General features: G+C 38.6%; 2 protein-coding genes across 2 annotated transcripts in view; one reads left to right on the top strand and one right to left on the bottom strand.

Moving 5' to 3' along the window:
• Positions 1-17,175, bottom strand: part of TMEM182 (transmembrane protein 182) — an 81,747-nt gene extending 64,572 nt beyond the window's left edge. The window contains exons 1-3 of the mRNA XM_020987897.2: positions 16,790-17,175; positions 16,428-16,527; positions 13,074-13,172 (exon numbers count right to left, since the gene is read on the bottom strand). Of these exons, the coding sequence (XP_020843556.1) occupies positions 13,074-13,172; positions 16,428-16,527; positions 16,790-16,921 (331 nt within the window). The 5' untranslated portion in view covers positions 16,922-17,175. The remainder of the gene's footprint in view (positions 1-13,073; positions 13,173-16,427; positions 16,528-16,789) is intronic.
• A 20,098-nt stretch (positions 17,176-37,273) lies between these two features.
• On the top strand, positions 37,274-60,550 carry SLC67A2 (solute carrier family 67 member 2). The gene is made up of 6 exons (XM_020987896.2): positions 37,274-37,501; positions 41,516-41,603; positions 43,891-43,934; positions 49,579-49,708; positions 54,732-54,941; positions 56,909-60,550. The coding sequence occupies exons 1-6, from the start codon at positions 37,376-37,378 to the stop codon at positions 57,703-57,705; spliced, it is 1,395 nt and encodes a 464-aa protein (XP_020843555.1). The 5' UTR covers positions 37,274-37,375; the 3' UTR covers positions 57,706-60,550.
• Positions 60,551-60,948: the final 398 nt, after the last annotated feature.

Here is a 60,948-nt window from a genome sequence, read left to right on the forward strand (position 1 = left end):
AAGTCAATTAACCTTTTTTCAATTAACCCCAATTATCTCATCTTTAAAGTAAAGGAGGGGGTGGATTAAACAGCTTCTGAGGTCCCTTCCAGTTCTAGATCTATAGAATTATATTTTATAGATGTTAAAATTAAAGCAGAGATCAAGTGACTTGCTCAGGGTCATATAGACAGTTAGCACTGATCCAGGCTTCAAACTAAAATCACAGAATCAGAAATCTAAAGCTGGAAAGAACTCATGGACAATTTAACCTGAATACTTCATTTTAGAAATGAGGAATTTTTGGTCAAGGAGATGAAGTGACTTGCTCAAGGTCACACCAGTTGTCTTATGACTCTAAGATTGTGCCCTTTCTTTGAGCCCACATAACTTTCGAAACTCTTACTCTAAGACTTCACATTCCTTATGAAGTAATTCAATCAATAAATAAATATTTATTAACTGTATGCTATGAGTCAGGCAATGTGCTAAGTGCTACAGATACAAAAAGAGGCAAAAGACAATCCCTGACCTCAAGAAGCTTACAATCTGTCAAGGGAGACAACATACAAACAAATATACACAAAGCAAGTTATATAAAGGATAGAGAGGACATGATTACACAGGGAAGGCACAAAGGTTGGGGAAGTCTTCCCATAAAAGGTGAAATTTTAGTTGGGACTCAAAGGAATCAAGGGAGGTCAGTGGTCAAAGTAGAGAAAGGCATGGGGACAGCCAGAAAAAATGCCCAGAATTGAGAGATGAAGTGTCTTGTTTGTAGAACAGCCAAGAGTCCAGTGTCATTGGACCAAAAAATATGTAGCAGGAACATTTTTAGGACATTTTATTCCAAAGTGATATAATAAACAAATAGCAGCATGTCTACAGATGGTGTAACATAGGGTAAATAATGCAGTTCAAATGCAGTTCAAAAATAGGGGAAGGGGATGAATACCGGAGAATACAGGATGCCCATTTCTGCATGGGGAGGTATACATTTCCAGGTTTTACAGTCACTGGTAGGTTTCTATCACCCATACTTTCATTTTCCATTGGCTGTGATGCTGATCCTTGGTACCAAGGGTCTTCCCTTTCTCTTTCATAGTTCTTGTTTATTATTCAGTCCTTTCAGTCATGTCTGACTCTTCCTGACCCCATCTAGGGTTTTCTTGGCAAAGATATTAGATGTGTTTGTCATTTCCTTCTCCAGTTCATTTTATAGATGAGAAACTGAGGCAAACAGGGTTAAGTGACTTGCCCAGGGTCACACAGCTAGTAAGCATCTGAGGCCAAATTTTAACTCAGGAAGATGAGTCTTCCTGACTTCAGGTCCAACACTCTATCCACTACGCCACCTAGCTATCCTCATACTTCTTAGAGAACTTCTTGTGAAACCAGTAAGAAGAGTCACACACAACTCTGTTTCACAAGAAGCATTTGCCTACCATTAGCAGGCACTGTTATTGTAAACTGCCAATCAATCCTTAGAGGCACATGGTGCTTTCAAGAATGAACGTGCAGAGAACATAAAATAACAGCAACTGTAAAAAGGATTTTATAAAATTACAGTTTTGAAGCTGCAACCTATAACTGTAAAAAGTTGATCACGCCAGCATGAGTGATGATGTGAGAAAACTTAGAATGCCACTCTGTGAGTGACACACAAAATTGAACACTGAAATTAAGCCCAGGCTAGAAACACACATAACAAGCCAGTGAACAACCAGGAACTGATACTGCCGTTGTATGAGCTTGCAAGTATGACAACATCTATATAATACCAAACATCTGGATAAACAGCAAATATTTCAATCATCCAGATGTTTCTAACCGCCTAGTTATTTGATGTTCTATAAACAAAACATCTGGATGACTGACTGAATTTTTCACTTACTATCTGAGCATCTCAGTGTTGTGTATACACAATTTGTTTCTACAGTCAACGCACAACAAAAGGTTGCTGAAACGTCTTGTGAATTTAAGGAATGTGCACACTGAATTCGGTACACATCCACATATGATCTCCATAAATAAAAACCAGCTTTTCTCAAAGTTATCTGATTTGCCCAGGAAGACAATTCCGGGTCCATCAAGCCTCTGATGCAACCCTGTGCAAGTCTCTGATGTGTCACTTTCTATTTGAATTGGATCTGTGATTTAATTGGTAGAGTGAGTTCCCTTTGTGAATGCAGCTCAATAACTTTTTTTTCAGTAACTTTTAAAGGTTTCTAAAGCATTGAAAAATCAAATAACTCGCCCAGTCACACAAGTATGCATCATTGTTGAGACTTGAAACCAGGTCTTCCAGATTCACAGGGTAGGTCAAGTTTCCATCCACTAATAATCCATAGATACCTCTGTTACTCAGCCTGAATAACTTAAAATACATCATATTTGGAATAAAATTTTAACTGCTTTTCGGGTTGCTTAAAATTGTCATATCCATTGATGCTTCTCCCCACACATAACATTTTGCTTGAGTTTCGTTAATTGGTAGAGAAAAATAACTTGTTTCTTGAATAACTGTTTTTCTTATTGAACACAGACTCATTGGATTAGAAGAGACCACAGGGTCCACTCAGTCTGATTTGCACCTAAAACATAAATCTTTCCTACAACATCCCTGAGCAGAGATCAGACAGTCAGTACTTAAATGCTGAAGAAATCATGATGTCTAAAAGTAACCCATTCAACTTTAGGATATTTGTGATTGTCAGGAAGCCACTCCTCATATATTAAGTGATGCTTCTCTGTAATTTCTATCTATTAGCCCAATTGTTAATGATAACTAACAACAATAATAACATAGTCAGCATTTATATAGCACCTAGTAGATGCCAGGTACTTTGCCAGGCTCTTTACAAATATCTCTTTTAATGCTTACAACAATCCCGTGAAACTGAGGAAAATAGAAGTTAAATGATTTGTCCAAAACATTTATACCTCAGAACTCAGCAATTTCTACAAATCAGGGCTTGCTTAATTGTTTTGTCAAATCTCTAGACTGAAGAAAGAGTTAATCATGCAGATTAAAAATTAAGAGTGTATCTGGGGAAAAAAATTATTTGTCCAAGCTATTAAATGTCTGAGGCTGAATTTCAACTCAAGTCTTCCTGACTCCAGGCCCAGCACTCCATCTACTTTGCCAACTAACTGAAAAGCTGTTAAATAACTTACCTATAGTAGAGAGCAGAACTATGTACTAAAACCATGTCTTCTGGCATGAAATCTAATACTCTTTCCCTAATACCATGTGGAGTCATGTCATTTCCATCTTGTATTTACAATCAGTGAACAAGCATTTATTAAATGCTTACTAAATGCCAGGCACTAGGGATGAGAAGAAAGGTAAAAATAGTCCCTGCCCTCAAGAAGCTTATATTCTAATATAACGACATATAAATATCATTAGGTATAGATGAGTAGAGAAAGACAGACAGACAAAGATGAGGGAGGAAGGAAGACAGACAGGGAAAGAAAGAGAGAGAGAAACTGAGAGAGAGAGAGAGAGAGAGAGAGTGAGAGAGGGAAGGAGGGAGAGAGGGAGAGAAAATTTGATACAGAAAAAAAAAAAGAAAAAAGGACCTGGTTTCTAGAAGCTTTCCCACTAATTAGCTGTTACAGTGGATGTAGTACTTAACTTTTCTGTGCCTCAGTCTCCTCCTCTGTAAAATGAGGAAATTGGACCAGATACCTTCCAACTCTAAAATGCTATGATTCATTCCAAAATAATTGTTTCAGAATAGAGTAGGATACTGTTATTTTTAGCCTGTTTCAATACTAGCAAACTGAAGCATATTATTTGCACAGACTAGGGAGGACACAGTGGCATTCTGCAAATAATTTGCCATGCTTATGTACTCCCATTTTTGCAAATAATCCCTTTTGCTTTGCCAATAATAAGTCAGCCCATACAGAATGTTCTCCAAAGAGAACATAAAACTCACAAAGTGACTGTGTAGTTAAGTAATACAGTGCAAGATTATTCACATTGTGACATTCTTTAAGAGTAACAAGAGTCACTGAACAATATTTAATTCCAATTAGACAGGACAGTTTTAGAATGGCATGTATATGTTCTTCATAGATAAAGTGAAAAACAAATCACACATGACCAAAACATAAGGTCAGGTGTCTGGGTGCACAGTGGCAAAAAGAATAAAGTCAGCCTATGCAATTATTTCTCAGGTAGAGTTCTGTTGTCACAACAAAATATTCTTCACCCTTCCCAGCATTCCTGAGAGTTTTGAATATGGATTTGATGAAGTTGCTGTAAGCGATGAAGGAGTTACTTACGTGTGTGCCAGAGATGGGTCTGATTATAAAAAATGTGGATTATAGTTTTGTCATTAGATCCAAAAAATGACATAGTAATTATACGTGGAGCTACATAATAATTCTAAGTATAATTGCAGTGCAATTTCTTCTGACATGTATTTACTATCCATCTACACTATAATTATTATGCATGGATTATGTTACCTTGTTTTTCATGCTCTCCACTATTCCTTTTAGGTAAAGACTTTTTTTCCCCCAATACTGAGACTTTCTATTCTAACTGTAAACTCTACACAATACCTCTCCTGTACATGGACCTCAACAAATTATTAATTATAATATTAACAATCATAATAAAAATAATAATAGCATGCATAGCCAACTCTCTGGGAGTGCAACCCTTCATTATTTTAGAGTTTGCTTATAAAAGGAAGACTGGCAAGCGAATGGTGTCTTTTTTTTTAATAATAGGAAAGCATTTGTCCTATTCTTCCCCATTCTTCCTCTCATTAGTGAGAGAGTTCACACCATACCCACGTTCATGGAAGTAGGCTCTAATTAGTGTATGTAAGGAAATTTCATGTGCTATCACAAAAGGTTGGGAATCATCCTCTATATATCTGAAGGGCATGTATATATAGCTTATGTATACCAAGGCCTCAGTGACGGGAAAAGAAAAAAAAAACAGAATTCTGTTACGAGGCAGATAAACAGAGCTCCCAAACTTATATATTACCTTCTTCCTCATTTTAGTCTGTTCCTATTTTTCTCCTTTTAGTCTGTTCCTATGATTTACTCAGGCAGTCAGGTGGCACAGTGGATAAAGTGCAAAGCCTGGACTCAGGAAGACCTAAGGTCAAATCCAGCCTCAGACACTTACTGTGTGATCCTGGGAAAGTCACTTAATCCTGTTTGTCTCACTTTCCTCATGTATAAAATGAGCAGGAGAAGGACATGGCAAACCATTCTGATATCTTTACTAAGAAAACCCCAAATGGAGTCATGAAGAGTGAGAAACGACTGAAAAATTCAACAAAAAGATCAAACTAAACAAAAAAAGAACATGAAAATAATTCTCCAATCTAGAGTCGTAGCTTCCTTTTAAATTTCAGGTTTTCAGATTAAGTATCTTTGGTTAGAAGGAAAATAGGACTAGGAAGCTTCTGCAGCACTGGCTCACTCCTAGTATTTCCTATCCAGTGTGTAATGGGATCAACAACTTGAATACCTAAACTAGAGAAGACAGGAAAGAATTAGACTTGATGAGAGGAAGCTAAGGGTTAGTTGAGTGGGGATAAAATTGTTGATGAGCCATTTCAGTCATGTCTAACTCTTTGTAAACCCATTTGGGGTTTTCTTGGCACAGATACTGGAGTGGTTTGCTATTTTCTCCTCTAGATCATTTTACAGTTGAGGAAACTGAGGCACACAGGGTTAAGTAACTTGCCCAGGGTCACACAGCTAATAAGTGGCGGAAGCCGTATTTGAACTCAGGTTCTTCTGACTCCACAGCTGGCACTCTATCCACCGCATTGCCTAGCTGAATTGTCTCTCTCCCTCCACCTCACCTAGAGTTAAACAGCTAACTCTGCTTCTGGAGGTAGATGGTGGAGTAAAAAGGTAGTCACTCTCACCCTTCCTTATCAACCTCTGAAGACCTAGAAAATATCACCCCAGAAAAAGCCCTGGAACAGCTGAACCAGAAGAAAGACGGAGAGCAGCAGTGCAGTAGCCCAGGTAACTTGAGGGATTAACTGGAAAAGCCCCTATTACCCTGGGGGAAGGGGAGCAGTACAGAACGGGAGGCGCCCACCAAGCCAACCAAAAACCATGCTTTAGCACACCAGGAGGAGATCCTGGTGCCTCTGCATTCTACAGCAAACAGGTCTCCCAGTCCTCAGCAAAAATAAGGGAAGCAGCACTACAAAGGGCCCCAGGTGGGTAAGCACCCTGCAGCATTCACCTGAAAGGAGCTGAAGAAAGCAACCTAGAGTCTTCCTAAAGTCCCAGCCTTGCTGATTGCAGCCCAACACCAGGTATGCTGTCAGAACCCTACAGCTTCCAACTGCCAACCAGGAGGAGATCCGGAAGCCTGGGTGGTAGATCAGGCAAACACCAAAACCCGGACCTCCAAGTGCCGCAGTGAGGGCAGGGGAACTGGTGGAAACCAGCTCAGAAAACCACCAGGGGCCTTGGCACTTGAGTCTCCCAGTGCATTAGCAGAAACAAGGGAGGCAGCACTGCAAGGGCCCCCAGGCAGATAAACACCCTGCAGCACCCATCTAAAAGGAGCTGAAGAAAGCTAAAGGAAAGGAAAAGTAGGTAGCTTAGAATTGCCTGAAAGTTCCAGCCTTGCTGATTCCAGCCCAATACCAGGTAAGCTGCCAGAACCCTATAGCCTCCAACTGCTAACATAAGAGGCCCCAGCACACAAAGCCAGTGACCAAGACCTAGGCTCCCAACACAAGAAGCTTGGGTTAGTGCCCTCTGCTTCACAGCAGGAAAGCTCAATCTCTTTAAAGGCCAGGGAATAAAAAAACACCAGGAGTAAAAAGAAACATACCATAGACTCATATTATGAGAAGAGTGAAGATCAAGACAGAAATTCTGAAGAGGACAACATTGTCAACAAACCCACATCTGCAACATCAAAAGGGAATATGAACTGGTCTGACGCCCAAAAAGCCTTCTTGCAAGAGCTCAAGAAGGATTTTAAAAGTCAAATGACAGAGGTAGATGAGTCCTTAAAAAATACAATTGGCCAACTGGAAAAAAAGTGCACTGAAGAAAACAAGTCCCTAAAAAACACAATTGGCAAACTGGAAAAAAGGTACATTGAAGAAAACAAATCCCTTAAAAACATAATTGGCCAGTTGGATAAGGAAGTACAAAAACTAACAAAAGAAAACAATCTGTTAAAAACCAGTATTGCACAAATGGAAACTAATGACTTTATGAGAGAGCAAGAATCAGTCAAACAGAAACAAAAAAATGAAAAATTAGATGAAAACATAAAATACCTCATGGGTAAAACAACTGACCTGGAAAATCGATCCAGGAGAGACAATTTAAAAATTACTGGACTACCTGAAAATCATGATGATAAAAAGAGCCTGGACAGTATCTTTCAGGAAATCATAAAGGAAAACTGCCCTGACGTCCTAGAACCAGAAGGTAAAATAACCATAGAAAGAACTGGACCACTCACCGCCTGAAAGAGATCCCAAATTGAAAAAGCCAAGGAATATAATGGCAAAAATTCCAAAAAAAAACCAAACAGCTAACTCTTCCTTTAATTTAACCCCTTGTATTTTCTAGCAAAGCTAAACCACATTCAACTTAGAGAAAAATTCTTCAGTAGTCAAATTGTTTGAGAGTAGAGAAAGTAAAAGAAAAGATTTTGTAACAAGAATGTACTCTTTTATTTTTTTGTCAAAATATACTGAGATAAGGAGAGAACCAGCTATAGCTATTGGGATTCCAAAATAAAATTGTATTTCCTTGTATTCTCTATAACTCTGAATAATTTAAGGTGATTATCTTGGTAATCCAGTTTCCTGAACTAATATCAGTCTTGTTTTCCAATCATTTACCTAGAGAGTTACCACCACCTTCACCATTCTGACTCATAGTTGGCTAGTAGATCCTCTCTGGACTTGCGGACTAGCCCCACTCCTGGATATATATAAGTAGTAGATGCCATCGCTGCACACAGGAGACACTCAACAAATGCTGAGTGATTAAGCAAGTTCTTTGGCTAGTACATATTCCCTGCTTTTCACTTTGCCATAGAAGCCTCCCCAGAAAATGCAACAAAGACATATAAGGTAAGAATGGGGCAGGGCAGGGACTAGGGTTGATTGATAGGCTACAGTTACAGGAAGAGGAACATGAATAATTTAGAGCCAGAAATCCTGGAGAGTGGGCATGGAAACTGGGCTGTCATAAATGAGCTGGGCTATAGAAAGAGAGAAATTCGAGTTTTCTGAGTTCAAGCTAGGGGCTGGAGTTAGAGCTAAAGACTTATGAGAATAGGATATGGTTAGGTCAGGAAAAGCATAATTCAGCACTCTTGGCTTTCAAACCAAACAGTCTGAAAATTATAAGGATAGGGGTCAGAATGGTGAGGGTCTGCTAAATTATGTTAATATGGGTGATATAAAAATCTACTTGAGAGTGAAAATTTCCTAATCAACATGGAGAAGAGCTAATAAAGTAGGGGGACACTGTTAGATGGTATAAGAAGCACTAAAAACTAAATAAATGGTTGAAGAAGGAAAAGGAAGGAAAGGAAGGAAGGAAGGAAGGAAAGGAAGGAAGGAAGGAAGGAAGGAAAAGGAAGGAAGGAAAGAAAGGAAAGGAAAAAAGGAAAAAAGGAAAAAAAAAGAAAGAAAGAAAGAAAGAAAGAAAGAAAGAAAGAAAGAAAAAGAAAGAAAAAAAAAAAAAAAAAAAAAAAAAAAGAAAGAAAGAAAGAGAAAGAAAGAAAGAAAGAAAGAAAGAAAGAAAGAAAGAAAGAAAGAAAGAAAGAAAGAAAGAGAAAAAAAGAAAGAGAAAAAGAAAGAAAGAAAAGAGAAGAAGAAAAGAAAGAAAGAAAGAAAGAAAAGAAAGAAAGAAAGAAAAAAAAAAGAAAGAGAAAGAAAGAAAGAGAAAGAAAGAAAGAAAGAAAGAAAGAAAGAAAGAAAAAAAGAAAGAAAGAAAAAGAAAGAGAAGAAAGAAAGAAAGAAGAGAAGAAGAAGAAAAAAGAAGAGGAAGGAAGGAAGGAGGGAGAGGGAGAGAGGAGGGAAGAGAGGAGGGAGGGAGGGAGGGAAGGAGAGGAGGAAAAAGAGAAAGAAAGAAAGAAAGAAAGAAAGAAAGAAAGAGAAAGAAGAAAAAGAAAAGAAAGAAAGAAAGAAAGAAAGAAAGAAAGAAAGAAAGAAAGAAAGAAAGAAAGAAAGAAAGAAAGAAAGAAAGAAAAAAAAAAGAGAAACTGCTTGAATGTAGGAGTCAGCAATTATGTGACATTTAGCAAATCATTTAACTTATGTGAGCCACAGTATCCTCAACTGTGAAACAAGATCTCCTGACAATCTCACAAGGACTGCTGTGGCGACTGAATGAGATCATGTATATGAAACCACAAATTGGTAAGGAGCTATAAGACACCTTTATGATGCTGTTGTTGTTCAGTTGTGTTCAGTTGTGTCCAACTCTTCATGACCCCATTTGGGGTTTTCTTGGCAGAGATACTAGAGTGGTTTGCCATTTCCCTCTCCAGCTCGTTTTACAAATGAGGGAACCGAGGCAAATGGGGTTAAGTGACTTGCCCAAGGTCACCCAGGTAGTAAGTATCTGAAGCCAGATTTGAACTCAGGAAGAGATGTCCTGACTTCAGGCCCAGTTCTCTACCCACTGTACTAGCTGCCTTATCATGGAGTAGGACAGTTTATAAAAGCTGGTAGTTGTGTGACTTTGGGTAAGTTATTCTGAAGCATAGAAACGTTTTCAGTAGCCTTTTGTGGCTTTTTGTAGGGGCAAGAGAAAGTTAGCATGATCCAGGAGAAAGTATACCAGATTTGGAGTCAGAGGGCCTGGGTTCAAATCTTGCCTCCAAAACTTTTTTTTTTAAACTTGTATTATTTCTACTTTCACAACATTTCTCATGCTTCCCCTTTTCTCTACACACATAGGTACTGCTCTCATTCAGGATCTGGCCACCTCTAGCCTAAACTATTACATAAATCCTAATTGATCTCCCTTCTTCAACTCTCTTCCCCATTCCAATTTATCCTCTATTCAGCATACAGCAGCAGCACCCCTACCCTCCTCATTCAATAACCTCCAGTAGCTCCCTATTACCTTCAGGATCAAATTTTTTTTAAAAAGTTCTGTTTGGCATTTAAAACTCTTCATAACCTGGTCCCTTTCAACCTTTACATTCTTTTTTTCTACTTTACTCCCCACCACAAACTCTTACAATTCAACTACACAAACCTATTTGTCGTTCTTCACGCTCTCCATCTCCTCTCTCTCTGCCTTTGCACTGTCAGGTCCTCATGCCTAGCATGCTCTCTCTCCTCACTTTCATCTCTTAGCTTCCCTGGCTTCCTTCAAATTTCATTAAATTTGATGAACTTCTGCAAGAGACTTTTCTCTCTTAATTCTAGTGAGTTTCTCTCTGATAATACCTTCAATCTACTACATGTATATAAATATATACATATATATGTTTGTATGTTGTATGTATCTAGTTATTTAGTTATTTTTTTCTCTTCTGCATTATAACATGAACTACTTTAGGGCAGGGACTATCGCCTTTCTTTTTATTCACAGAACTTAGCACAGTGCCTATCACAGAGTAAACACCTGATGAATGACTGCTGACTGATCATATGGCCTGAGGCATAAGTCACTTAAGCTCTGTGCCTCAGTTTCCTCGAGTGTAAAATGAGGGATCTGGACTAGATGACCTCATGGTCCCTTCCATCTCTAAGTCCATTGCCTTGTGCTCCCAGGCCTCCACTCTACCATCACCTAATTTATAAATAGATATACTATTCAGCCAGGAAGTGAAATGCATAGGGTGCCAGGCCTGGAGGCAGAAGACTCATCTTGTGAACTCAAATCTGGCCTCAGACACTTACTAGCTGCATGACCCTGGGCAAGTTACTTAATCCTCAGTTTTCTCATCTGTAAAATGAGTTGGAAAAGGGAATGGCTGACCACTCCAGTACCTTCACCCCAAATGGGGTTCCAACAAAGAACTGGAAATGACTAAACAAATACTATTCCGGCAATCACAGATCAGGACAGAGATGCCTCTTTGTCTGAGGATAAAAATGATAATACTGAAAGGAGAAAAAGGAAATATGAGAGTCCAAACTTAAAAAAAAAATGTCCCCAAGTTTCCATGACAGGGTACTTGCCAGCTCCGTGAATCCCTACTTTACTATCCTGTTCCCTGGATACAACCCTGTTTTTCTCCCTGAACTAGACTGAAAGCATGAGTTGACTGGGACTGCAAATTCTTATGAAGGAACCTTGTAAGATGTGCCACATACTGTAGTCCTGAAGCTACTTTCTGGTGGTATATTAGATGCTCTGGGGTATGCAACTCTTTGAGACCATGGAAAGTATCAGTTTTATACTGAGACAAGAAGAGGCATCTGTACAATTATCTTTGTACTAAGCCTAGTGTGGCATGGCAAGTAAATGGGACTTTAATAAATCCTTCCACATTGACTTAGACAATGTGACTTCTTAATGTAGTGGCCTTGGAGTGGGGTACCTTCTAAGCGTCATATTTTCTGTTTAGGCCCCTACACAATTACCCAAGTGATTCAGGCTCCAAAACTTGCTTCTATGAGTAATTATTGATACTTTGGCCTATCCAGACATTAATTTATGCCAAGAGTAGATAGCTTGTTATTTTTCAGAACTTTGTGTGCAGTGTTTGAAGCAAGCATGAGGAAAAAACAGAGAACTGACATTAAGTATTGTATTTATGCTACCATTAAATGAAGTACTGCGTCCTTTGAAAGAAAAGTGATATCATAGTGTGGAGACAAAACCGATTTACATACAAATGAATAAATGGATGGCTAATATAAACATCTGTCAAGTCTATTCAGTATAAAAATGAATTAGGCATTAAAATTTCGAAAATAAAAATACTGTGGCCTTCACTGATGACATTGGTGAATTCTGGCTCCTACCCTTGGTCAGGCTGACCAGCCTTGATTTATGCATTGGTTGAATCAGCCTGACAGTATAAGAGACCTAGGAAGTTTCTATACTTTCTCTGAAACTTACCCAATGAGATTATGTAGCCACAAAGGAAGCTACATAAGTATATCTTCTAGATAATTATTGTGAGAATCAACTAGGATAAGTTATGCTGCTTGCCCCAATCTTTTAGAGATAAGACAGAAAAAACATCATTTTATGAGTAGCCAAATAAGCAGTTGTAAAATAAATTCAAAAAACTGACATTTTTATTAAAGGAGCCATCTTAATTTGGAGATGAGTTTTAGGGTATTCTTAATAATTTATTTATTTTTTAAGAGAAGCCATTTTTCCTATTGTCAAAACATTTTAAGAGAATTGTGATAAGACAAAATAGCAAAAGAATACTATTAGATTTCAAGCTGGAGGAGTGATCAGAGATCATCTAGTCTAACCTTCCCATTTTACAGATGAGGAAACTGAGGTTCATCAAGGTACAGTATTTTGTCCAAGGTGACTCAGGTAGTAAGCTGAAGAATTAGGATCTGAGACAAGGTCTTCTGACTCCATATCCTGAAATTCTCCCACAGCAGTTACTAGAAGACCCAAGAATCTGTTCAATATCATTCCCTAGGCATATCTCTAAGTTTGTGGTCTATCTCACAGGTCTTTTGAAAATCCAAATGTAACACGCTAAATGATTCACCTTTATCCATATTAACCTCAAAGAACTCTCTTAAGGGGTAGTTAATGGCACAGCAGATAGAGTGCAGGGTCTTGAATTAGGAAAATTCTTCTTCCAGAGTTCAAATCTGGCCTTAGACCCTTATTAACTGTGTGACCCTAAACAAGTCACTTAACTCTGTTTGCCTCAGTTTCCTCTTTTGTAGAATGAGCTGGGGGAAAAAATGGCAAACCACTCTAGTATCTCAGCCAAGAAAGCTCCAAATGGGGTCACAAAGAGTCAGACAGGACTGAAAAAAGACTGAGCACAAAATGCCTAACTTCAGCTTATTAAATGATTTTTTTTTAAATGAACCACAATCTCTTTGATCCAACATTAGTACTGGTAATTATTCTTTAAATTGAGCATTCCAAGAAAGTGAAGCACTTACTGACTGCAGAGTCATAGGAGGTCGAATTGTGCTCATCTCTCAGGAAGGGATATGGGGAGAGGTAAGCATGTGTACAGTTCTTAGATGGTGATTGATTTGCTAGAAATGAATCAAAATTAAGAAAAATCTTTATTATTAAGAAGATGAGATGCTCTTGTTTACAATAAAGAGTGGCTTTGAGGGGACATAAGTTGTGACTACACAAAGTAAAGTAGAGAATTAAAGCAATTATCCAGGAAATCCTAGATACACACACACACACACACACACACACACACACACGAGCTATTATTATTTGGAGAGGGCGGGAAAAGAAAAATGTTTCATCTAGATTTCATTATTGCTTGCTCAACATTATCTGCTCCTATAAGACATCTTAAATTCAATATATCCAAAACTGAATCTTTTCCCTCAAATCCTCACTTTTTTTTTGCTTTGTTTTTTTGAGGGGAAGCAACTGGATTAAATGGGTTAAGTGGTAAGGGTTAAGTGACTTGCCTGAGTCACACAGCTAGTAAGCATCCGAGGCCGAATTTGAACTCAGGTCCTCCTAACTCCAGGGCCAGTGTTCCATCCACTGAGCCACCTACCTGCCCCCCCCCACTTCTTTCTAACTTTTCTATTACCATCAAGGGCACTACCATCCTAGTTAACCAGAGTGACAACCTAGGTTTCATCCTCAACTCTTCACTCAACATCTCCAGCACCACCCCAAGACCAGTAAGTTGTCAGGGCTTGTCGATTTCATCTTCATAACTTTCTCCTATACTTATCTCTTCTGACACTGCCATCACCCTGGAGCTGGCCCTCACCACTTCATGCCTGCACTATTATAACATCTTGCTGATTGGTTTCCCTGCTTCAAGTCTCTCTCCACCCCAATCTATCCTCCACTAAGCTGTTAAACTGATTTTATAAAATGCAGGTCTGAGCAGGTCACTTCATCCCTCCTCCTCATTCAATAAATTGCAGTTTATTGAAGGTAAACTCATGGAATCAAGAATTCTCCCTCTTACTTCCAGGACCAAATGTAAAATCCCTCTGTTTGGTTTTCAAAGCCCTTCATAACCTGGCCCTTTCCTTGCTTTCATTCTACTCCCTTCCAGTGACACTGGCTTACTTGCTGTTCCTTTCATACAACACTCCATCTTCTGACTCTGAGAATTTGTCCTGTCAGTCATAACTAGAATGAAGTCCCTCCTTATCTCAACTTCTCTGGCTTGCATACAGTCTCAACTAAAATCTCATCTTCTTTAAGAAACCTTTCCAATCTTCTTTAATCTTATACTTTCTCTCTGAGATGACCGCCAATTTATCCTGTATATATCTTGTTTGTAAATAGCTGTTTGCGTGGTTTTTTTTTCCCCTTCTTTCTTCATATTCTCTGAGCTTAGCACAGAGTCTGGCACATATCAGGCATGCTAAATGAATTACTATTTCAACAAATGCTAAATCAATTACAATTTCAATCAGCTAAGGAACTGTTCCACTGAACATAGTCTTCAAAATGGACATATCTTTTTATTACCATCAACACTAGAATAAAACCTTGACTATCCAGATGTCAGCTAACCAGAACCTGCCCTTTACATGCCTTTTTTTGATCTCCATTTATAGAGAAAAGATAATGTTGAAAAGAAAATTAGCTCCCATTTACTGTTTATTATTTGTTTGCTTAGAGAGACAATTCACAAAGAAGTTATGATCTGACAACCTAGATATTTCATTTTAAATTCCCTCTAAAAATTCATTTCTAAAAATACAGAAGAATGACACCAACATTCATTACTGAGGGAAATGCTATTGTCTATATGTCATTCCCCATATTATTGATATAAAATATAATTTGATTTTTGTCTCTAAGTACAAGACAGCATAGCTCTCCCTAAATTCTACTCAACTTTCTCAAAGGTCTTTTGAAAATCCAAATGTAACACGCTAAATGATTCACCTTTATCCATATTACCCTCAAAGAACTCTCTTAAGGGGTAGTTAATGGCACAGCAGATAGAGCGCAGGATCTTGAATCAGGAAAATTCTTCTTCCAGAGTTCAAATCTGGCCTTAGATCCTTATTAACTGTGTGACCCTAAACAAGTCACTTAACTCTGTTTGCCTCAGTTTCCTCTTTTGTAGAATGAGCTGGGGAAAAAAATGGCAAACCACTCTAGTATCTCAGCCAAGAAAGTTCCAAATGGGGTCACGAAGAGTCAGACAGGACTGAAAAAAGACTGAGCACAAAACTCTCTTAAAAACAACTTTATTCTGGGACAGCTATGTGGCGCAATGGGTAGAGAGCACCGGCCCTGGATTCAAGAGGATCTGAGTTCAAATCTGGCCTCAGACACATAACACTTATTAGCTGTGTGACCGTGGGCAAGTCACTTAACCCCATTGCCTAGCCAAAAATAAATAAATAAATCAACTTTATTCTTATGGAAACCATCCCAATAAATTAGGTTGCTAAAGTGTTCAGTGATTCTACCCTTAATTATAGATTCCACGATTTTGCCTGGTATAGAAATAACTTCCCTTGCTGTGTCTCACAAGGTTTATTATTATAGACACAGCAAGAGAAGTTCTCAATCACTACCAAGAAAAATGAACATTCTTTAAGTGACTATTTTTACCTTGATGCCAACTGGTCATAATGCAAGTGGTTGTTTTTTTAAACAAATCAATATTTGAGCTTACATAAATCATATGATATGCATCTAAGGAAAAAAAAAGGATCATGGTAGCTGCCTTAGTAGGGCCATGGAAATATCTCATGTACATTTCAAAACTATGTTTACATAAAAGGAAATTTATCCCTTGATATATCATGCAACATAGTTCAAACAAATTTTCATGTCTCTACTACTATTGCTTATAAGGTTCTAGTATATATATTTAAATAAAAATTTCAGAGATTTGGATATAAAAAGATAAACCATCCCTTCTAGAATTTCCAAAGTTACAAGGTTTTAAAAGGCTATAGCCAGAAGAAGTTTGATTTTCAAGATAATGTTAATAACAGATACTTGGGAATGGTGGTAGGGAGAAAAAAGTTAAATTGCCCCTTGTTGGATGGTGACTATCAGGTACTGTGTCACATTAACTACTACCAGTTACCTTTTACACACACACACACACACACACACACACACACACACACACACACACACATACACACATGCCTAAAAAATTATTTTCCAGACAATACAACTATATTGGCCAAAAAAACTATCCCCCCGAAGTACTGGAAATGCAATTACTTCAGGTGCTATAATAACTCAGTGAAATGCTTATGTTGTTACACATTAAAGTTGTTCATTTTTTAATAATGAAAAAAATGAAGTTAAATCTCACTTACTGTACCAGAATTTCCAAATGTTGGCTGTGTTTTCCTCAGCAACACCACTAAACCAACATCTCCAAAAGAAACCTTCATGGTGGAAAGTGACATTCTCTACCTGCCCAAAACACACACAAAAAAATATTATTAGATAGAGAGCAATCAACCTAGTCACAGTCAGTCATTTAGAAAAAGAGAGAAAAATATTTCTAATGCTGACTGATAAACTTGTATTTAACATTATCACATCTCTTGCATTCAAGCATTAGAGCCACTATTCTCTGATTTACATGGATTCTTCACCCACAAGAGGAGGGAAAACATATACTAGAGACTACAAAATAAACCATTATTATACTGAAGAAGAAAAGAAAACGCACATTATGTTCACCTGAACATTTCCCAACTTCAGTCACAAGCAGCCAGTAATCTGACCCGAAAGCCACCAAAAAGAGCAGAACTCCTAAGGCACCAAAAAGGGCTCCAAAGAAGACCGCGATGTTCCGTTTCATCACTAAGCTACTGGTTTCAGTTTTCCAAAAAAAAATTTTAATCCTTTACAAAACCCTGATGCTCAATAAGACAGGAGCAATGCACTAATGTAGAAGAAAGAGATCCTTTTTTTTTCCTCTCCAAGGAATCACAATGTACTTTTCTTGTAGAAAAGTAGAAATTTTAAAAAGTAGATATTTTCTTGTAGACAGTCACAATCTTTTCTTGTCTTAGGTCACTTTTCTCCTATACTCTAGCAGTTGATGTTTTCCTCTCCCCTGGGCAGACTCCAGTCTGGCAGCTGAGAATGACCTGCTATTTTAAGACATTAATTGAGGAGCATCTAGGGGGAGGAGAGGGGACAGAAAAGATCAGGATCGTAAGGGATCAAAAATAGTTGACCTTCCCCTGACTAACTAGTGCCAGGCACAGTCTCAGATTATCATTATTGAAGTTGATTCATCCATAAAACATGGCAAGAAGAGGAAATGGTAGCAAAGCAATAGGTGTGATACTATCTCAAAAAAAAAAAAGTGTTGCCTCAACAAGCACTTCTTATTTTAAGATAGTTACCATGAGCTGAATGGTAGCCCAGAAGACATTTGAGAAGCTCATCAAAGATGCATAAATCACAATTACAAACAAACTGCAAAGACTTCTCTTGGTATGCATGATCTGTACATAAATATAGCTTATAATTAATTTCTTATTTAGCTATATTCTTTCGTATGAAAAGTATTTGCACAGCAGATGGTTCCAAAGCAGATACCACTGGTTATTCTGTAGATATTTAGATGTGCTCAATATATGTTCAGATATGTATTTTAAAAGTAAAAACTCTCTTAAAAATAATAAAAAATAACCAAAAAAATAAATTTTTTTTAAATTTTAAAATTTTTTTTAAAAAATAAAAACTCTTGTAGGGCAGCAGAGCTTTCTGGTTTAAAAAAAAAAGGCATTGCTTTTAAACAATTCATAAGAGCCTAGGTAAAGCCTTTTATAGGAAGTCCCAGAAATTAAAGTGGTTGGCATCTGAAAGAAGCTCTTGTCCTCTGAGGTAATGAGATGAAGAGAAAGGCCTAGAAACTATGCAGTGATCCAAGGAAACAGGTGACAGCTCCTCTATAATTTGGTAAATCAACTGATCGATACACATTCATTAAGTGTCTAGTATGTGCCAGGCTAAGAGCTGGGAATACAAAAAAAAAAAAGCAAAAGACAGTCCCTGCCCTCAAGGAGCTTACAATCTAATCGAGGAGACAACATGCAAAGCAAGCTATACACAGGATAAATAGAAAATAATTCACAGAGGGAAGACACTGGCATTAAAAGAGGTTGGGGAAGGCTTCCAGGAGAAGATGAGGTTTTACTTGGGACTAATAAGAAGCCTGAGAGAGAGCATTCTAGGCATGAAGAGCAGCCAGAGAGAATGCCCAAAGCCAGGAGATGGAATGTCTTGTTCATGGAACAGTGTAGAGGCCAGTGTCACCGGATCAAAGAATATGTGTCAAAGAGTAAGTGTAGGGGAGAAAAGTGTGAGAAAACTGGCAAGATAAAAGGGGCTTCAAGAGTTACAGTGACTGAAAAACCCTGTTGCCAATTTAGGAATAGAGTCTTAACTAAGGTAGAATGACCTCCTTGGTACCTGAGGAAACTTGCCAAAGGGTATAAATTTGGCCCAGGACATAAAACAAGTAAGGCCACTAAGAGCATCTGCGCTCCTAGAACGAATGCTTGTTGTAACAAGACTTCCTGGGGAGAGGGAAGGACAGTCCAGCCTACTACTCTGCTGCCTTCCAACACTAAAGGGTAGATGTCTCCCAAGACCATGCCCTCATGCCCTCCCTTCTCTTTCCCTTTCCTTTTCTCTTCCTTCCTCTCCCTTCTCCTCTCCTCTTCTCATATTATTTCTTTATCCTCTCCTCCTTGGTGATTTCATCCTCTCTTTTGTCTCAGGTGAGTTGATCAGGTTCTTTCTTTGTTGAAATAAATTGAAACAGTAAAGATAGACAGGGATTCGAGCTGCCAGTCACACAATCACCGTGTTCCCCCGACTTTCTCAATCATGAGGTCTATGTAAGGAATTCCCATCAACAAGGAAGTATCACCTGGGACAGAAGCTGAAGCTGATGATCCAAACTTTCTTTTCTTAGTTATGGCTTTTTATAGGGTCATCTGAGTAAGCTCCATACATGGTACAGGACAGCTATAGAATAATTACTAGGGCAAACATAAATCAGAAAAAACAAGGGGTGCCTCATTACCTTGGGGGTGTGGTGAAGGGAGGCTACAGATGGTGTTTTTAAAAGATCAGATCAATGGCTGTAATTGGACTCATGATGTGTAATGAGTTCTGTTGGTCACATGTGCGACTATCAGAACCATATTATTTAACCATCACTAGATATCTAATTGTTGGAATGTATGAAAGTGATGGGCAGCTAGGTGGTGCAGTGGATATGGTGCAAGTAGTACATAATAGATTTGTAGTTTCATGTACAATCATCTTTTTTTCCTGTTCTACTATGTTATGAAAATGCTTGCTTTATTTCTTAAATTCAGAATAAAGTAAATTTTTTTTAAAATTTTTGGGTTTTGATCATTTCTACAGCATAAGTACCTCATACTATGGCATGGAGTTTTCAGGACAAAGTTGATTTTATTTTATGTTTATTGGAAAAATATGTGTCATATGGTACTTAGTCTCCATCTAGTCTCCTTAGAGGAAGAAAGAAGGAAGAAGAGCTGGGAAACCAAACACATAGTATTAAGAGTCACAACTCTGGAAAAGTTAGGAATCACTATTCTGATTAGAATGATTATGAAAAGGTCTCCTCTGGAGGTTATTCAGGGACAACACTGTGTAGTGGAGAGAGTGCTGAAGGATCTTAAATTAGAAACCTGGGATCAAGTGGAAGTTTTGCTACTTTGGACTACGAGGCTCTCAAAAACCTCAGTTTTGCCTTCTGTAAAATAGAAATAAATAGGAATATGACATACCATAATCAATATCAAATTGCCTTGCTTCTTAAGGAGGGAGAAGGAAAGGAGGAAAAAAGAGAATTTGGAATTGCAAATTTTAATTCACAATATTGTTATGAGAAAACTATTTTGTAAACTGTAAAAATCTAGATAAATGTGATATTATTGTCTCTTCAAAACTCTCAATGTTAACTTTTCTACAGCGAACAAACATTTCTTGACTGATTTAATAAAAATGTTAATTTTGGGGGGGAAAGTATTCACAACCATTTTGCCTAGAGATAAAGCTAGGCCTTTATGCTGTAGCACAGTACTATGTTCTTGAGTAAGTACTTACAGAAGAAATGAGAGAAGTTTCTTTAAGATCACTTTAAAGCTAGGGTTCTTAAATTTTTTTTTCAAATCATGGATACACTTGGCAATCTGGTGACGTCTATCAACTACTTCTCAGAGTAATGTCTTAAAATGCATAAAATAAAATCCATAATATTACAAAGGAAACCAATCATATCTAAATGGAGATATAATTTTCCCCTATCCAACTTCTTGGCTCTTATGAAACCTACACATTGACCTGCCAGCTTTAAAAAGCTTTATTTCTATGAAACTGTTCTAACGTTCAAATAGAAGAAATGTTCGCCGTAACAGTGACATCTGGTGGCCCACAGAAGGATCTAAAAGTATTGTCTTGGCCCTTAATTTTAAAAAGTAAAAGTACTATGGAAATTCTGTATTTTTAAGCATTTAATGTTAAATAGCTACAAATGGCATTACTTTGTTTAAATGAATGACTTTATATAAATTAAATGTCAAAGTAACTAGACACCAAGTGAATCTAAATACATATAAATATAAACTAAACAGCAGGTGAAATTGAATAAATGTATATGTACATGCACCACTTTTTGTCCTTCAGTCTTCTCCAGAACCCCATTTGGGATTGTCTTGGTAGAGATATTGAAGTGTTTTGCCATTTCCTTCTCCAGCTCATTTTACAGATGAGGAAACTGAGGCAAATCAGGTTAAGTGACTTGTCCAGGGTCATGCAGCTAGTAAATGTCTGAGGTCAATCTGAATTCAGATCTTCCCGATTCCAGGCCCAGCATTCTATTCACCGCACCACCTAGCTGGCCACTTACATCCCTTACTTTGGTCTTATAGCATCATAGTAACCATTAGGCACAAAAATAAGTATTTATCTAAGAAGTCTGAAAATGCTGGTGTGAGCCACAAAGAGAAACTAGTTACATTACATTACAAAAAAAAAAACATTAAGGATTACAGATTTAGAGCTGGAAGAGACCTTAAAGTCCACCAAGTACAATCCCCTCACTTGATGGAAGAAGCAATTGGCCAAAGGCTCAGAGAGGTTCAATGATTTGCTCAGGGTCACACAGCTAGTGTCTAAAGTGAGTTTTGAACTTGATCTTAGCTACAAATCCAGCACCAGGATCCAGCAGGGTGCTAGAGCTGATTGTTAAGTTTTCAGTATGGGCATTTATACCTTGGAATCAGCAAAATATAAATCAGGGCTTAATTTATTGTTATGGTGTTTGTCCAGACTTAAGAAAGTGAAGGAGAAAACGTTAAAAATGCAGATGAAGCTTAAAAAGTGTTTCATGCTTTTCAAAAAGCCAGTTGTTAAATATCTACCAGCACAACCCTGCCAGGATCTGATGTGATCTACCCCACCCCCCAATCCTACTGTTTGCTTGTTTGATTGTTTTTGAACATCATTACCTGAAAGTACAATGAAGGAAAAAAACAAGCAAAACCCTTAAACCTAATGCCTTTGATCACTTCCAGTTAAGATAATCAAAAGATAAAGCACTGCAGAGATTGTGATAGGGAGGGCCAAGGGAGAAATAATTTGATTTAGGAAATAAGAAACTACATGGCAAATCACTTTTTAGTAATGCAGCTATTGAATTAAGGTAAGCACACCTATATATTAATACATTACAAATAGTTGCAATTTTGATTTTATTTACTTTTGAATTTCCACATAATGCAAGGAAGTGTTTAGCCTAAATGGATCAACAAGGGTTCCTTCCTGGGTGGAAAAGTCAAATGATTCATGTTTAAAAATTGGTGAATAAAAAGATTCTGTACTGAGGCTTCTAAGACATAAATAAGTTTATTTTTTTCTAATGTATCCTGCATGTAATTTAATTTTGGCATGTAATTTAAGCTGGTATTTATTTCTGCAGTATTAAGAAACCTTAGTATTGGTTCCCTCTGCATCTGGTTGAAAATTTCAGTTTCTTTATAATATAGCCATCTCTTCCCTCCCCCATCTCCTAATCACCTCTGGCCTATTCTGATTCAATCCATTCCTTTCCAGTCCAGTTCATCCTATGTATCTGTGCAACACCCAAATTAAGTATTAAGCATCCCTACAAGGAAGACAAACCAGTTTGTGTTCATTAGAACCATAGATTATGAACTAGAAAATAATTTAGAAGTCTATCTAATTTAAATCCCTCATTTTACAGATGAGGAAAGTATGATTGGTAGCCAAAGCAGGATCTGAAGATTTCTCAGACATTCCAAGAAGGTCACCTGATCAAGGAAAATTTCCTTGTTTAAAAAATGCTGTGATTGTTCAGTCATTTTTCAGGTGTGTCTGACTCTCTGACCCCATTTGGGTTTTTCTTGGCAAATATACTAGAGTGGTTTGCCATTTCCTTTTTCAGCTCATTTAACAGATGAGGAACTGAGGCAAACAGGGTTAAGTGACTTGTCCAGGGTCACACAGCTAGCACGTATCTGTTCAAAAATTAAACAAAGAATTATGCAAAAGGAGAGGCAATCTGGCACCTCTCAGGGAATAGAGTGCTGGAGTTAACAATCAGGAAGACCTAGATTTGAAGGCCAAATCAGATAAGTAATACCTATACCTCACTGAGTCCATCACTTCATCTTTCTAGGCTTCAGTATTCTCATCTGTAGAAAGACTTGCCTATAAAATCCCTTCCAGTTCTAAATCTATGGTAAGTCCAGGTCTCCTGATCATAAACCCAGTGTTCTTTCACTGGTTACCACATTTAGACCAGGCCTTTATGAAAAGGAAATAAATGTGATCCTTTCCAAGTGAGATCGTACCCAACTGTTCCACTGTGGGGGAGCAATTCACTGCACAGCTTCTGGATTAACCAGGCATTGTAGCTTGACTGGCAATCCCTTCAGTTCTGCTCCACTTTGTCTTCAGTCACACTCCCTGCAGGTCTACTTAAGTTTAAGTATATACTTGAAGGATTAACCCCCTTAAAATTAGAGCACTTGTTAATGAATCCTGACAACAGCCAACTTGCCATGGGTATAAGAGAATAGGATGCAATGAAAACTTTCTCTTCTCACACCAGAATCTTCATAAACCCCGTGGGTTAAATCACTCATAGGTTTCTTTGGTCAACACACAGCCTTCACAAAACAGGGAGGCTACATCATGGACTCCCATCCCTCTCCACACACACACACACACACACACACACACACACACACACACACACACACACTCTCAAACCCAAAACAACATCAGAGCATGTAAGTTATTTAAAGCATCCCAGGGTGAGGAGGTTTAGAGATTATCTGAACACATCAGTGAAAGGAGAAAAAAGTGTGACAAGGAACTCTTACCCTGGCCAGCCAAGATTGCTGAGGCCCAATGATGAGATATGCTACCTACCTGCTGATGGAGAAGTACAGGACTCAGAGTACAAAATGAGACAAATTTTTTTGGACATGGCCAATGTGGAAATTTGTTTTGGTTGACTATGCATGTTTATAATAGGTTTTGTTTTTCTTTTGTTCTCAGCTGGGGACAGGGAGGTTAAAAAGATGAGTTTTTATTGATTGAAACAAAACATTAAAAAAAAATAAGTGTGATGTATGTATTCCAGGAACATTTCCATTACCTTCCAAGGGAGATCATCTAGGCAAGTAAAATTTCTTTGTCAAGTCAACAAACATTGATGAAGGGCTTACTAAATTTTAGTTGCTATGTTAAGAGCTGAAGATACAAATGCAAGCAAAAAGTCAGACAGTCCTTGCCCTCAAGGGGTGTACATACTAATGGAAAAACCATACATAAAAATGAGATGAAAAGGGGCAACCAGGTGTTGCAGTGGATAGAATACAGGGCCTAGACTCAGGAAGACCTGAGTTCAAATCCAACCTCAGACACTTACTAGCTGTGTGACCCTGGGCAAGTTCTTTAACTCTGTTCCAGTTTCCTAAACTGTGAAATGAGCTGGAGAAGGAAATGGCATAGTATTCCAGTATTTTTGCCACGAAAATCTCAAATGGGGTCACAAAGAGTCAGACACTACTAAAATAACTGAACAACAATGAAAAGAGATGTAGGAGGGGTAGTACCCTCCAAGGGGCATCGAGGCAAAATTTAGGGAATGAAGGATGACCAGATTGGATCCTTTCCTAAAATGTCAGTTCTGGGAGGAGACTTACAAGAAATAAATTATGTACAGGCATACCTCATTTCATGATGCTTTGCTTTATTACACTTCTCAGATACTGCATTTTTTGACAAATTGAAAGTTTGTGTCAACTCTGCATCAAGCAAGTCTATTGATACCATTTTTCCAACAGTATGTGCTCACAGTACCTCTGTGTCATGTTTTGGTAGTTCTCACAATTTTTCAAACTTTTTCATTATTGTTATATCTGTTCTGGTGATTTGTGATTAGTGATCTTTGATGTCACTATTGTAATTGTTTTGGGGCACCACAAACTGCACCCATATAAGATGGCAAATTTAACTGATAAATGTCGTGTGTGTTCTGAGTGCTCCACCAACTGACAGGCAGTTTCCAGGTCTCTCTCCCTTTTCTCTAGCCTCCCTATTTCCTGAGATACAACAATATTGAAACTGGGTGAATTAATAAACCTACAATGGCCTCTAAATGTTCAAGTGAAAAGAAGAGTCAATGCGGCAAATTTCACTGTTGTCTTATTTTTTTTTTAAATTATCACAGTCATCCCAATCTTCAGCAACCACAGCCCTGATCAGTCAGTAATCATCAACATCAAGGCAAGACCCTCCACCAGCAAAAGGATTACAACTTGCTGAAGCTTCAGGTGATGGTTAGCATTTTTTTTTTTAGCAATTAAGTCTTTTTAACTAAGGTATGTACATTGTTGGGGTCTTTTTAGACACAATATTGTTGCACACTTACTAAATGATAGTACAGTATAAAAATAACTTTCATACGCAATGGGAAAGCAAAAACTTCATGTGCCTTGCTTTATAATGACATTCATTTTATTGCAATAATCGCTTTATTGCAATGCTCTGGAACCAAACCTGCAATCTCACTGTAGTATAACTGTATTGAGGGCTGACCTTCAAGTTAGAAAGAGTTGGGGTCAATACTGCCTCTGACACATACCAGATGAGCGACTTTAGGCAAATCATTTAACCTCTTGGTGTCTCCCATGCAACACCCTAAATTAGACTATAAATTAGAAGTGATTATAGCCCTACATCTACAGAAGGAGGTTTCACCTAGGGAGCTTCTGATGTTTATGAAATCACAGGTGGAAGTGGGAATAGGGAAGAGAGAAGGAAGGAAGAAAGGAAAGAGAAAATGGAATGGGATGATGACCCCAGATAAAACTATAGGAGACAAATATGAAATGTTCTGTTCATCTTTGTGGGCAAAGTGTTATATTAATAAAGACCTTCCATTCTAATAGTTTATTTAAAATTAGAATTTAATGAGCAAGAATGCAACAGTGGGCTTATTCTTCTGTTGCTAGTATATTCTGCTTTTATTTTCAGCATAATGCTACTGCTTCCTCTTAACTTTCTAGAAACCAGGACAGAATTCTGAAAATGAATCCATTATCAGGAGGGGATATAAATCCAACAGCAGCAGATTAATTATATGAATCATCACACAACGGATTTTTACAAATCGTTTGAGGTTTTAAGCAAAGTTCCTGCTTCTCATTCTATTGGTCTTAGGTTGTAAACCAAAATGAAAAAAAAATCAGAGTAAAATGTCCTAAAATTCAGGATAATTGTTTAGTTTTAGGGAACTGAAATTTGCCCTTTGAAATACAGAAATCAAAACTTCCATTTACTGCAATAAATTTCGGTAATTGTCTGAGATCTGTAAAACACATTGAAAATTTATATTGTTTAAAATCATTTTCTCATTGTTAAAAGCCCTGAGTGTTTGAGGGTCAAAGTCTGGTAACTGAGGAGATAATTTAAGATTCACTTAAATAAAAGAACTAAAAGGAGCCCTCTTGGGGACTAAGCTATAAAAAAAGTGTTTAGGGAGAATTGAATTTTACTTAAATTAATTTTATTTGTGGGAGAAAAAAGGGCTAAAGGAAATAGAAAGCAAATAGGTAGAGGGAATTTCTATATTGGTGAACTCTACATCTAGAAAGCCCAAAGCATTTATAAGACTCACCTTTCACACAGTTATTCTGTAAACATTATGGTCTCTAGGTACTGTTCCCCTCTTTCCCTCTTCTCCATCCTGCAAAAGTGAAATAATATTCTACATGATTTAAATAATTCAGCCTAATTTCCTCATATTTTATGGGATTTAAGAGGGATAGTTAGGAAGAAATTAGGGTTCTTTGAGGGAGAAAATATGGTGACATTTTAGTCTCCTCATGGAAACTTTATTTTGGTGACTGGAACTGTTTTGGAATTAGGCTGGAAACGGTTTTGCACTCTGGCATGAGTTTGCAGGGGTAGTAACAAAGGATTAGGAAGATAAGAACCCTAGTCTGCCAGTAGATCACTAGAATAAAAAGAGACCTGTATCATTAAGACAGGGAATATTCGAAGCATCAGGTGGCAAAGATGTTCTCAGAAAGAGGACTTGGTTGTATCTGAGATTGACACCTGGTGCCACCTGCTGGGAACTGCACAGGTCTGCAGGAGCCAGCGTAGGAAACAACACCTGACCAGGAAGCTCCTGAAAGATTGTCAAAAGCCCTACCTAGTTGTATTTGCTAAGGGAAGAAAGAACTTTGGGAATGCATTCTATGGAAAGGTCTCTTTTCTTTTTGTAAAAGCTCTATTGTAAGTGCTGACGAGGTAGATGAAGTCTGGACTCAGCTGTGCAGAAAGAATTCAGGGAGCAGAAGTTCTAGTCAAGAGGGCTTTAATGATACAAAAAACAACAGGCTAGTCCTTGGGAGCACTAGCAGTTTGAGATAAGCTAGAGGCTTACTTTTATACACAAGTTTGGGGCACTTAACTAGAGGTGGAGGTGTGCTCCTACGTGAGTAGGTAACCACAGGGAAGGATGTCAGGAAAGGAGAAGCAGGTGTGTTGGGTACTTAACAAACAGTTCAGGGATGCGGTCACAAAACAGGGAACTTGCAACATTCAAAGATATGGGCACAAAACTTGGGGTTAGTCATGTACACAGAAAATAGTAAGATTTTCTCGTCAAGAGATAGAGCGACACCCCTCCCTTCCCCCCAGTGACTGGGCAGACTTAGATTTAGGCAAGGTTCTCATTGTTGCTGGGCGCAAAGTCAACTACATCAGGTGCTATTGTTTTCTTGGACCTTTCTGTCCTTTCCTTAACATCACTATGTGCTTTCAAAAGGAGTAGTCTCAATATGTCAGGGGTGGGACACTAATATGTTTCCCCAGGCTTCCAGGGTAGGGGTTATAAACCAAAAGAGTGAGAAAACCCCTGAAGATATACCTTGATGCTTTTTGTCAAAAGTCTCTGACACAAGGGTTATGCAAATATTTTATATTATAATTTTAATTTTTAATCACCATTTCCTAGAGAAGCTTGTGAGAAACAAAGGAATCACTGAAAAAAGAAGTTTTCTAGAGGTCAGCAGGTAACAAGCATTTATTAAACCCTTACTATGTGCCAGGTACTGTGCTAAGTGCTAGAGATACAAATACAAGCAAAAAAGATAGTCTCTGCTCTCAGTCATCTTCCATTTTAATGGAATACATAAAAGGGAGATGAAAGGGAGGGGGATAATCGGTACCCACTAGGTGTAGGGGATGATGGCAAAGTCCTTAGAGACAGATGCACAGCGAAGCGGGAATGAAGCATGGCTAACTCGACCCCTTCTCTAAAACTGAACTCCCTGAAAGGAACTCAACCAGTGGGAGAAGGAGACCAATATAGCAGAGGGATATTACAGGATGGGAAGTCCCAGGGAAAGAGGGAATTTCCAGGGTGAGAGAACTGTTGAGTCACAGTTGCAAAGTACATAGAGTCAGAAGCACAGCCAGGAGGGACACTAAGCATGGCCTCACCTATGGGAGGAGTGGAGTTGGCATTACAAAAGAATATTGAAGGATGAGAAGGCCCCAGGCACTAACGAAATTTCCAATTGAGTAAAGGTGGGAAAGTCACTTCAGTCAAGAAAAACTTATTGGTAAAAAGGTAAGAGAGTATCTAGAAACAATTAATAATTTTAAATCTGGTCCAGATGAATTATATACTACAGTATATACTACAGTCCTGAAAGTGTAGGAAGATATGACTGATGAGTTGCTTCAGATGATTAAAATATTTTTGAAGACAAGAGCAGTACCATGGGATTACAGAAGGACAAATGTCTGATTTTGAAAAAAAAAAAGAAAATTATAGATTCTACAAATCAAGTGAATATGACTTTGATTCCTTACAAAATTCAAGAACATATTCTAATTAAAAGGATGAGTTGTAAGCATTTAGAAAAAAAGGGCAGTGACCACTAAAATCAGCATGGCTTCATCAAGAAAGAAAGAAGGGATAGCTAACAATTTCTTTTTTGAAAGACTAACTTGACTAGAGATCATGGCAACACTCTAGACATAGTATATCTAAATTTTAGCAAAGCATTTGTTAAAGTCTCATGGCATGTTCATGGAAAAGATAGAAAGTGGGAGAAATAAACATATATTTAAGTGGACTGGTAACTGGTCAAATGACCAGGACCAAAGAAGCCTCCACAAAGTCCTACTCCAATGTCTCATTGTGGTATAGGGATACCTCTGGATTCTCAAAGGCTATGCCAGCAAAGCATGAACTCTGGCAGGGTTTATCACGCCAGAAAGTTTTCAGGTAAGGCTCCTGCAACAGACTCACTCTGCTGTCTAAGGACTAAGTGAAACACAGAAAGAGAAAGGTTTATCACTGGAAGGTAGTTCACCAGATGATGAATCTTTCGGTCGTGCAATCAATCCATGAAAACAAAACAAAACATGAAAAAACTACCCTCAGTCCTGTGTGGCCTCCTTTCCTTTCCACTGTAACAATAGAATGGCAGAGGATATTAAGAATAAAACACTTTTTGAACTATCTATAAGCATTAATGTAATTGTCAGAATTCTAAATTCCCCCCCTTTGGAAGAATGGAATCATAAAAATTGACATTTTAACAATGAATGAAACAAGGAGACAAAAATGAAATTGCAACTCAGTGGAAGAAAGGGACAAGGAAAAGGAAGGTGTTGGCTGCATTCATTTCATAATGGACTCAAAGACAATAAGAAACATCATTTCTTAGAACATCTGATCATCTTCAGTTGCATTACTCTTGATAAATTAAAAAAAAAAAGACTGCCATGATGAGATCTCCAACTTAGGTACCATTTGTCAAAAGGATTAAGAGGTTAAAGAATTCTACTAATAATGTGACAGAATCTTCCTAGTCAACATATAACATTCAATCAATCAACAAGAATTAATTATTAAGTGTGCCAGGCACTGTTGCTAAGCAATGATGACCCACAAAAAAAAAAAAAGCAAAAAGCCACTGCTCTCAAGAAAGTTACATTTTAATGGGGGGGGCAGGGGGAACAATGTATAATTAGGCATAAACAAGATACATCTAATGTAAACAAAAGGTAAGTCACTAGTTGCTAAGGAAATCAAGAAACATCTCTTGCCAAAGGTGGTTGAGCTGAATCTTGAAGGAAAACAGGGGATTCTGAGGAGGGAGAAAATTCCAAGCATGGGGAGCAGCTAGTTCAAAAGCACAGAGGCAAAGAGTCATGCGGGAAGAATAGCAGATAGGCCAATATGTCTGGACCACAGAGTAAATGCAAATGAATAATGTAGTAAATGCAAGTGAATAATGCATAAAAAGACTAGATGGGAAAGGGCTAAGTCATAAAGAGCTTTAAATGCCAAACAGAGGAGATTATATTTAATCCTAGAGGTACTAGAGATCCACTGGAGTTTATCGATTCAGTGGGTAGGGGTATGATATGGTCAGACCACTGCTTTAGGAAAATCACTTCAGCTGCTTGAGGAGGATGAATTTGAATGAGAAAAGACAAGCCAGGAGGCCAATTAGGAGGCTATTATAATAATCCAAATAAGAGGTGATGAAAGTCTGAGCTGAGACAGTATCTTTGTGAGCAAAGAAGGGGATATCTTCAACAGATGTTGGGGAGATAGAAACAGCAAAATTTGGCAACTGATTCATCATGTAGAGAGAGAGCAGTACGGAGTCAAGAATGCTATCAAAGTTGCACACTCACCGAGGCAACTGGAAAGATGATTGTACCCTCAACAGCAATAAGAAAGTTCAGAAGAGAGAGTTGAGATGAAAGATAGTAAGTTTTATTTTGGACATGGCAAGTTTGGGATGCCCACGAGACATCCAGTTGGAAATTTCTAAAAGGCGGTTAGTTATGTAGTAATGAAATTCAGGACAGAGACTAAAGCTGGATATATTAGATCTGAGAATTACCTGCATAGAGATCACTGACCCCACGGGAGCCAATGAGATCACCAAGCGAGGATTTAGAGAGAAAAGAGAAGTAGGCCCACGACAGAGTCTTAGGGTACACCCACAGTTAGTGGACATGTGTTAAAAATGATTTCTCTTGGTAATCTATGTCTTGGAGGCTCAGAGCTGCTCCCCTACCCCTACCTGCCTTCTGACCAAAGTTCTTCAGCAGGACATCTCTGATAATGAGATTGCAATGAATCTTCTTATTTTGGTCAACTCCAACCCAGCCCTGAATTGACTTTATTCTACTCAGGTTTGGGTGGAGACAGACTCCCAAGGTGGGGGGAGGGGGGAAGATTCCTTTGATGGTGTGCAATATTGGCCCCTTTAGATCTAAAGCATGTACTCAAGACCTCATTTTAATATGACCTACCTCCTAGTATGATGACCAATCAGGGTTGATTAGCACCTCTTGGGAACACCTACTCTTTGAAGGGCATATAAGGCTGTACCCCAAAATCCCAAACCGAGCCAGTTCTGAACTGGCCCCCTGAGGGCCCAGTTTTGGACTCAACTCCCATGCAATGCATGTCAAACCACTTTGAGAAATTAAACCGTGGAGATGTGCATACCAATTTCATTGTCTCTTAGAGCAGACTGTTTCAAATTAGGGTTCACGAGATTCATGGGATTTGGGGTTCACACATGACACTGAGGAAGAAGATCCAGCAAAGGAATGTGAAAAAAAGTGCTTAGTCAGATAAGAGAAACCCAAAAGAAGGATCAATAAAACCCAGGGAGGAGGAAGTATTCAGAAAGAAGTGGTCAATAGTGTCAAATGTCACAGAGAGGTCAAGAATGATGAGGATTAAGGTAAAGCTATTAAATCCAGTGACTAAGAGATCATTGATAATTTTGGATAGAGCAGTTTTAGTTCAATGATCAGTTCAGAAACCAGACTACAAACAGCTTAGAAGACAATGAGAGGAGAGGAAGTGGAGCCACTGAACCAAAATTGGTTGGCCAGAAAAAAGGAATAGGGAATGACAGAGAATGCTGAAGCCCACAATGCACCAGACTTAAGAAAGTAAAAAAGAGGACAGACAGACAGAAATGGAAACAGGGAAGAGAGGGAAACTACCACGGTTACATCTACTGCACGGTCTCATTCAAAATTTGGGGATCAAATTTTGCTTATGAGGCAGCAAGGTGGTGAAGTGGACAGAGCACAGGGTCAGGAGTCAGGAAGACCTGAGTTCAAATCTGTCCTCAGATACTCACTACCTATGTGACTCTTGGCAAGTCACCTAACCTCTGTTTGCTTTAGTCTCCTCAACTGTAAAATGAAAATAATAATAGCATCCACCATCCAGGGGAAGTAGCTAGGTGTCATAGTGGCTAGAGCACTGGTCCTGGAGTCAGGATCACCTGAGTTCAAATTTGACTTCAGACACTTACAAGCTGTGTGACCCTAGGCAAGTCACTTAACCCTGTTTGCGTCAGTTTCCTCACCTGTAAAATGAGGTGGAGAAGACTCATTTGGCTCTCCTGGAGAAGGAAATGGTAAACCACTCTAGTATCTTTGCCAAGAAAACCCCAAATGGGATCAACAACAAATCTCCTACAGTAGTTGTGAGATAAAGTGCACTAATATGTGTAAAGGCTCTAGCACACAGACGCTGCTATATAAAATGCTAGCTTTATTATCATTATCATTATTATCCTATGGATTGTTAAGTGATCCTTCCTGTCCTGTTGAGGGCATAGTTAGTCATCAATGCTTGGACTCATCAGCCAGTGTTTCTCACATGGAGAAGCCCAATGAGCAGTTTGGTAGTACTCTACTGCCAGAATGTCTGTGATCATCCCTTGTGCTTCTATCTGGTCATCTACTTCCCTATTATGCCTAATGGCTAACATGCAATTCCTTCCTTTAGAATCAGTCAGAGGTTTATATCAAGCCAGTGAACTTCATGACTTCTCCTCATGTTGCTTGGGAGTGGCAATAAAGCATAAAAAGCTAGTAAGTCTTCTGGACCCTAGGGGTGGGGATTGAGATTGGCTGCATTTTCTGCTTACTGGGCTGCTACTACTGATATGATTATGCTTTTACTAATTAAACCATTTTGTTTTATTTTTATCACAACATGAACTAAGTTATTTGTTATTAAAAATTGATCTAGATAAGTAGTACCAGTGGGTGGAGGTGAAAAATGACTTAAGAGAGTATCTAAACCTGTGAGTAATAGTAATCACAACTTCCCAATGAATTTGGAGGAAGCCTTTGATATACACAACAGTTACTCAATAATCCTCTAATATCAATGTCTAGGCACAAAACAAGGAAATGAATGTTTGACAAAGGTATTTATTTCTGTGTAGGAGGATGTCTATATGTAGTGATATCTCTAGATGCTCCTGGTTGTGAACAAGAGTAATTACATTTATATGGTACCTTCAAGTTTGCAACGTTTACATAGATTATCTCATTTGATCTTCATAACAATCCTGTGATGAAAGTATTAGAGGTACTATTATCCTCATTTTACAGATAAAGAAACATAGGCTTAGAAATGTTAAGTGATTTACTTGCCCATAATCATGTCTTAGATGTGTTAAAAAAGGGAAGTAAACCCTGGGTTTCTTGACTGCAGGCTCAATACTCTAACCACCACACCATGCTGCCTCACAATGACACTGTGCTGACTGCATCAAGTTCCAGAACATTACAGGGGTCTCTTCTGTGAGACACCTTATTATTTTAAAAAATGAACTACTAAAAATTGATGTTGGAAAAACAAAAAGGTTTAAAAAAAAAGATCTAACATGATAGGCACTGAATTAATCCTTTAAATTTCCCATTGAAATTTCCCATTGAATTAGTGTGTGTGTCTGTGTGTATATGTGTATGTCTACACATGCAGGCATACATAAAAACATACATACACATATGTATATAAATAGGGGTCTGTGTGTGTGCATGTATCTATGAGACTAACTGCGGCAAAGGGGGATGGAGCACTGGGCTTGCAATCAGGAAGACGCATCTTCATGAGTCAAATCTGGCCTTCAACACTTACTAGTTGTGTGACTTTGGGCAAGTCACTTAACCCCTGTTTGCCTCAGTTCCTCATCTGTAAAATGAGTTGAAGAAGAAAATGGCAAACCACTTCAGTATCTCTGCCCAGAAAACCCCAAATGGGGTTATGAAGGGCTGACACAACTGAGAGAAAAACATATGTATGTGGGTGGGCATTGTATATGTATACATGTATATATAGATACCTACATACGTGAGAGAGAGAGAAAACACATACTAGATTAGGACTCCAGAATGGAAGAGGAGAAGGAAAATAGAACTGATTGTGTTTGGGAAATTTTGCAATGCTTTTTAGTCTTGCAAATTGCGTACCCCATAATCCCTAAACAATCAAGACAAGCCTCCTTCCCTTTCTGGTAAGCCTCACCCCCTTAGGGACTTATACTGTCTTCCAGACTTGAGGCCTTCCTTCAAGGTGATAAAAACTGGGGTCACTAGAGGGTCAAACAACATGCTTCTTCTGGTTAACCCCACATCCCCTAGGGATTCTACAGTGACTCCAGTATTCTAGAACTACCCGGTTTTGAGTGTTTCATCAGTAGGTGAAAGACGGGGGAATATCAAGATTTATCCTACTTTCCCTAGACCTGTACTATAACTCAAAACAGAAGCAAAGAGTAAGGCCAAAGCAAGGTTTGCTGCTCCCCTTCATGAATTTATCCTTTGCTTCTCTTTAATCCTGGGAGCTCACCATTTTCCAGGGAATCTTCTGAGATTGGCCTTTTGCAATTGGCCCTAGCTGACAGAAGTGACTCCATGTTTGACTGAACCACCCATGTACTGAGAAGCTCCTATGCATCCAGTAACCTGTTTATGTTAGCTCCATTTCGGCAATGTTTGCAAGGCTCTTCTAATCATAATCCAGGTATGAAAGGTATGCAAGGCTCCCCTAATCATAATCAATTTAGCAAACTTCCCTCATCATGATGCCCTTGTATTTGATAAAGGGTGAGGTGTGAGGAGTAGTTCCAACAGTCTCAGTGCCCTAGGTGCCCCTCCTTCTTGGTTGCTATGAATCTGCCCTGTAGCCACAATCAGAAATTAAATGAGGGAGAGACCCAGAGTTCTGAGCTCTCAACAGGGGTATGCAACTGACCGTGAACCCTCCCTAGCACCAGTATTTTCCTATGTTACTGAAGGGCAGGGGAGCTGCACGTTTGCAGGTCTGTGAGAAATAAACTGCTTCACTTGGAATCCTTGAGCATGTGTTCCTTCTTAGTACCTCATCCACAGCCTCCTCAGGTTCAGTAATTCCTCCATCACTTCATTACAATCTTCCACTGCTGACTCAGGACACACTGGCTATCAGTCCCAGGAACTGGTAGTTTCCTGATACATGCTGCTCTAGAGAGAGGTCACAGGACTACGGAGTCAGGGAACCATATAGATTTCCTTCCAGGAAACCACAGTCTTCGAATATTTCTGGCTGTATCAGTCTGGTTCTCTCCATGTTTGAATTCTCTTTTTAAAAGCCTAATCTGGGGGCATAGCCTAGGTACTCTGCAATCAAATCATCCTAACTGTGTATCAGTGACCCAGCTAGTACTGAGGACCAGGTGAATGCAGACGTCATATTGTTCAGTCGTGCCCAACTCTTCAGGGCCTCATTTGGGGTTTTCTTGGCAGAGATACTGCAGTGGCTTTCCATTTCCTTCTCCAGCTCATTTTACTGGATGAAAGAACTGAAACAAACAAGGTTGAGTGACTTGCTCAGGATCACACAGCTAGTGAGGCTACTTAGCTGCCCTCTATACTCATAAACAACTACTTAATCCAGACAATATAAATATGATAATTGTTATCAAAGAAATCACAATTCTAGTCAATTAAAAGTTAAAGTTCTATGATTTGCAGCTGTCACTATAGTCCCCATTCATCACTCCAGCTAAAAGTATTTCCCTCTTAAATGGTATAGTACAGAGTGTGCTGGGTCTAGAATCAGGAAAACCTGAGTTCAAATATGTCCTTGGAAATTTATTAACATTTATATGACGTCTACCCTGAGGGTAGAGCCAAAATGAGCAAAATGAAAGCCAGCATTTTTTCTGAGCCCTCTCAACACATCCCCTCCACGATAACCTAAAAACATACCAAATTAATTCTAAGAGAGAAAGCCAAGAATGAAACAAAATTATGAGCCATTTTTTCCAGCCCCCGGAAGCTGAGGAAGATAGACAACTGGCCAGGACTGAAGCAGCATAGGGCTAATGGAAGTAGCAACTTGTTGGGAAGCAGAAGAGAGTTCAGAAACAGTAAGGGAAGTGAACACCTGGTCATGAAGAGATCCAAGGCGGTTCCTGTGCCATCACTGGGCACAGGATCAAGTGCCATTTGGCAGCTTTGTTGGAGCAGTTAATTATCGTAACTAATCTGGAGAACAATTTGGAACTACACCCATACACATCCTTTGGCCCAGCAATACTATACTTGGCCCAGTAGATCTATTCCTCAAAGATGTTAAAAAAAAAAGTTAAAAGGACCCATACAAACAAAGATATCTATAACAGTTCTTTTAGTGGTAGCAAAAATTTGGAAATTTGGGGAATGCCCATCAATTGGGAATTGACTAAACAAGTCATATATATAAATGTGATGGAATACTGCTGTGCTGTAAGAAATGTTGAAGGGGATGGTTTCAGAAAAACTTGGGAAGACCTACATAAATTGATGCAATGTGAAGGGAGCAGAACCAGGAGAACAATTTACATGGTAACAGCAATATTGTCTATATAATAAAATATGAAAGACTTAGTATCTCTGATCAATACAATGATCAGTGGACAACTTCAGAAAGATCTGGGAAGGCTTTTACGAACTGATGCAACAGTGAAGGAAGCAGTCCCAAGAGAACAATGTACACAGCCACAACACTGTTGTAAGGATAATAAACTGTGAAAGGCATAACTTTGATCAATACAATGATCCACCATAATTCCAAAAAACCTGTGAATGAAAAATGCTATCTACCTCCACAGGGAGAACTGATGGATTTCTGAATGCCGATTGAAGCATATTGTTTTCCTCTTCTTGACTTTTTTTTTTGGTTGGAGAGGTGGGATTGGAATATGACTCATGCGGGAAAATGTTTTGTTTGACTCCATACATAGAACAAATATTGTAATTCTTCTCTCCTTAATGGGTGGGGGAGGGAGAGTATTTGGAACTGAAAATAAAAATAAAACTGGGGGAAAAAAACCCAACAGGGAGGGTCACTTCTGTCAGTCTCACCTTCCTCAACCATAAAATAGGAATAATAACAGTACCTACCTGCCAGGGCTGTTGTAAGGTTCAAATGAGATACTATTTGCGAAGTGTTATTTAGATTTATACAGTGCAAACAGGAAGTGCTTAATCAATGCTTATCACCTCCCCTTCCTTCCAGCGGCAGGCAGGGCAGTGCTCTTTGCAGACAGGTTGCGGCTGCAGAATCAAGCCCCTGCGCCAGCTTCCCCGCCGCTGCACCTGGTCCCGAGCTGGCTGCGCCACTCCCGGGCCCCGGGGCTGCCAGGACGGCTGTGCCACGGGAGTGCCCAGTGCGCAGGCGCCGCCCTCGGCTTGTCTTCCGCTAGAGGCGGGGCTGAACCAGAGCCGGGGCGGAGCAGAGCAGCTGGATTCGCATCTCGGCCGCAGGCTGCCCCCGGTTGCTGCAGCGTCCCCCCTCTTCTCGCTGCGCACCCAGGCTGGGGTCCTCTCTGGATGGAGGATGGGGGCGGCTGCTCCCCGAGCAGAGCCCCGGCCTGCGGAGCCGCGGGAGGAGGCGGGGACCTCGGCTCGGGCCGGCCGCGGGCCCCGCAGCTTCTTGCTTTACCTCTACCTGGTGGGCTTCCTGGTGAGTCCCGGGGAGGGCGGCTTGGAGGTGGTGGGCGCAAACGGAGCCGCCGCTGCAGGGGGGGGGGAGCGGAGCGCTGGGAGCAGGGCCCCAACAGCCTTCATTTCACCCCAGTTCTCTCCCTAGCTCCGTGCCCTCCCCTGCATCCTTCCGACTCACCTGCTTTAAGGTTAAAAAGTCCCAGCACTTAATGACTAGGCATGGTAGGAGGGTCTGGGGTGCCTAGAAATGATGCAGCGAACCGTGCAGTAGATGCTTTGTGGGGAGAGGGCGACAGCTGTTTCCCAAGTGAGTTGACAGCTGTTAACTAGGTGGCCCAGTGGACAAAAAAACTGGGCCTGGAGTTATAAAGGCCCGAATTCAAATGTGGCCCCAGACGCTGCCTAGCTGTGTGACCCTGGGCAAGGCACTTAACCCTGTTTGTCTCAGTTTCCTCATCCGTAAAATGAGCTGGAGAAGGAAATGGCAAACCACTCCAGTGTCTTTGCCAAGAAAACCGCAAGTGAGAAGTCTGACACGACTGAACAACATCAAAAACCACAATTAACACACATGCGGAGATGGCTCCTAGAATGGAAACTCCACCAGGCAGGTCATAGGGAAACCTTGCCATGGATTGATTATCTCCAAATCAGACGCCACAGGATCATAGTTCAAGCGTTTGTTAAGGGTAATTCGAATTCGAGATCATCCTGCGGTGTCAAACTCCATGGTGACAAAAGAAGAAAAGAAAGAAAAAAAAACAGGAACAAAACTCCTAAATGAGACTCAAACCAGATTAAAATTAATCGGGAGGTGTTTACCAAAATAAATAAAAATACATTACAACATGGATATTGTTAATTTGTGGGAGGCTGCTAAGGATCCCTTTCTATTTGAGTTTGAGGCTACTGAATTCACTTTATTTTGCAACTGCTTCCCTCTTTGTTCTTCCTGCCCCCAATCTTAGTTCCCTAATTAAGGTCCAGAGAAAGGCCGATTTCTTGGTTTTCATCCTTCATTACCATCTCCATTCATAACCTCAGCTGTAGTCTTTTCCACTTCCAAGTCAGGTCTGCCTCCTTGGTCCTTTGGCAGAGTATCATCATCACACCCCTAGTATCCCTAGAGGAAATCGGGATGCTGAAGACCATGCAGGAGGTGCCCCCTGCCCAGTTCCCTTGCTAGAGAAGGACTTCAGCCCCTGTCCCAGCCAAGTTTCTGTCAGGTCTAGATTGGTGCAGAAACTTCATCATTGTTCTCCAGTTCTCCAGGCTCTCACTTCAGTCCATCCTAGATACAACCACCACAGTAATTTTACTTAAGCACGGTTATAACCATGTGACTTCCCAACTCAGTAAACTCTAGGGGCTTCCTATGTCCGTTAAGATGGGATCTTAACTCATTTAAGACAACTCCAAAAGACCCATGATGAACAACATCCTGAAAATGAATTATGGAGCCTGAACAAAGGTCGAACCATACCATTTGCTCTTTTGTTGTGGTTGTTGTTTCTTCCCTCTGGTGGTTCCTCCCATTGGTTCTAATTCTTCTTTACAACATGACTAATGTGATGATATGAATATATATGTAGAGCCTATTTCAGATTGCACTCCGTCTTGGAGGGGGGAGGGGAGAAAATTTAGAACTCAAAATCTTAAAGAAGTCAGTGTTGAAAACTAAAATTAAATAAATTAATTAACTTTTTTAAAAAAGATGGGATGTTAACCTTTTTTTGTGCCATAGATCTCTTTGGCAGTCTGGTAAAACTTTGGACCCCTACTCAAAATAATGTTTTTAAATGCTTATAATAGAATTATAAAGGAAAAGAGTTATATTGAAATAGTTATCCCCCAAAATATTAAAGGTTCCAGTTAAACACCTGTGTCCCAAGATAAAGTATAAATTTCTTTGTTTAGTTTTTAAAGTCCAGCACAACATATTTTAACATATCTTGGCCTGAACATATCTTAGCAACGTTGTTAGACATAACTCTTCCTCATACATTAATCAATCCAGCCAAACAGTTCTCTTTGTTCCAGTAGAGGACATTTCCAGACCTTTGCACTGGCCTTATTGCATGTGGAATATACTGCCTCCTTAATCTTCCTCACAGAATCACTCTTCTCCTTTTAGACAAAACTCAGGCATTATCTTCTGCTTTAAGCCTTTCCTGATCCCTCCAACTGGTAGTCCTTGTCCTCCTGAAGTACTTTATATATTATTATATTTATTCCCTTCCTCTTTACACTCTATCTTTATGTGTATTTGTTTCCCTCATTCGAATGTAAGCTCATTTCAAGTAGAGGTTATTTCATTTTTTTTGTGTTTGTTATCCCCAGTACCTAGCACAATGCCAGATACATACTAGGTACTGATTATTTGCTAATTAATTGGTTGACTTGTCATAAAATTAGTAATCATCAGAGGTCATGTTTGAACCCATGTCTTTTGACTCCATTGTCAGTGGTCTTTCTGCTACAAGATAATTTTTAACATTTACATGCTTTATAACTTTAATATCCCTAAATTCAAAAACCTATTTATCAGTTAAAGAAAATCCACATGTCCTTAAATTAATCCATAATTTGTGGAGACCTGGATTTAACTTCCAAACAGAATAACAGGATTTTTTTTTTCATTTTTGTAAACAATAGAGTCAATAATTTCCTCGGAGACTGGACTGAAAATGGGAAGTTGTCATTTATTATTTAGCAGCCACTGCCTGGTGGTGCAGTGTATACTGTGTTGGGTATGGACTCAGGAAATCTTCCCAGTTCAAATCCAGCCTCAGTTACTAGCAGTTTGACCCTAGGCAAGTCACTTAACTCTGTTTGCCTCAGTTTCCTCATATGTAAAATGAGCTAGAAAAGAAATGACAAATCACTCCAATATCTTTGCAAGGAAATTCCCAAAAGGGGTCACAAAGGATCAGAAATGCCTGAAAAATGACTGACCAACAAAGCCTAAGTCTTGGGGAAATTTGTCAAGGTTCCAGGGCTTAATTTTTCTTAAGGTATGACTTGGGTAAACGCCACTTACTTGATCATTTAAAGAAATGTTTATTGAGTGCCTCATTTTTACAAGACACTGTCTAAAACACCAAGGTAAGTAAGATACTGCTCTTGTCTTCAAGGGATTTACTTGAAATCTGGTAGGCAATGTGCAGATTAGATTTGGAGGCTGAAAGCAATCTCCCTCAGTATGCCCTTTGCCAGCTCTGGTCCTCGTTTTCTCTACTTTTTATGCATCAAAATTTCTATTTACAGTACTGGAGGAGGGTTAGGAAGAAGCCTATTATTGTCTCTTTGTAGCTTGTGACCTGAAGTTATGTAGCCCTGGGGGTGGAAGCCTTAGCAAGAAAATAATCCTTTATCTGGCCTAAAAACTTGCTACTTAGGGCCTCTTCCTTTCCCCATCTGTTGCCTTCTTGTTATGACTCCATCCTTCTTCCTTTGCTCACAGTGATATCCTCATTTAAGTTCTTCATTCCCTTCCACCAACCGAGGATTTGCCATAAGGATTTGTGATAAGATCACCTGCTCTTCTCTCCCTGTTAGACTGGTCAGAAATCTAGTATTCCCTCATTTGTTCTATACTCTTTTCCTTTTGTGAGGAAAAAGGTGGGAAGAGGGAGGCTCTGCTTGAACTCCCCCTCTCTTTTTATAGTAAGTACTATATTCATGCGATAGCTCTTTTTGAGATACTTTTAAAATACATTCCCAGTGAATGATAATGGTGTTATGTGTTTGTGAAATAATGGTGTTTGTGTTTGTGAAGAAAGCTAGAAGGAGCTAAAGGTAAAGTGCATTATAGGACATGGTAAATCTGTCATTTACAAATTGAGAATTTGATAAATGTTAGTGGTATCTCAAAAGAGTTAGAGCAAAAAATTGGTATTTTGTTAGAAATTCCAGATGTTTGTGGAATAAAAAGGGAAGGGACTTTACCTAGTATTAGATCCACAATTCCAAAGCTTCTCAGCAGATTCTAGCATTCATCGAATTAATGAAAGCATGGTCTGTTTTCTTTTAGGATTTTTTTGGTGTAAGCATGATAGTTCCTTTATTAAGTGTTCATATCAAATCCCTCGGGGCAAGCCCAACGACCGCAGGAGTAGTAGGTAAGTGATATAAGTTAATAAACTAAAAACAAGTGTAGATTATGAATCATTGCTATTCAGCAGCTAAGTAGTAAAAAGATCATTTCTCAGATATGTTTAAAGCTGTATGATCCTGGAGCAAGTATCCTATCTTTCTCTAGTTTGGTGGCTAAGCCGTTCATCAAGTGTTTGTTGAGTATGTACAATTTGTAGAACTGTGTTTTCAATTGAACAGTTCAGCCCGACAAATACTGAATTGTGGATAAAGCATGGTATTAGACCTTGGGGAAGGTACAAAGTTTAGATAAGACCTGATCTCTGTCCTCCTAGGGTTTCAGTTCAGGAAAGGTTAAGGCACATATCTAGGTTAGGATAGGGACTACCTGTGATTTCATTGATAGAATTCTTTTGGGGAATGGGTAATCAAAAGGAACAAGTATTTGTTAAGTACCCACTATGTACCAGGAAGTATATTAAGTGTTTCACAACTAACTCATTTAATTCTCACAACAACCCATTTTGTAGTTGAGGAAACAGGCAGAAAGTGGCTAAATTAGTTGACCAGAATCATTCATCTAATAAGTGTCTGCAGCCGAATTTCTACTCAAATCTTACTGAATCAGCACTCTGGTGTGCCACCTAGCTTCTTCCCAGCTGAGGAAAACCCCTCTACCAATTCAAGTTAGCACCTTCTCTTCAATGTCTAGTCTCACAGAGTTGCCTAGGGCACTGTGCCAAGAGCCACACAGTCAGTATGTCAGACTGAAGACTTGATCCCCTTTCCTGAGTCAGAAGCCTTTTCTTTGTCTTCTATACTGCACAGTTATTCAGACATGGATATATTTAATGCACAGTATTATATGCTAAATATATTAGAGTTGCAAAAACTATGTGCTTTATGTGGTATGAACTCCTTGAGGTCTAGTTTCTTTTTGACAACAGAAGGTCAAGGAAGTCTTGAAAGAGGTGGCATTTGAATTGAGCTTTAAAGAGTATGATTTCCACAGGTAAAAAGAAGGAAGGGGTAGATTTTAAGTATTGGGAATCAAATGACATATTTGGGAAACAGAGATTACTCCAGTTTGGGTGGAGTATAAGGTGCCTAGAAGGGAATAACAGGAGCTGTCTGGACATTTTCCCTCACTCCTTTGCAGATGTGGAGGTCCACAAGTGTAGAACATTGAGTGTAATATCAAATGTTTTTGAAATATTGACCGGTTTTGCTGATTTGTTTTTCTGTTTTTCCTCTTAAAATATGTTATATAATTTGTTATATAAGCAATGGCTGTCTGGAAGAGGGTAAGGGGAGAGATAGAGCAGGAAATCTATGTGATATAAAAACAAACAATGCCAAGGAAATCTATACAAATATAAATTGTTGATAGCCAATGGTAACAGGGAAAGCCCTGGAATGCCAGGCAAAAAAAAGTTTGAGCTTTCCACATTAGTTAGTAGGAATTCACTGAAGATTTCTGAGCAGTGACCTGAGAAGACACAGGATGGCGATTGTGGTGGTGATGGTGGTGATGATGATGATGAGGAGGAGGAGGAGGAGGAGGAGGACTGTGGCAGAAGTATGAAGAAAGAGGAGAAAAGTAGAAGCAGGAAAAACCAGTTGAAAAGCTTTTGCATGTAGGTGGTTATCAGAGGAAAATCTCTACTCATAAGGGGACTATAGACCCTCCCCCTCACCTCACCTCCCCCCCCAACAAAAAACATAAAGAAGTCATTCATTTCAGAGTCATAAAATAAGTTAATATAGCAATAATCTTAATAGGGGGAACACACCTACAGATAGGAATAAGAGACTGATGGTGTCAAAAATGGCTACTGTGACAGTATAGACATTTTTAAAAAAATTTTTTTCGAACTTCATACATTGCCATGATTTGAATTCACAATGAGGAAAAAAAATGTCTGTTAAAAAAGTCTTGCTCAAGTTGTTCACTCAGGTAGGGATTTTTATACAAAGCCCAGCAACTGTAAATTAATTACACATACAGAAGAGTCTTCATGTTGCCCAGCGTGCTAAAGCCTCCTTCAAATTCAGGAATTTTTACTCTTCACTGCACTTCTTCAGCACATAAATCAAAATTTCTCCAACTTGCTGTTCAGGCATCATGACTGTTTCATTCTCTTAATTTGAGCCCCCCAGCCCCTTTATTTTTCCTTCTGCTTGTCCTAAATTATATTTAGTAATCATACCCTTTTGTTGGTATACTTTCTGTTGATCTCTGGAACTGGTTAAGTCAGCTCTATGATGACTCCTGTCCTCCTTGATTTATACTACTGTTATATTTTATTTCAGGATCCCTCTATGGTGTTCTACAGCTCTTTTCTAGCACAGTAGTGGTAAGTTTACCTTCAGTTCTACCATTGCATCTTTAAAACATACTGGTGTGCCTGTTGATAAGTTGAGGACAATTTTCATTGGTACAGTAACATTTATGACTTATTCACAAATTAGTTTAATTACTGTTCTTTTTTAAAATCTAAATTAATAAGAAATCATCAAATCTTCTTGGAATATTAGGACTCAGATTAAAATTGAACACTTCAGACTATATCATTAGAGTCAAAATTTTGTTTGTGATGGCTGAAATATTAACTAGACTTCTGTGATATTCATGTAGTATGTATGTATCCATATCCATGTATATGCATATGCATATATGTGTGTCTACATATATATATATATATATATATATTACATATACATATATTTATATGCAGGTTTCTGTTCTAGTGGCTCTCTCTGGTCAAAGGCTGTTCGTTTGGCATTTAAACCACTTACATATTTATATCTATATATTTCTATCTCTATATCAATCTACATAGATAAATGGATACATGCATACATACATACATGTGCACATGTATACATGTACACACATTTGTTTTATATCCCCTAATATAATTTATGGGGCAGCTAGGTGGTGCAGTGGATAGAGCACCAGGCCTAGAGCCAGGAAGACTCATTTTCGTGAGTTCAAATCTGGCTTTAGACACTTACTAGCTGTGTGACCCTGGGCAGATCACTTAACACTGTTTGCCTTAGTTTCCTCATCTGTAAAGTGAGCTGGAGAAGGAAATAGCAAACCATTCCAGTATTTTTACCAAGAAGACCCCAAATGGGGTCACAAAGAGTCAGACAACTGAAAAATACCAACCTAATTTAAACTCCTTGAGAGTGGAGACGACTTCATTTTTGCGTTTCTTTCCTTAGTACATTACTTGGCACACAGTACACACAATAAATGCTTGGTTGCTTGATTCTATTACGTAATTATAGTAAAAGACCTTTGCTCATGAATCAACTCACTGAAGATGTGGTATCCGAGATTTTTATTGAGTGTTTTTTATCAGTGTTGAACCAGTTAAAGGAATAGTTTGAGCAGAACTGGATCTATCTCTCTCCTTTGACCTCACAGCCCAATCCATTCAAGTGTGTTTTATGATCTTCAAGTCCCATGGAAATATTAGTGTTCATGATTAGCATACTGGACACATTATTAGAAGGATACTTTTCAAATTGCCTGGTCTCATAACCCCTAGCTATCTTCATTATGTCAGAAATTAACACTCCAACCTGCTTTAGATATGTTCACCTTTTCCACTAGAGATTTGCATTTTAACATCCCTGATTAAGTTTTTCATAAACTGGGGAAATGGACAGAAACTGTCTATCAAGGGAAATATGAACATGTAAAAGGAAAGTGAAAGATTTTTAAAAATGATTTTGATAGTCAACCTACAGAGAAATGTAATTTGTAACCTGACTTTTCCTTAGCAATTGGAGAAAGGGTAAGGATTAGTATTAAAAAAAGGAAATTTAGATTAATTTGAAAAAAAATTAAATGTGCCTAAAATATATATGTAGCTAAAGCCTTTCTTTTCTGTCTCATTATATCATAGAGGTGACCTTTAGGTTTCTATTATAATTTTACAACTTTAGCAAATAAATTTGATGATGGAGATTGTTGAAGGCTATCCCAGCAGAGCACAAAAGCTCTGTCAAGCCGTACCAAGCTGGAAAAGCTTCAGGTGATGGCCTGTGACAGACTTTGTATCAGTGAGTTGAGGACCAGCCTAGCTAAATTCAGAAAGACAAGCTACCAGAGGACTGGCCACCAGATGAAACCGATAAAGATCATCTAAAAAGACATTCTGCATTGTTGGAAGAAGTATCCATGGGAATGAAATCTTGAGTCTTTTAAAATATTCATGTAGGAAGCATATTCTGAGTTCTTCTTTGACAATACAGCTGATGTGGTAAAATAATGAAATAACCATGCCTGCCTCTGTTGTGATCTTAAACTCCTATATCCTAAGACACTAGCAATGGGTATTTCTTTTTCTGAAAGCAGGATAGTATCTTCCTAAAAAAAAGTCTAGGTGAATTTCTAAACATCTAGATGTGGAAGATGGGCTGAAGACAAGACTTTTTCATTTTAATCACATAACATCACTTTCTCATTTAAATCACAAACCTTACTTTTAAATTTGAGATCAGGTATTTTTTAATACATAGAGTTATTGTTTCCCCACCTACTATTAATCTTCTAATCTTCTCACTTCATAGGAATTTTTTTCTGATGCAAAGTTCTGTGTAAGATCCACTTTTGGGGCAGCTAGGTGGTGCAGTGGATAGAGCACCGGCCCTGGATTCAGGAGGACCTGAGTTCAAATCCGGCCTCAGACACATAACACCTACTAGCTGTGTGACCCTGGGCAAGTCACTTAACCCCATTGCTTAGCCAAAAAAAAAAAAAGATCCACTTTTTAGGCATACTTATTCTTTTGGACTCTGCCCACATGCTGCCTAATAACCAGTCATTTTAGTCAAATGGTTGGCCATTTTCAATAAGAAAGTCATTCTTACCAATTGCTTGACCATTGAGTTCAATTAAAGTGGTCAGTCTGGTAGACAAATGTTTATTGATCAGCTATAAGCAATAGATATGTTCCTAAAAGAATACATCTAAATCAGTTTTAAAAATCTAATCCTATTTTAAAGGCACCAAGAAAGCTTGGTATTGAAAGAATCCTTATTAATACTTTTATAAAACAAATTTGGTAACCCTTAACTTAATTTTACTGGTAAATAAATGTGAATTTCTACATATTGTAGAATTTAAATGACTGTATCCTTATAGGAATTCATTCGATTAAGGCGTTCCTCAGTGTTTTGAAAAAAGGTATATATATATATATATATATATATATATATTAAAGTGTCAATTTATAATAGAAGAATAATGTTCTTCTTTCAAGGATTCCATGTAATGTTTCATTTTCATGTAAGACAGGAATTTGAATTACAGTTTAGTGTAAGTGGGCAATGAGGTGGCACAAGGGATTAAAAATGCTGGGCCGAGGACTAGGAAGATTCAGTTTCCTGAGTCCAAATCTGACCTCAGATACTTACTAGCTCTGTGACTCTGTTTACCTCAGTTTCCTCATCTATAAATGACCTGGAGAAGGAAATGGCAAACTACTCCAGTGTCTTTGTCAAGAAAAGCCCAAATGGGGTCATAAAAAGTCAGACACGACTGTACAGCAGCAACAAATCATCTTAGATCTGCCCCCATTTTTTTTGTTTTTCCTCCAAATTTGGCCTTTTGGTTTATTGGCCTGTGATTTCCTTTTTAATGGTTGTATTTAGAATCATAGACTGCTAAAACTTGAGAAACTTTAAAATCAGCCTGAGAAAACTGAGGGCCAGACAAGTTTAGTGACTTGCCCAAGGTTACACAGCTGGTCAATGTGACGACCTGGACTTGAATTCAAGTCTATTTATTTAAAATCCAGTGTTCTTCATTACCTTGTTCATAGAAATTACCAATTAAAATTTTAAGCCAATAAATAACTTAAAAGATACTGATTAATGGACATTTCCAAAACAGTATTTTATTTGTGAGAAGCCCATTTTTTAAAAAAGTAAAAGATGCATGTTCTTACACTTTGTGGAATAAGGTGGGGTTAAGATCCAGGCTTTTAATTTTATTGTTATAGGGAGTTCCCCTTTGAGGGAACCCCCTGGACCAGTGCAGATATCTAATGACTTCTCTGAAACTCATAATCTTAGTTGTCTGGGCCACTGAGAGGTTAAAGGATTTGCCTATTGTTATACACCTATGTGTCATGGGGGGAACTTGAACTTGGGTCTTAAGTGTTATGTTAATAATGTATATCTTTTGAATGGAAGTACAAAGACAGCACTATAAAGTTTAGGTTAATAAATTCCTAATCATATCAAATCAGTAGGTGGAAGTGACGATTTTCAGGAAGAAAATTGTTTATTGTAACACAGGCATACCCTGAAGATACTTGCCCTAACTCACATCTTTTCACAACAACATCATTGTATGTTACCAATTCCCAATTAACTTTCAAAAAAAATCACTCGGAAGCTTCTCAGTCTTTAGTAGATCAGCTGGTTCCTGCTCATCCCCACCTGCCTAATATTCCCTGACCAGAGAGCTTTGTCTTCAGCCAAGTCACCCACACTTCTGTGAGACAGCACCTACCTTGTAACTCTCCCCCAAAGATTGTAGAATTTCAAGCTGGCAGTGATTTCAGAGGTCATCCAGTCTGACCCTTTCATTTTACAGTTAACATGAGTCCCATAGCAGTGAAGTGACTTACTGAAGTCACACAGCTAGTAAGTGGCAGAGCTTTGTTTGTAATGTCATCTAACTCCCAGTCCAGTGTTCTTTCCATTATGCCCTACTGTCTCTACCAGGAAGGTATCATCTTTTCCTAAGGCATTAACTAACTGTCCCATATTAAGATTTGTTTTCACAGAACCAGTTAATGATGTTAGGGGGCATATGCCTATGCACCCACCAGAGCAGGCCTCATGAATCATTCAGTCGCTACTTTTTACATGCCTCTTTTTATCTGAAAGATCCTTCTTGGATATTCCTTTGATTTTTTCTAGTAATAAGTGTTTCTGCCCATTTAAAAAAATTTAATACTGATATAAAAGCCATGGTATAGGGAACGTTGTTTTTCCCACAGATGAAAGTCTTAGAATCTTGAATCTAGGTTTTCCAAAGCTTTCCCCCATATCACCCAACCACAAAAGACATGTGTTTTTTTATACAAAAAGAAAAATGTCCACAGAAGACTTGTGCTTCTTTACACAGAAAGAATACTACAAACACAATTTCCAGGGGTAAAGTATATCTAAATTATCATTTATTTAGGTTGGGCCTCACACTTATGCATAGTTGGTAGAGTTGTGAATAGATTCAGCTATTATGAAAAGCAATTTGGAGCTATGCTTCCAAAGTTACTAAACTGTCCATACCCTTTGACCATGCCATTAATCCTATATCCCAAAGGGATAAATAAAAAATAAATAAAAAGGACCTGTATATGCAAAAATATATATGGCAACTCACTTCATAGTAGCCCCAAACTAAGAGAAACTAAGGATGTAGCCACCTATTGGGGAATGGCTAATTAAAAACTAAATAATGTTATGTGAATGCTATGGGATATTGTTTTGTGAATTGTAAGAATTGACAATATATCTTCAGAGGAAGCTGGAAATACCTCATTAACTGATGCAGAGTTATCAGAAGAGAACAATTTGTACAATGACAATATTATAGAGGAAAACAACTTTGAAATTCTGATTAATGCAAGAATAAATCATAAATCCAGAAGACTGAAGATTAATCACACCACCCACCTCCTACCAGAGAGGTGATGACCTTAAGATACAGAAAGACAAATTTTTGGAAATGACCAATGTAGGAATTCATTATGCGTATTTGTTATGCAGTGATTTTGTTTTTGTTGGTGTTTTGTTTGTGAGGGAAGAGGAGTTGGTAGCTTTTTTATTTTAATTGTTCAGTGGGGTCTGGGAGAGGGGAGAGAGAAAATAAATGCTCATAAAACATATATGCATGCATATTTATATGTGTGCAGGTATATAGATGTGTGTGTATTTAAAGTTTTCAGGCCTCTAACTTACTTTTTGCAGGGCTGCTGGAGTGATGTAGTAGGAAGACAGTATTCATTGCTTGTGTGTATTCTGCTCAGTGCTTTAGGTTATCTCCTCCTGGGCATATCCTCCAGTGTCCTCTTAGTTGCCATCGCTAGAATTCCTGTTGGTAAGTTTCTTGTATATTCCATATTGTCTCTTATCCCTCCTCCTCCTCCTCCAGATGCTGCTTCTGAGAGTTTTCTTCTGTCTATATAGTCTGTATCCCCATAGGTCCTAGTCTTACCTGCTCTTGTCTTTGTTTCTGCCTCTTTGACTCATAAGCCACATACTTCTGTTTGTCTCAGATTAATCTGTCTCAGATTACTGCATTATGCCTCTTTGTCCCCTGGTGCCATTGCCTAGGACGTCAGTGAACCTGTACTGGCTCAACACCTGGTACGTGCCACCCTGTCCTAGGCATCTGTAGAAGATAACCCTCCCCTTTAGGAGTTTCTAGGTTCCCAGGTGGGCCATGTAGCTTCAACCACAGGTCCACTGGTGTGGCTTGTCTTCAGCTTGAAAACTTTTTATGTAGACTTAGCTATTATTAGTTGCTATTGTTGAAAATGGATATAGAGGACCAAAGATTAGTTTTCCATGCCAGTACTTAGTTACTTTTAATCCCTTAGACCAGAGGTTCTTAACTTGGGGTCCATGAACTTTTTAAAAAGTATTTTGATAATTACATTTCAATGTAATTGATTTTTTTAGTAATCCTATATATTCCATTTTATGCATTAGAAACTTTATTCTAAGAAGGGATCTATAGGCATTACCAGAGTGGAAAAAGGGGTCCATGACACAAATACACAAATGTTTACCGCCTTTGTCTTAGACCAAACTTTGTCTGAGGGTGGCTAGTTCTAGTGAGGATCTCTTTTTTATTTCATTTCTCCGAGATAAATTTTAAACTCGCTCAAATTCACGGTTTCCTTTTTTCTGTATTTGGAAAACTGTATGCTTCTAGTTACAACCTGGATTAAATGGAGCATAAGTCACATTTCTTTTGAATCATCAGGTTTCAGTTTCACTCATTAAAGAATGAATGTAGCTCAGTGAACAGTTTTAGCACAGCATTCTATAACAGTGGTCAATAAAATATATTATGCCAAAAGTCTATTTTCACCATCCATAAATATATTTTTGTCTTTATGTTGAAACCTCACTTAGGAAAAAATTGTGTGTGTTGGGATGTGGGGATAAAGGAGATATTATAGCAATACATGATTTTGAAGACAATTGATGATAATAAGGAAAAAAAACAAATTGAGTTCATTTCTTCTTATTTTTATCACATATCCATAATGTCTGTATACTGACTAAGTTTATAGTATTTGTATGAAACATTTCCCCATCATTCTGTAGGAAATTTTTGATATTACTGTAAGTAAGTAGAAGTGCAACAGAAAACAGGGACTAGAATCCTGCTTCAAATCACCTTAGAGAATATTCCTTGTTTATTCATGATTTCATTTATAAATGTGAAATTATTGTATTGTGAATAGAGATAATATCATGGTGCTATATTAGTACCTCTAAATAAATGTCCTTTAATATCCAAGCTACTCCTGCAGTACTTGGCATCCCATGGAAATAGAGTGCATGGCAAGAGTATTCTCAGATATTGTAATGGGGAATTCCTTTGCAGAGTTTTACTTCTGGTCTTGGATTTTAAATATATGCTACTTATCCTTTGCTGCCAGCACTCCACCACATACAGACAACACAGGAAAAGTGATGTCACTCCCAGTTTGCTTACATACGTTTCCTTCTATAGCCCAACTCTTCCAGATACAGGAGGAATTAATCTCTTTAATTCAATTTGGTTTAATTCAGCAAGCATTTAAGTTCTGCTGATATTCTAGACACTGGTCTAGTCTTTAGGGCTGCAAGAGAAAAAAAAACAATCCTTGTCTTCAAGAAACTGAAATTCTTCACATGAGCAGGGAGTGAGGAAAAAACAATATATACACAGAAAAGTAAATGTAAATTACAAGATTATTTGTGGGAATGGTTGTTACTGTTTTTTGAAAGTTTTCCAGTTGGGTCCAACTCTTTATGATCTCATTTGGGGTTTTCTTGGCAAAGGTAGTAGAGTGGTTTGCCATTTCTTTGTCCAGCTTATTTTACAGATGAGAAAACTGAGACGAAGATGGTTAAGTGACTTGTCTGGGGTCACATAGCTAGTAAGTGTCTGAGGCCAGATTTGAACTCAGGAAGAAGAGTCTTCCTGGCTCTAGGCTTGGCACTCTATCCACTGCACCACCTAGCTGCCGCCTATGAGAACTGGGGGAGCATGGGAGGGAAGTGCCCCGGCACTATTAAGTAAGAGGATCAGGAAAAGACCTTTTGTGGGATGCACTTGAGCTGAGCAGATGAAAGGGCTGAGCCTAAGGTAAGAGGGACACTATTCTAGGCATGGAGACAGTCTGTTCATAGACATAGAAGACAGGACATGAAATGTTGTATTCAGGGAACAGAAAACAGGTCCATTTGTCTGGAATGAAGAGAGATTAATGTGCAATTGGTCTGGAAAGATAATTTTAGCATAGTATCTTGTAGCTGGGAATATAAAGAAAGATAAAAACAGCCCCTGCCTTAATTAGCTCACATTCTAATGGGGGATACATATGCATACAGTTATGTACATATAGGATTTATACAGAGTACATTGGAGGTTATCTCAAAAAAAGAAGGTAGTTGTTAATAGGGGGAAAAGGGTTATTGCAGAAAGTAGGATTTTAGCTGAGAGTTGAAGGAAGGCCAGGTGAGACAGGAGGCTGAGAGAAAGAGGAACAGCATTCTAGGCATGTGGGACAACCAGGGGAAATGCATGGAGTCAGAGGAGGCAGCGTGTATGAGGAAGAGCAAGGAGACCAGTAGCAACAGAAGACTAAAATATTTGGGATCAGGTAGTGAAGGACTTTAAAAGCCCACCAAAGTATTTTATACTTCATCCTGAAACATTTATTGAGTTTATTCAGTTAGGGAGGTGATATGAAGGATGGAGGAGGGCGAGGAGTGACCTGAGGCAGGGAGGCCTCCCAGTGGGCTAGTGCAGTAGTCCAGGTATCAGGTGAGGACGGCCTACACTAGGGTGGTGGCAGAGTCAGAGGACAGTAGGGCACAGATGTTAGAGGTGTCTGGAAGGTAAAATCAGCAGGACTTGGAGACAGATGGGATGGGACATGAAAGAGAGGGAGAAGTTGAGTATGATAGCTCGGGGGGTAAGCTGGGTGACTGAGAGAAAGGTGGCGCCCTGGATAGGCAGAGAAGTAGTTCAGTTTGGCCTTTGCTTACCCAACAGAAGGCTCTGTTTTTGCCTAGAAGTAATAGGAATCATTGAAGTTTCTTGAGCAAGGATGTGACATGGTCATACCTCATCTTTTTACTACATTGATACTATAGTAAGAAGTGAATACCACCTTTTGTTTTTTATCTTCATTAAGCATCTGTGGGCATAATTACATACTGAGCACTGAATTTAAATTTTATATAAATAGTCTACAACTTTTGTGTCTGTGTATCAGTTAGTGGTACCGTGGCTCAATCATTCACTAGTTTTCATTGAACTCCTACCACATGCAGAGAATAATCTTGAGTTATATAATTATTCTTTACGTTTTAGGTTATGCATCTCCATAGCAATAACAGTTGAGAATGGTAGACCAGCATGTAGAGTAGACAGATGCAAGAATGCTGTGTTTTATTTCTCCTTTTAAAAGTTTTTTTAAGTTTTCAAAATCTCAAAGAAGCCCCCCATTTAGGTAGAAAATCAGTTGGTGCCATTGAAGTTGCCAGCCCCTCCCCACCATCTGCAATGTCATTTGTTTTTCTCACATAAATAATGTTTTGAAACAAATATTGTGGCATAGGTGTCTGTTGGTGCCTCAAGACCAGGAGCACCAGGAAGGATTTTGAGCACCACCATTGCAAGAGATCAGGACAGGTCTGGCACAGAGTAAGGAATTCAGACCGCACAGGTCTGCAGTTTTTCACTTTTGGTGGGGTGGGGCAAAAGGCAAGAAGTCACACAGGAGGTCATACACTTTTATGGAAGCAATGTGGTGCACAGGAAAGGATGCTGGCTTTGCATTCAGAGGATCTGGGTTCAGATTCTACCTCTGTCATTTACTAGCTCAGTGGCTTTGGGGCGAGTCCCTGAACTTTCTCAGGCCTCAGTTTTCTCAAAGATAAAATAATAGATTTGGATTAGATGGCCCGTGAGGTGCCTTCCTGCTCTAGAGCTGTGAGCCCAAGGCAGTACCAGTGGTCAGAACTCAGGAGAGAGTCTGAACAAAGAACACAAATTGTTTTGTCCAAAGGTCCTTTTCATATTTCTTGGCAGGAGCAGAAACTAGCCACAGAGCATGGGATTTAGAACTGTATAGGACCTAGAAGGCCAACACCCTTATTTTACAGATGACGAGAACTGAAAGGTAGATGAAAGAGGGAAACTGCACAGAGATAAGCAGTTGCTGAAGTATAACATAAGTAGTAGGCAGCAGAATCGGGTTTCAAACCAGATCATTGATTTCCAAATCTGTTGGGTGCTCTTTCCATCTTGACAAGGAATGAGCAACACTGCACCCACCAGAGCATTCAGGGAATTGATTTCAGCAGTGTGGGAGATAAAGAGGATTGTGGGTTCTCTCCAGTCCTAGCTAGGACCAAGGCAGGGCAGCTAGAATTACCAAAAGCCTTTCCAGAAACCACTTTCTCTTTTGAAGGGGAAGCTGCGAATCTTACATAGCCTTGCCTTTTCCACGTAAGGAACTTTTTAGTAAAAGTTCATTGTAGTTTTTAAGTTTGTACATTCCAAATGCTTTAAAGGCTTGCCAGAAATTGTTCTGGTAAACATTAGTGTTAAAAGTGCACCTGTATTTTATTACGTATTGTTAAATTAGCATACTTCACTCATGGGTAGAAGAAGGTTTTCTATCCTTTTTCATGAATATTTCATTTTTTTCTAATTAAATACAGATATTGTGTTCATACAAATGAAACCTAGCCAGACATTCTTAGCCATATATATGTTTGCTATTTGAAAGTAGAATATTTTGTGGTAATTGAGATTAAATACAGGACAGGAAATGAAATGCTTTCATTTTGGGAAATGTTACTAAACCATTCTCCATCTCAACTTGTAGGTATATTCAAGCACACGCTCTCAATCTCAAGAGCTCTTCTTTCAGATCTGGTTTTAGAGAGAGAGCGCCCACTGGTAATAGGAAAATTTAATACAGCATCGAATGTGGGTTTTATTTTGGGTCCTATGGTCGGTGGATATCTTACTGAGTTAGAAGGTGGATTTTATATAACATCCTTCATCTGTTTCTCTATCTTCATTCTAAATGCTGGTAAGTTGGGATTTGATCACAAGATAAGTCAATTTATTTGCAATTAATGTTGGTTCACTATACATTGTGAGAATTTATCCCTCATGAGGCCGAGATCACGAGCTTGGTCCCCGCATGAACCAGCTAGCTTTGTTGTGTGGGTCATAGCCAGAAACTTTACCTTTATGCTCTGTCAACTTCCCTACAAATGTATGTCGCACGGGAAACCAAGAAAGAGTGTAAATGCATCAGGAAAAATCCATCACCATGGCCAGAAAAATGGCCAAAAGTATACTTTGTATATGTAATCGTAGCATATTCTTTTATGTGTAAGATGTCACATATTTCATATAGGATGTCACACATCCATGATACAGGGAAGGAATTACAGCAGAGCAGTTGATAGAAAAAGGTGATTTGGGTACCTTAGTTTAAATTTTTTCATTTAATTGTGTGCCATGAACTTTATCTTATTACAAACTAAGTTTCTCTGTATGTCTTTTGCCTGCCCTCTAAGTAAATATGCTAACAAAGCATACTACTCTTATTAACTCATATGAAATGCTACAGCTGTCTGACCCAACTACCACAGCTATGCTATCATCGACTTCTTGCAGTCTACTAACGATATCCTTTGCTGTAATCAGCCTTATTGCTTGAGTATCCTATTTAGATTTTTTTTTCCTTTCACTCATATCTATGCCTATGTTTTTTACCATGGTCCAAGTGCCTGGAATGATCTTTTCCTTTTAGTCCATCAATGATCATGCTGAGTTTCTTCATATTCCTCCTGACATCTTCATTCCATGAAAGTCTTGGAGAACCTCTTAAACATATAAATAAGTGGAAAAACTCAAGAGGGCCTCTCACCACTTTTTTATAGGGTGAGTTTTCTGTTGGAATTATGCAATAAATGTCTAAGCTGTGGCCACTATATTTTATTTATATTTCCTATACTGCCTCCACATGACTTTGGATCCTAGAGCCTTTCCCAAACTGTTATAAATTCATACATTTTATTTCACACCTACCATGTGCATAGCACAATGGAGAAATATAAAAAATAGATGATATCCCTACAGCTTATGATATAGCTGGACAAACAACTTTCCTGTGTGAAACTATTTGAGAGTAATATAAAGCAATACCAAATACCTGCAAAAACAGAACAATGTCGGTAAGAACTACATTTTAAGTTGTCAAGTCTGATGAGTCAAGGAAAGATTCCCAGAGCACATTTGTCGTGGGTTGAGCTTTTGAAGGAGGTGCAGTATATGAACATTAATGGTTGAAGAGGCAGGGCTAGGTTAAGTTCAGGTGATAGAAATGGAATATATAACCAACCAAAGTCAGCGTGGAGTAGCTTGTTGAATTAAATTGAAACGAAGAGGCAAAGAAAGTAGTTTGTTGGGAATAGAGGAGAGGAGCTGAAGAGAAGTGAGATCAGTTAATGAAAAGCCTTGAACAAAAAGCACAATAATGGGATAATGAGATAATGGGAAATAAGAAGCCATTGAAAGTTCTCAAGCAGAGGAGTGAACATTTTGTTTGAGATCATTTTTTTTGTCCAACACTCTCCTTTTATTATTATTAATAATAGTAAGTAATGATTACAGAAATAATAACAATAATAAGCCAGATGCATTCTTTGATTTTATTATTTCAGTGGAATAGTGGATATAGTGCTGACTTAGGCTAAGGAAGGCCAGAGTTTAAATTCCACTTCTGATGCTCATTAGATGTTTGATCCTTGTAAATTACTTACACTCCCTGAACCTCAGCTGAGATCATTTCTAGCAGCTGTGTAGGAAATGGATCAAAGCAAGGAGATCATCTGGGGGTCCTTGACATAGACAACAGAGTAGAAGGAAGGGTCTGTAGAAGTTACCTCAGCCATTTTAACAAACGCAATTGAGCAGTGTTAGAGAAGTAGATTTTTAAGCATCTGAGAACAAAAGTACACTCATGCTCTTATCCTGCATTAACAGGTCTTGTCTGGATATTTCCATGGAATGATACAAACTTGAGTAGGATGAAAAATAGCCAGCAAACCAGCAACAAATTTCCTTCAGACCTCCTGAAAAAGGCAAAAAACAAGTTGCAGGAGACTCCAACAACTAATAGTGCCATCACGCCTCAAGCAATGACTTGGCAGCTGTGGATTCAGGTTGTGTCTGTGTTAAGAGACATGGAGAATGTGATATTCTCTGAAATGTGGGACATCTTTTTAGTGCGCTTCCTCATGGCTGTGGCCGTCATGCTGTACCACAGTAACTTTATTCTGGCAATTGAGGAACGCTTTGGGATGAAACCCAGGCTGACTGGGTATATTATCAGCTACAGCAGTGCCCTGGGAGCATTGGCGGGTTTTGTCCTAGGACCGATAATGAGACTCTATAAACACAACACCTACACCATTCTGTTGCACTCAAGTGTCCTCACTTGTGTGCTGTTGCTGCTTTACTCTACAGCACTTAGCATATTGGTGGTCATTTTCTGCTCCACTTTTTTATCCTTTTCTACTGCTATAGGCAGGATTTGCATCACAGACCTTCAGCTAACTGTGGGCGGGACTCAGGCTAGTGGAACCCTTATAGGCCTGGGGCAGTCTGTGACAGCTGTGGGTCGTATCATTGCCCCTCTCCTCTCAGGCATTGTCCAAGAATTCAGTCCCTGTGGCCCCCCAAGTCTAGGAGCAGCATTAGCTTTAATGGCTATTCTCATAATGGTTTTAAACAAACCTCGTTACAGTAATAATCAAAGTGCTAAGCTGAAAAGCCAATAGGATGGTATTCATTAAAAGACAAATGAAATATGTAGTGAATCAGCCAGGGGCAAATGCAATAATTATTAAGGGCATGGTGATGATATATCATAGAAGAATAATATGCCTTTAAAGAAAAAGGTGGTGTGAAAACAAGGGAAGAGGATCTTCAGTGTATTAGAAGTATTACTACTGGGTTCCTGATGAAACTCTGGGGTTTCTACAGATACAGCTACTCCAGAATCAGAAGTCAAAACTCATGGTTCAGAGAAAACATTCACCAGAAAGAGGACAGCTATGAAATGTGTACCTAGAAGTTTCCTTTGCTGGTTGTGTTCATGTGGTTAACATTTTTAAAGAAAATAAGATACCAGCTTGGTATCTTGGGAGCATGGTGGTAGAATGCATACAAGCAGACTCTTTGAGTGGATTGCCAAAGCAGGCTACTTGGAAGAATAGAAGTAGCTACTAGGACTTGCCCACTAAATGAAAATTAAATTGCACTTTAAGAAAAAGCATCCAAAATTGGGTGGGTAGCAATGATTTACATATAGCAGTGGGGTGTTTATACAGGTTGTCATCTCCATGTAAATTTTAAAGAACTTCCATTAACCAATTTGTCATCTTTTAAGTAAACTGATTGAATTCTTATCCTAGATTGATTTTGGAGATTTTCTTAAAATTGTTTTTGACTAAGTGGTATTTAGATTTTCATCAGCTCTTACTATTGAAATGTGGAGAGTTATATAGATTGTTTAATCCTGTCCCATATGTGTTAGGTTTTATCTTCACCACTGCTGCTAGAGGATTCCCTGAGGACTTGACTAAGAGGGCTGAAGGACAGCCAAGGTGAATCTTACCTGAAATTCTGTATTCCTGTGTTGCAGCATTACTTGGGTAATAGAACATTGCCTAAAATAAGTTAAGATAACCTTATTAATAACAGAGTAACATATCATCAGGTGAGATGTCCCATTTCACATGTTTATTGAATGGTATTATAAAGGAACCTTACGATTATTTTGAAAATCTGCTTGTTACACATGAGCCCCTTATGTGGGACCAGGATTGAGGGGAAATAATACAACCTCTCCTAGCCCTAATGTCTGTGTTGCATACTTTAATTATGCTTGTGTATGTACTACTTAGGAGCCCAAGAGTGAGCTCAAGACTTGAGGTGTACCAAGAGATTGATGCAAATCATAGCAGGCATTGATACTCACTTGCTAAAATAATATGTTCAAATTCATGGTTTGAAAAGTTCGAGATATACACACTGTGACCTAGGGCAAACCACTTAATCGCATTGGTGTCTGACAACTCTCTGAGATTATAAATTGCAATCAGGTGCCTATTTTCATTGGGAGTTGGAGCTTCTTACACTGATGAAATCCCAGGCCTAGTTTAACGATAAGTAGATTAAATAGATAGGATAGATAGACAGATACATTTTTTTTTCTTCAACAGGCACTTCCTAACAAACCCACCTAGAAAGTGCATTTCCCCAAAACAATCTACAGGATTTCTTTTCAGAAAGGAGACACAAATATTCGTGGTGAAGATGAAAAGATAATATTCTCTAGGTTGGAAGTTTTTTCCATTTTTCCTACTGTAAGGATGCAGTTGACCAAATCACTTGCAATTGAACTGGACAAGTTAAACTGTAATAATTAAATCCATAAGTATTTATGAAGCACCTTCTGAATACATAGGACTGTGTTTGGTTCAGTGGGTAAAAGACTGTCTTAGGTTACTCATAATCTTATTGGGAGAAGAGAGCATAGCATCATGGATTTAGAGCTGGAGGGGTGTCACTAGTCCAAACCCATCATTTTACAGATAAGAAAACAGAGGACCAGATGAGATGCAGTGTGGTACAGTGGAGAGAATACACAATTTATAATCATGAGGCCTAATTTTGAATCCCAGCTCTGCTAATTTACTCTCTCCATGACTTATTCTCTTTGGCCTCACCTTTCTTATCTGTAAAATGAGACAATTAGGCAAAATGTATCTCTAAGGTCCTTTCCAGTTCTGGATTTACAATTCCAAGATCCATGAGCAAGAGGGTAGTTACATACAGTAAAGGTTGGAGAGCTGAGATGTGTAACAGAAAGGTTAAGGGGAGAGGGCTGTGAAATAGAACTGCTGATTACACTCTGTGTGGTTATCTTTTTTCCCCACACAAATAAAAATATAATTTCCCAAAAGGAATTTCAAATTTAGGCATATTTTTTATGCATAACAATTGATTTTAGCTATATCTGAAGTCAGCACCCTATAATATCTATGATGCTGTTATGATGCACAAAGCAAAATTATACAATAAATAAGAGTCTCAGTGGAGATATCCAGAGTTTGACCTTTTGTTTATGGATAAAAATAACCAGCAATTAGATAGCACTTTAATGGTTTACAAAGTACTTTCCATGTGTTACCTCATTTCATCCTTACATCAACCCTGTGAGGTAGGTGCTGTTATTATACCCATTTTACAGATAAGGAACTAGGTTAAGTGACTTGCCCAGGTTCACTCATGTTTTCCTGACCCCAAGACTAGCATTCTTTGTTCTGCAGATAAAGTGAAATGTTCCTTCAGTACACCACTACAATATTTTTACTCTTTAATTAACATGGATTTTACCTGACTTTTAGATGGATGTTTTCTTAAGATGTTTCTTATATGGTAATCCATTAAGGATTTGGAGGGCTTATGGTATATGTTCTCAGGGAGATACCAACTGATGTTATCTACTATTAAAGTTTTTATTGGTTTTTTGTCCTGAATGACTTTTGTGGGTTTTTTTTCCAAAATAACTTAATATTGACTTATTAAAACACAATAAACTATTAATATGAAAAAGAATCTAAAGAAAATGTCATCCTTCCCTTCACAGTTTTATTTTCTTACCATTTTCTTACAGCTCCAGTTTCTTATATTTCCAATAACCTTCCTTCCAGTCCAGAACAAACCCTCTACTCCTATGACAGGTTTCCACTATAACCAAATTATGGTATGAATATTTATTAAGGACCCACTTAATGCTTACAGAACAGTACCTGGCGCCATGGATGATAATAGTTTGCTAAGTCATTTTTAGTTGTGTCCAGCTCTTTGTGAACCCTTTTGGGATTTTCTTGGCAAAGATACTATAGTGGTTTGTCATTTCTCTGTTCAGTTTCTTTTATAGAGGAGGAATTTGAGACAAACAGGGTTAAGTGACTTGTTCAGGGTCACACAGCTAGTGAGTGTGTGAGACAAGA

Source organism: Phascolarctos cinereus, unplaced genomic scaffold, assembly GCF_003287225.1.
Source record: "Phascolarctos cinereus isolate Bilbo 61053 unplaced genomic scaffold, phaCin_HiC Scaffold_7;HRSCAF=346, whole genome shotgun sequence".
Lineage (NCBI taxonomy): Eukaryota > Metazoa > Chordata > Mammalia > Diprotodontia > Phascolarctidae > Phascolarctos > Phascolarctos cinereus.

Bases quoted from the DNA above. Each gene is read 5' to 3' on its own strand.
- SLC67A2 (XM_020987896.2), top strand. From the start codon at position 37,376: ATGGGGGCGGCTGCTCCCCGAGCAGAGCCCCGGCCTGCGGAGCCGCGG. The intron at 41,604-43,890 runs GTAAGTGATATA...ATTTTATTTCAG, and splicing joins AACGACCGCAGGAGTAGTAG to GATCCCTCTATGGTGTTCTA. The intron at 43,935-49,578 runs GTAAGTTTACCT...TACTTTTTGCAG, and splicing joins TCTTTTCTAGCACAGTAGTG to GGCTGCTGGAGTGATGTAGT.